Source organism: Pollicipes pollicipes, unplaced genomic scaffold, assembly GCF_011947565.3.
Source record: "Pollicipes pollicipes isolate AB1234 unplaced genomic scaffold, Ppol_2.1 Scaffold_7261;HRSCAF=8764_pilon_pilon_pilon, whole genome shotgun sequence".
In the NCBI taxonomy this organism is placed as follows: domain Eukaryota; kingdom Metazoa; phylum Arthropoda; class Thecostraca; order Pollicipedomorpha; family Pollicipedidae; genus Pollicipes; species Pollicipes pollicipes.
This window is the reverse complement of record NW_023597054.1, coordinates 33498286-33570374: the sequence shown is the minus strand read 5'-3', so window position 1 is coordinate 33570374 and position 72089 is coordinate 33498286. Positions and strand designations below refer to the sequence as shown.

The window sequence follows — 72089 nt, the reverse complement described above, 5'->3', positions numbered from 1 at the left end:
GGTGACCAAATCACGCAAGATTGCTTTGAGTTTTGCATTTGAGGAAGCGACAAAGATGACGCTAGACAGTATGCTCCTACAACAAAATGTTGACACTGGTCATTTTAGGTCAATGACCTATTCTGAACTTTAAGAAGTCCATGGGAGATGTATAATGCGGTTCCTGCCATCGATAAATTCGAAATGAGCACCAGAAAACATCCCACACAACAAGACCTTGAGTAACAAAACAGGTTGGTTTTAACCTTGGTGTGACCTTCATACCAGACCTTAGGGCAATGTAATTTGCTCATTCAACTGTTTTGGTACCTAAGAAAGCTTCTCAGAGATGTATGGCTTCGTCTAACACTCCGTTGTTGGAGCAGGTTGAAGGATTTCCTAGAAATTGCCTTCGCTGAAACCATGGCCTGACTTTGATCTGACATAGGTCAGCGGCCTTACAAGGTTTATCTAAATTTTTCATGCCAGACAATCCACTTTTAAATTGTCTACCGCTATGTAAAATTTGGCTCGGCTACGCCGGGGCTTTCGGAAACTATTCTGGAAAAACCTTCGGGGGGGAGTCAATTTGACCCCCACCCGAGCGCGTGTTAAAGCAAATGCCTGAGAACAACAGTCCTTGACAGAACATTCATTATATACTAAAGCTTCATAGAGGCACTGCAAAAACCTTTTAAAAACATTTCCCTGCAGCATTCAGTCATGAAAACGGTTAGGAAGCTTCTTGATTGTTATTGATCAGCTTGTTAACTGTGTGAATATATCTGATACTTTCCTTGTGCATTTGAGGTACATTTCTAGTAATCAACCAGGATTTACCTTGGCATCTCATTTGGTACCCACCTCTCAACCACTGCCATCAATTGTAAGCAGTAATTTTTGTGGAAAGCCCCAGTCCGAGACATGTTTACCTCAATAATGTAAAATTCCCTTTCACTGCTGATGATTGTATTCAACATATTTCAGGATTCAATATTGTTTCATAGTACTTCTGTAATGGGTGTTATAAATCAAGTTTTTTCAAAGATGATTGCTTTCCAATTCATTCAGTCGGTTTGATTTGGAAAATTACGTAACCCGGTTAGGTCTTAACTTGTATATTACCTAAATTTTTTATCTGGACTAATCCGCCCGGCTCATCCAGCAGCTGCTTGTGGATATATCAAATCTGCGCAGTCCTCTACTAAGCGCCTCACGTCTTCGTATGTGCAATAATGAGTGTCATATTTGTCTTGCACGTGAATAATCGCGGGTATTTCCGGGCATGAAGACAGGCGAAATATCTGGTCTGTGTTCAAACCCCACCATCACATCGTAAGGAGAAATCACATCTGATGGCTTGCCCACGGTTAGGCATACTGATAACGTTAACAGAATTCGGGAGTGGCGCGCGATTTTGGTAGATGGGTACTGGTGAGATCATCATGAGTGCCCCAAAACTCAGAGAAGGTGTCTCTATGCGAAGTGCGGAGAACGAAGGGTGCTTTGTGAATCGATTTCGATCTTGTCTGTCTTCTGTCCGTTGATGTCCCGAGAAAACCAGGGCAGAACATATTCGTCAACGAAAGTAAACCTGCATTATGTACCGAACATACGCATGGTTCGGAAACTTACAACGCATCCGGGACTGGTCACAGGACCACAGAACTCGTTCAGCGTCGTTTACAGAGCTCCAGAGCGTCAATATGTCGCTGACACCAGCCCAATCATAGCGCTATCTCACGCGCATACATTTGAGTTCGGCTTCGGTTAGTCACTTCCCGCACTGTCTGTTCACTCGAACCACACATCTCCCTCCTCCGATGCCCTGATCCGACGACATCCGCCGCGGCGTGCTCGGCGCGCGCCCTCGTGTCGCGCTGCGGGGCTGCCCGCTTCCGACCGGGTACGACTGGGTGCGCCAGGCGGGCCGACGGCCCCGTGGGACGTCTCAGCCGCAGTCACCGCGGGGCGGCGCTGCCGAGCGGGGCACGCCGGGCGCACCGCGACGCCATGGCCCGGGGCGTGACGGTTATCGGCCGCACGCGATGTGCACGAGCGCAGCCGCCGCTCAACTGAGACGACGCTCCGCTCCCCGTGCCGGCGCCATGTACACCACAGGTGGGTGTCCAGGGGCACCTGAGACAGCGCGCCATACCCCTGCCGGTGCCATGTGCACCACAGGTGGGTGCCTAGAGGCACCTGAGACAGCGCTCCGTACACCACCCTGCCGGCGCCATGTACACCACAGGTGGGCGGCCAGGGGCACCTGAGACAGCGCTCCATACCCCTGCCGGCGCCATGTACACCACAGGTGGGTGGCCAGGGGCACCTGAGACAGCGCTCCATACCCCTGCCGGTGCCATGTGCACCACAGGTGGGTGGCCAGGGGCGCCTGAAACAGCACTCCGTACTCCTGCCGGTGTGATGCACACCAAAGATGGGCGTTCGGGGCTAACGCGCTCGCGCTGTTTACACTTTACATTGACAGTGCATGCTGCTTGATGGCCTTTAAAACTTGAGTGGAAATTGGACTTATATTAGAGGTATGGACGGGCATACGTAAGGCTGCGTAGAAACGGAAAGGCATTTTTGGATCGTTTGATCGGAACCACGATATTATTTAGAACGATAACGGCTTGGTAGATAATTTTACTCCACTTGTTTCTTTTTCCCGAGGAAACGTGACCACTAAATTGCATCACTCCCGAAATGCAGGAGTGAAGAGTTCAAGAAATGTCTTCTAAATTAAATTTACAAGATGAATTTCACCATTTGAGCACTCGTGTTTACAGATTTTAAGTCAAATCAGCCGGTTACAAAATTCTCCCTGAAAAGTATCAGTATATTTATTTAACTACTTTTGCTTTTCTTGGTATCATACGGGTGCGACGCCACTTGTATTCTTCCTTCCTTTTCGATTGTCTTTAAGGTACCATCTGCTGATTAAAATGTCGACCAATTTCTCCGCAGGATGCTCTAACTCCAAACTTGTACGTATTCTATACATAAATTGGATTAATTCGCCAGCCGCCCAAATATGTTTGATATGCACCTGAGTGAACAATTCACAGGGAATGAAGGAGACAATTTGAAGCACGGAACTTATTTTTACCGCCATTTTTGCCCTGTTAAACCCTCGGTTAACCGTTTTCTTGGTTCATGGCGGTGCTCAATAATGATAAATCTAAGCCTTTCGGGTGTCTAACTCACCAGGCTACCTGACAAGGCTATCCTAATGCTGCCATACAGAGCTCTGGGACAGACCTGACGCAGCTAATACACAAGTGTTTGATGGCGAAATTTTGCCCTTTGGAGATGTTTATCATGCACACCTCTTACTTGTTCCGCATTTTAATCTCTTAGGTTGGTGGGCATGATTGATATTTATATTTGGGGTTGAGTGGGATGATTCTGTCTGCCAGCAAACCATGCAAAAGGTACTGACTTTTTGTTTTGGGGGAGCAGGAAGAAGCCAGTAAGTCTCCTGTGGACCAAGTAATTGCTTACCTTACCTGCTTTCAACACATGATTGGTAACCAGAGTTAGCCATTTTCTGTTTTAATCCATCGAGTTTTGTCATAAGACAAATTACGATGCCACAAGGCATGCAATGGGCTTATTCTGTTCTATATTCTTGATTATTTGCCCTAAATTTCTTGAAGCGGCCCCTCATGGCTGCTTAAACCAGATGTTTTCTATAGTTGTCATGGCTTGCTGACTGGCAAATGTCTGTACTGTATACATGCACTATATTTTTAACACAGGGGTACTCTAAGCTGCATATCAATTATAATTTGAGTTAAATATTAGTATGTGACAAATAGTCAGACCTTCCCATTTAAAATGTGAAGCCAACATCTCAAATTTTGTCGTTAAATATGAATTAACAAGCCTAATAGACGCCTTTGCTGCAGCTGAAAAGGCAAGCAGCAATACTGGCATGGTCATCTAAAAGTAATGTTACTTTTGGAGAAGATTGTTTTGTGGATCATACCCATTATTGCCCTTGGCATAGGTTAACCACGGCAATCAAAGTATGTTGTTCAAAGTGATTTGAAGTGTTTTGATTTGTGTGCTGTCAACTTTGTCTGATGTCAACAAGCATACACAAATGAACTGAATAAAAATGCAGGTTGAAACCAATCAAAAATTAGCCTTATCATGTTTTATCACAAGCGCTGCTGTCAACAGATGCGTGAGTTGACAGGATGTTCAACATATGGGCTACTCTAAGTTAGGTTAAGCTGGATAAGTGTACGGAAAGTGGCAATAGGAATTGTGCAAGAAGCAGTAACTCACAACTGCTGCTGTGATACAAACAGGTTAGACAGGATGATATGAAGTAAGGCTTCTTAGGGTTCGGCATAGCTAGGCTACTTTCATGGAAATAAGCATTGGTATTTTATAAAAAAAACAGTGACACAATGTTTGTTTCTCTGACCCCATCTTGACAGAAGCCAGAGGTATGCCTATCGTGTTTGACTTTGTGATGGGCTGATATTGCATTCCTTTGCTTTGTTTTGTGTTAAAAGTGCTGTGGAAGGGAAGTGCAAAGCGCAGCATCAAATTATTGGTACTGATAATTTTTATGCTCACTACACTGTCAAGAAATTACTATGCTTTAAGGTATTGTGTTTCACTTAAATGGCCTAAGATGTTAAAAGCAAAACAGTTTGGTCAGGTTTCTGTTATTACGTCCATGCCAACTTAAAATGGATGTATTTGTTTGCTGAAGCAAAAGTCACCAGCTCATAGGCTCCATCTTTTGCGAATTGATTTTTTCACTCCCGCATGGTCTTTTTGCGATGGAATTTTTCACTCACACCCTAGTTCAAAAGCGATTCTGGCTCCCTGCAGCGGCGTAGCATCCACCGCTTGCAGACCGTGCGTGCTTTTTAAGGTGGAGAACGACATGGGCTCAAAATGCTCAAAGATGGTCACAATGGTGGTGAATTCGAGCTAAAACTGTTCAACCGAGACAAAGAAAGAAAGGTATCGAAATCGAAAGTGATTCGTGTGCGTTCTTTGGGATAGGCAGTTCAAATCATTTCGTTTGCAGGGCACAATGAGCGTGGGTTCAAGAACGTATTCTTCTAGGGCATAACAGTATTTGTGGTTGTCAGCTGGACATGCTTCCATTTAAGAGATCAACATTATTTTTGGAGCCCTATTCCGGGGACTTTGGGGGCTGATGGCATAGACGCGCACGCACGCATGCGCTGTATACTTCGCGGCCGACATTTCAGTTTGCTTCGACACCCTTGCGGAAATACTGAGCAGTACTGCGGAGTCAGAGTCAGAGTCGGGGTTAAAGTCAGAGGGGAGACGGAGCCTCTATGCAGTCGATACGGAGGCCGAAGTCAAAGTGGAGTCGGAGTCGCTAGAATTCAGCTAACTCAGAGTCCGGATCTCCGTTCGCGTCGTCGTGTGTCCAAGAAACGTAAAGTGTGTAAATATCTCCAAACCACGGTTGATGGATACGTTTGTTAGGTCGGCAGCAGCGGCGTATGCAATGACCAACGGTTTAAAGCACCAGGCAACACATGCTCCCTTTCATTTGCGCATTAAAATGGACGTGACTAAATACCGGCGTCATAGATTAATTGAAAACATGATACACTGTACTGCGCTTGCGTGGAGCCTGCGCACGACTACGGCACGCAAGGTTTTCTTAAAACATGCAGTTTTAGACGCGGCTTCATTCGAATTTCCTGCGTAGTTCCCCGTGAGTGCGGTCAGAATGCTAGGCATGTCAGCAAGGTCATATTTTCAAATCATGGAACAAACCCACAGTGACATCCATAAATGTTTAGGAGATGAACGTGCTGTCGAGATTGAGAAAGTGTCTGTGTAAGCTCTAGTTCAGTCCGCCGTTCGTGTCCCTCGCTAAGAGGAGACCTCCAACTGTTTCTCATTATCAAAAATTGTCATCAACATGACAGCGGACGAACCTGGTCTACCTCATCGTGTGCGGCGACCTGTCACAGGCGACACCGTCGGGAGAAGGAATGAAGAGCACACTCGGACACTGTCCTTTACGCTCATGGCTAGTCTCGAACGAAATGCAGTGGGAAACCTGATAATAAAGGTCGCAGTAGTCAAGTGGGACGAGATAAAGACAGAACTCCGTGGTCCACTTCCGTGCATGAATGCTAGCGGCCGCATCCGCCTCAACCGCTACCCAGAGCACGACCGATCCTCGACTTAGACTATTGATCCTCAGCACAGAAACGCAATGAGATAGCACCGATAAGATGCTGTCTGAATCGCAAGATCTGTGTCCTATTGTTGAGGATCTGGAGTCGGCCAAATCACAGCCGCAACTGTCAGCCCAAACATTTCCGCACTTGCTGCAGGCTTAGGGTGTTCTGGGGTGACAACGGCCACGGTGACGTGTATTCGGCCAACAAACCTTTCTCCGTACATGTGCACGACGAAACGCATGCTGCTAAAGGGGCGACTGCTCAGAGGCCAGACCAGCATCGATGTCAGCATCGCTGACGTCGTGTACCGTCGCTAGGCCAAGATTTGCAAGTGCGAGGTTTTCCTGCGGGCCATTTACATGTACCTATGGTACCGGAGACGGCGAGAGAGTCTCCGGGAAAGTGCCGTGAGCGGGCAAGTTGCGGCGGCGGGCTGAGCCGCCGTGCGAGCCTCAGGATCTGAGCTGTCGCGCGAGTCTCAGGAGTTGAGGCGGCAGGTGAGCATCAGGAGCTGAGCTGTCGCGCGAGTCTCAGGAGTTGAGGCGGCAGGTGAGCCTCAGGAGCTGAGCTGTCGCGCGAGTCTCAGGAGTTGAGGCGGCAGGTGAGCCTCAGGAACAGAACGCCAGTAGTGTTGACAACAGCACGAAGGGCATGACGTAGAACCAGCCGTGGAAAACCCGCCGTACCGTCGCTAACTGAACAGGAGGCGGTGCTGATCGTCGTCGGAAGCAGGTCTTGAGACTGTACGCCAGTTACCGTGTGCCAAGACCAACTCGACGCTCGAGGCCATTATCGCCACCTTCCGGGAGCTGTTGAAGAACGCGCACCTTCCGGGTGCCTTCAGAACGCGCGCTGCGCTTCCCGTGACCCAAATCAGTGTGCAGAGGCTGTTCTCGGCGCTGCGTTCATCCCCGGCGATGCGCGCTCATCGATGAAACCCAACCTTGTTGATGCGATCTTCTTGCTGGGCGCCAGCTGGGGGTGGCGGTGCTCGGAGCTCTTCTGGTAGCGGTGGACCTGTGCACCTGCCCAGCCTACCCACTCGATTTATCCAGCTTGGTAGATCACGTCCGCGCTCGTGTTTGGGCATGCGCGAACGTGTCTGCGGCCAGTTGACTTAGCCAGCTGTTGTTGGCGCCTGGACATATCTGTTCAGAGTAAGCACATGGCAACAACAGCTCCTTTATTCTTCAGCCGCAGAGGTGGTCTTAGTGCAGTTCACTTGGGGTGATTGAAAAGGACGGGTAAAAGGTTAGGTCCCACATTGCTACCTGATGGTAACTGGTTTCGCGTCGGAGTCGGAGTCAGTTCCAGTCCCACCGAAGTTCGCATGGGAGTCGGAGTTGAAGCCAGTAAGAGCCAGGTGACTCCGTAGCACTGGTCTTGACCACGTACTTACTGTCAAGATGCCGGCCGGAGTCGGTCTGTATGCATCAGGCCTTTGCCGTGCTGTCGGGCCCGGTGGTCAGATGACTGTTCCAGTGGCTCATAGCGAGGACGCGCCCTCGGGCTGGGTCACCGGACAGGAGTGTCTAGTTGAAGACAGACCATGACCTACCGCCACGAATGCTGTTTGGCGGTGCGTTGATCTCGTGACAGGGCAATCACGCCACAACTACAATCAGCTGCAGGCAGGAGCCGGTTGAGGAAAACCTGTGGTAAGTCAGGCTTGAACCAAAGACCCCACATCTAGAATGACATGCGCTCCAACCACCTCCGTCATTGAATTTACTTAAGTTCAAACAATGCCTCCAAGAAATCTTCGAACACACCTTTCGTTAATATTCACGAATCTGGTACGTTCGATAAACAGAAACTGTAGTGAATTGGACAAATATGAAGCATACCGTTTTTAATTATTTCTATGCAATGGCATAAAACACAAAACATCATTATGTTATTTCCTCTAGCAGATACCAGTTTTTATTTTGTGTGCGAAAGTATATGACAGCATGTTTTGCATTGACCTCCTCCTGACCAACTTGCGACCGTACAGGCTTTCTCCATCGGTTCTCTGTTTGAGGTGAACATTTTGTTCAAAACCTTGACCGTGACATCGTTCGTAAATGCAGTGCTAACACCCACCATTTTAGACCGTATAAGTTCAGAAGTGCGCTATTGAATGCCCGAAGCTTCCATTTCAGCCTTCTGTTATCTTGCCTCGCTGCCTGAAGCGCATTGAAATCGCTTATTTTTACTTGGATCTTCGTTGTGTTAAACCCGAAGCTCTCGTGTTAAACCGAAGCCTTCGTTATGTTGATTGGAGGAAGCTTTTTTTCTGCACTGACCGTTAGTGATCAGTGGACCGCATTTCGGACTCATCTTTACGTTTTGTTGACGCCTATGCCCTGCTAAGGATGAAGAAAGATTGACGATGACGATGAGACTGGAGATGCTCGTTCGAATACCGCGGGCTGAATCGTGCTGTTCGATCAGCCGCCCCCAGCAATCGGCGTAACAGAATACAGGGAGAGATCAGAGAGCGGAGTCCGGCCAGCCTGTGACGACGCATGAAGAGGGTGATAGCTGCTAAGAGCGGCAGACAGTCGATCCGGCCAGTCGCGACGGCTGAGCAGCTGAGTAAGTTTTTTTCGCCAAGACCATATTATTGGCGGTACCGATAGGGAGAGGTTTGAATATTGTGTGCTATTGATTCGAGCAAATGTTTTGACGCCATCAATCACCAATTTTTTGTTCAGAGGCTGCAAATGCACGATATTGAGACGTCCTGGTTTGCCGCCTACCTTCAGGGGCACACACGGAGCGTATGCCTGAATGATGGGTCCGTGCACAAGGTTATATCACGGCTGCTCGGCAAAAACATAGGTGTCTTCCGAAGTTCAGCATTAGGCCTGCTTCTTTTCACAGTTTTCTCGAACGACCCGACTATGTACCAAGAAAACGCACACGTTTTTTTCTCAATTTTAGTCCGCGGTCCGAAGGACAACCGCAAGGGACAAAGCTTTCGCATGCAAGCATCGATTGCGTCCTTGAGCTGCTATTCCCGCTCGCAGGCCCTTAAGGCGAACGCGGCCAAAAAACAACGCATCACTTTCGGCAGTGGTCAAAATTTACACACCCTTCCAGACTTCAACGTAACTTGTGGTGACCCTGAGCTGGAACCGTGTGCGGAGGTGAGAGACCTAGTTGTCATCTTTGACAGCGTCCTGTCTTTGGATTCCCGTGCGTCCGAGCTCAGCCGCCGGTGCAGGGGCGAGCTGATGGCCTGTCCCATGCGCGGCACGGTGTCCGACACAAAGTTGAATTGCAGTTTGCCGATTGCCTTTTTGTCGACTGTTTTAAGACGACTTCATATTGGCGACATGTAAAATGTCGACACGCCGAAAAGGCGAATCGGCAAAATGGCTAAGTACAAAATAGCGACATGGAAGGATGGCGGCATGCCGACATGTCGAACCGCTAAATGACGAATTGCAATGTGGCGACATACCAACAAGTCGACATTGCCGAAATGACTAGCGGCTAAATGACGAAATACCCAGTGGCGACATGTAAAAAGTTTGATGTGCAACATTGACAAGCGCATAAATGTCGTTGAACTGCTTACGAGTCATGCTTGAACAAATGGTGACAAGCATAACGGAGAGACGCTAAAACGACGAAAAGCCGACTGACTGCAAAACAAATGGCAAGCCCAAGTGGGAGGAACAGAAACACGAGTTTCTCCAGGGCTTTATGGAATGGGTAATTCCTTTTCTGTATTTTATGGCAGCTGCGTCAAGTGCCTATAATTCTAGTTGCTGGCCAATTAGTCTCGTTCCCTTCCTTCCGCGGGGAACAGAAGACAGAGAGCGACTGATGTTTTACTCGCATCTTGACCTCGTAGACCCGCAGGCACACATCATAGATATCTCAAGAAAAAATGAATAATAAATCACGACGTCGGTATTTGCGGTGTCCGGACAAATAGTCGACTTACAGCCTGCTGAATGCTTACTGTCGGTTGTCATATGACGACTTCCATATTGGTGACATGTAAATAAGTAAGCGCAACAAAATTAAATCTGCCAAATGACCAATTGCAAAACGGTGGCATAAAACATGGCGGCATGTCAAAAATCCGATAGGTGACGTGGCTAACTACAAAAGAGCCACATACCACAAAGTCGACAAACCAAAATTGCATAGCCCCCGCTCCCTTCTCCCACCTGTCAGGACGAGTATGTAGTTCAGAAGGAACTAGCCGACTGATGCCAAGGTATTAACAAATTTAGATACAATCTACTTGTTGGGGCATGGCGAAAGGCCTCCACCATGCAACACGTGTCCCGCCAGGCGGGGAGCATGCCTAAGGTATGGTGGGTAGTTGGATGACGGTTGAGATGGGGCTCGAAGTGCGCACGTGACTTTAATAAGGGGGCACGGCCTCGAGGAGGCCTGCATATTGAATGTCATCCCCAGTGCTGCCTGCCACCGGCTCGAATTCTGTCATGTATTTTGCTGCCCTGGCTATCGAGGTCCCTGCAAATCCAGCCGTGGGTCGAGTTTCAAAGTGATGCCCCGCCAAGTCCTGAGGATGGAGAAAGCTGCTGTTGTGATTGGGCCACCCCATAGTCTAAGGCAGGTGCACCTGCTTTCCTGATAGCAGCATTTGTCCCGACGAAGGAATTCTATACTTGGGTGTTTCGGTTGTGTGCATGATATTCAAAATTGCGATGAAGAAATAGGCTCTCGGCGATAGCCCGATTCCTGATGACGCTACTGAGCATTAACTTCATGACCATCTTATGTCATACGGTATCGCATTACGCCACTAGCCACCATTTTGCCTCCAGAAATTCGGTTGGCGACAACAAGTACACTTTTACCACCCTCTAAATGGCTATTTAGTAAACACGCTCCTGAATTCGTCAACGTTCCATCATGTCATTTAACGATTTTGTGGCGTCAGAGTCGCTGCCAGACCGACTGTGTCACAATAACCTCTGTATTTTACGGGCTGACTTACTAGTAGCATTTCGGCTCGCCGAGAAGTGGTTTGGCAAGAGCTTGTGTGAAATGAACCGGCTACCGTTATTTGAGCATGCTTTGGCCCTTTCTCATCCTGATTTTCTCTTATATTTCTCCATGATGGCAAATTTGTGTACTTGCGCATATTCTCGCGGGTAATCCGCCATCCTCAAGCTATTAAATAACAGGCATATTTTCTTCGCAACTAGTAGAACTGCCAAATACCTAAATATTGTTCAAAACTTGCATTAAACGGTTCGAACTGGTTGAAAGCTAACCTTTGTTCGTTACTACAACGATCCACGCTGATGTGCTTCAGACACGAAAAAGCCAATGGTCACGTTTTTCGCGACCTTGAAAATCATATGACCTCTGAGGAGGCAAAGTTTGTGAGGAGTTTCTATCACGAGGCTTAAGTGGAGTTTCATGTCTAGATTATTTCGAAATGGGCGGCGCGAAATGGTTTACAGGGGTTCGCTACTCCTAGCTCGGAAACGAAAGGGTTTCAATTTTTAAGAAGAGCATTAGTGTGAACTGCACCCCATGATCGTAAAGAAGCTTATTCGCAGTTGAAAACGCCATAAAATGTGGAGCAGTCCCGTTAAGCATCTTGTTCCTTGGGGAAAACCAGGAGAATGGAAATATGGCAGGGTTGATGTTTCGGCAACATGCTTTTATCGAAACAGTAGCAGAAGTGAATTCAAAATTGTCTGCCGATGATCCTACTCGATTTTTCAGGTTTTTTAAAACAGGAAACTACAATTTTTACAGGAAACTAACATTCAGGGGATTAAACAAAGAGCGATTGGCAGCTATTACCCCTACACAGTACCTATCTAAGAATTAGAATGCGCGAACATACGTGTACATGCAAACCAATTCAAGCAAATATGCATCACGCATCACGCTTCATTCAAACATGGAAGCGATTTAAAGTAAACAGGCATCCCACATCGCGCATCAGTTATACATGCAGGCGATTTCAACTGAATAGGCATCGCGCATCACGCGTCAGGCATCACTTAAGCAAGTAAGCGATTCTAAGCTAGCACGCATCACACATTAAGGCAGATATCACATTCGCATAGTTGGCCATGATGAGCCCTGTACGTTAACGCGCGCTCGGGTGGGGATCAAACTGACCCTCCAAGGTTTTACCAGCATGGTTTCCGAACGGCGCGGCGCAGCCGTGCCAAATTTTGCTTGGTCGTAGACAATTAGATAGCAGATTGTTTGCTGTAAGGATTTAGATGTGCCCTGTCAGGTCGCTGACCTACGGCAGGCAAAGTCAGGCCATGAATTTCGCGAAGTCAATTTCTAGGAAATCGCTCAATCCGATGCAACAACGGAGTGCTAGACGAGACCACACATCTTTAAAATATATTAGGCAACACAACAATTGAATGAACAAATCACATTGGTGTGAGGTCAGTGTCGAAGGTCAGACCAAGGTCAAAGCCAAGTTGTTTTATTTCCCAAGGGTTTGCTGTAGGGGGTGGTTTCTGGTGCTTATTTCGAATTCATTGATAACAGGAACCGCATCATACATCTTCCGTGCACTTCCCAAATGTCAGAATAGGTCACTGACCTAAAATGATCTAGCTCAACATTTTGTTTAAGGAACATACGGCCTAGCGTAATCTTTGTCGTTTATTCACATGCAAAACTCAGAGCAGTCTTGCATGCTTTTGGTCACCATGACCTTCGAAGGTCAAGCAATGCCACTGACCTTAAATGATCATGCAGCCTTTTGCTTAGAACAGGGCTACCTTATTTCACGCCAAGGTCGCGACAGAGGAACCTCAAACTTTGACCTAAGTGAGTTCAGGTAGAGGCCAATACGCCCCGTAAATTGTCTGAAAGGGTGTCTCCAGCTCTCTTTGTTCCTGAGATCTCAGGGGAAGGGGGTCAAACTGATACCCCCCCCCCCCCTCTCCCACCCGAGCGAAAGGTATCTAACCGGCGACTTGGGTGCGTGTGTAGATTTGGTCTACGACTTTTATAAGAATAGATTCACTTATTTTCCTGTTGGGGTAGTCTTGTGCTCTGTAGATAACTTTGAGCTCCAAAAGGGGCATAGAGTCCATTACTCCCTCGCTTTCAGCCTGAGTGTCTCAAACAAATAGAGCGCATGGACTCCCAATATAGACTATGTCCCCCCCCCCATGTTTTTCACACAGCCTTCACTTGATTTCGTAAAACACGTTTTTTTGTGTGCACACCCCTAGACACCTAGAATTGCAAAAATGGCATATTTTGCCACCCGGGCACTTGGGCTTCGAGATAGAAGATCTCACCAGAGGGTTCTTTGGCTTATTGTTGCTCTTCAAAGCTACGCATACGCCCTGTTTGGATTTTTGAGCAACGTGTTTGATTTTTCAAAGCAAGTGCCCATCTATATAAGATAGCGTTAAGAGCCCGTCTTCCGATAGGACGTGTTCCCGCCTCTTACCACCCATCTCCCCAGGCGCTCTATACTTTTTACTTCTTCCAACATTCTACCTCGAAGTCGCGGAGAATATCCATTGCTCAACAGCAAAGCCCATATTTTGTTTATGCTCTTGCCTTTCCTTTTCACTTCTTGATGAGCGGTTTAGAGCCCTATGGAACATGTTACGAATGATATTGTGCTTAGTGGAAGTTGTATGCGCAGCCTCGTAGTGCAGAATTATACCAGAGCTGATGGCCTTGGTAAAGAGCTCCGTTTCTAATGTTGTGCGGTTGTTCTTCCTTTCCACGGTCACTAGCGTATTCAAATAGGAGACCTCCTTTCGACCACCTGTATGCTCCATCGTAAAAGCTTGATTTGGATGCTGGTTGTTCATGAACTGTAAAGCTCTTCACGGGCTTGCTATCCGTGCGTCCATACCCCAGCATAATCATCAATGCATCTAGCTAAGAAAATTGGTTTTAATGGGCTGGCGGCCAGGGCCTTTGTTTCAAATGGGTATAAAAATGATATGGCCAGGGGAGGAGCGCATGGGTTCCTCATTGCTATTCCCCATACAAATGATAAGGCATGTTGCCGAAGGATCAACCCAACTATATCTCCATTCTCCTGGTCTTTCTTCGAGAAATAAGCCTATTATTACTGTATTATCTATCTGAATAATATTCCTCGCTAATGCACTGAACAACTTGCCATTAAGCATCTTGTTTGAATAAATGGCCACATGGGAAAGTGACTACATGTCAAAATGACAAAAACTGAGATAGCATCATGTAAAAACGACAGGCATTTTGAGAAATATGCCCCCTAGCTTATGCGGTAGGCACGAAAACTGCAACATGTCGGTGGTGAGATGGAATGAAAAATTTATATATACAGGTGTGCAGTTTCCTATCAAGTCGTGGAGCTTCAGGCCCACTCCTCGACATAGGCCACTGGACGCTGCGATCTTGGACGTTTTTACAGATTCCCTACACAGCGAACGGCGCCCGGCCAGCCACCCAGCATTTTGACATGTCCACGATTTTTAAGGCACCATTTACCAGGATCAAATTCAAATACCTTTCGTATTTCGCCATTCTGCCCCTCGCCAATATGACAAACTAATGTTTTGCTAGGCTGCTGTATTGAAGTTCGTCATTCGGCCGTTCGCCAACTTGGCATGTCGACGTTTTTCGATGGCGCCTTTTCGCGTTTTGCCATCCAGCCGTTTCGAATTTTCGCCGCGTCGACTTTTTTGCATGTCGTCATTCCGCATTCATCATTCAGAGTTCGACAAAAAGCATTTGCTAAGTGGGATTTTCCACTTTTTGTCCTAGAACCTTGCGGCCCTACCTTCCCGATAACGTCATCCAAATTCTAGTAGCAGAGTTGGCGCTCACGAAGGTCAGATACTGTCCAACGGTTTGTGGTAATTTTACACCTGATTTCCGACGTAGACCTGGCCATGTGTCTGACCTGCCTGAGGAACTTCGAAGGATTCTGCCTCGACGCATAGCAGAATTTCAAGCGGTCACCTTGGCTCGTAAGGTGACGTTACACGGCGAGCCTGATGTGCTGAGAGACCTGTTGGTGTTAACCACGACGCACGTGTGCGACCCACTCGGCAGGATAGGCTCCTGCACCTCTCTAGACCGAAAACCCGGGCTAACGGAAGACATTTCGGGTATCACACGTCAGTGTTGTATAATGCACTGCCAACCGACACCACGTAACTGGCACAGCAGCGTCTAGTGCGAGCGATGAGAACAGCTCAGCGATATTGCTATTGGCAGCCGGTGAATGAGTGTATATCTATTTTTTTACGTTTTGCACTTCCATGTCCTTATCTCTTGTACTTTTCGCCCAAAGCTGCAATAGCTGCTCTCAAATTGTCGATGGCCCTATGAAAGTAATGCAAATATGCATGGACGCCCAGTCCTGATGGGCCTATGCACCTGCTGGGTCGACTTGACAAACCGCAGGTTATCCGCACAGACGGTTACTATCGGTGTATCATTCAGTAAGGAAAGCGTTATGCAAAGGTATTCTCACTATTGCACAACACCGCGCATAATCTTGTGCATAGAAAACAGCAAAATCTTTCAGTTTTCGCATTTATCTGGTTTTGTCTATTAACTTGCTGCACTTGTTCAATGATACTAAGCATGATTCCATTTTCGCTCCCTGCAAAGCATGCGTTGTTGAATCATGCTTAGTTTCTGCGATGGCGCTGGCGCTTATGAGGTCCCGTCCCTGACGACGAAGGTGGAAAAATGGCCCGATGGGGTAAGCTAGGTATTGAGTTTATGTACCCATCAACTGCATTGATCATTTGCGGCAGCCCGATGGGGTCAGACGTTTACACCAAAACAACAAACCTAGAATTACAGTAATAAAGATATCAACAGTTCATATAGCGTTTGCTACTTCCTATGTGCAAACCACCTGAGGTAAAATGATTGTTATCGAGCATGAACTCCCAACTTTTTTTACTGTCATAGGTTCGTTTTCAGACTTATGGCTCCTTTGTAAAGCCAAACATTTATTTGCTACCGGGCTCGATGCGCGAAGTTGGACGCATTCAAACAGCGGGCTTCGTTAGACACGGTTTTACGGGAGTTACGAGAGCACGGGATCGGCACACGCAGTTTCCAAAATGTGTCATTTACTGGACAACCAAGTGAGACATTGAAGCAATGTTTTGCATGGTGTGATTTCATACCACAAATAAAATATTGCCAAAATCATTTTTGTAGCCGTTTTGTTTGTATCAAAAAATTTGTCAGTGTGGTTTCGCTAGAGAGCCTTTTGTTTTATTATGTAAAACTCCATCACAATTATGACATCGTTGCACGATTAATTGAGTGACCCTTATAAACCAACCTAACTATTGTACGTCAAAAATTTTAACAGGCTTGACTTACAGTGCAAACGTGAATCCATGCGCTATGACAATCGTCACGTGTCGTGTGTGTGCTTTCTTATGAACATTTTACATTCAAAGGGAATGCTCCACTTGTGTATCATCGATTTTTGCCATGGATGTCAATTTCTGAAGCCATTGACTGAAACTTATTCGCCGCACCTGCAGTGCCCTAGAATCTGGGGCTCATCCCGATTCAACGTATCACTTCTAGGTTTGTGCCACGCCTCTGCCACTGCGCCATGTTCCAGTATATTTCGGACCCCTTGTTGCTCCGAAAATGGTCTTGCGTGTCGCCGCGGCCGAGAGATGATCTGTCCGAGTGAGGTTCCGTGTTGCAGGTGCATGGCAGTGACCATTATCGGGTAACGATGCTGGTCGGCTTCGGGACAGACACGGCTGCCGTAATCAGCCGGTCGCGCTCGGTCGGCCGCGCCGGCTGTGGGGAGGCCGTCAGTGCACCACGCACATCACGCCATCACGTATCGTCGGCGTTCACACGCACTTGATTGCGCAGCAGGCGATCCGGACTATGTAGGCGCCGAATGCGGACTTAAAGTACTGACAGGGGCGATATTCTGGTCGATTAATTTCCCGCCAGCAAGCATGCCTTTACAGATATCGGCCACCTGAAGACGAACGGCTGCTTGGTGCAGGCGGCAAACGCATCGATTGCAGCTGCACACCGTTACGAACGGCTGGAGAGAGGCAGAGGCCTGGGCCACACAGCGAGCCGCTTGCAGCCGCGCCATGGCCAGTTGGTCGCGGCGCGTGCCGGCCGCGGTGGTTATTCCCGCGCTGCGTGTCGTGCTCGCGCCGGTTAGGAGCCGACCGCGCCGGCGGCCGCGCGCTGCCGAAGCACGACAGGCCGGAGCGGCCAGCGGCGCGCAGTTGGGGGGGTGGACCGGGTCAGGGGCCGCCGTCACCGCCGCCACTGCCGCACCAACAGCAGTCATGCCGCGCTTCTTCCGGCCCAGCGCCGGAGAAGGTAGGCGGCGGACTCTCCGCTTGGTGGATCGTCCTCACCGGAAAGCTCTTGTCTCTGCGTGTATGAATGGAGATCGATTTCGTTGACGAGAGTGTGCTTCTATCATCCGTCAAGAGTCCGATCCTTTGAGAATTATTTTCTTTGATGTGAGGGGGCTGAGATCAAACTATATTTGTCATTTGGTCATGGTAGGTGCTGCACTCCCCGTCATCCAGCAGCTGACAATGCAGAACTGTATATGTGACAATGAAATAATAAATAATAGTGAAATATAATAATATAATGATAAAATAAGACATCTTAATCAAATACAATAGGTGAGTTATGAAAAAATAAGTAGTTATGAAATAATAAATAGTCATAAACATATGATAATATAATGAAAAATAATAAATAGTGATAACATACTACAAAATAATGAGATATACCTGAACCATAGCTGTGGTGCAATGTGTATGCATGCGCGAAATGTTCAGATTATCTGCCGTATGTATCTCCATCATTGCAAAGTCGATTCCTTTTGTTGCATTTCATAACTACTGCGGAGTGTGTTCCTAATGATGTGCGAAATCCAAGTCCTGTACTTTCTGTTCACTCTACGACAGCGCTTGGCACATGCAGGTATTTTCAGGTGGCGATTCTTGTAGATTGCTGCTTCGTAATTTTGCATTAGCCTGGCGCCCAGTCGTGCAGCTTTGTTTGGTTGTGCGGCCACATTGTCTACACTCGTCAGGAGATGATGCGTCAGCGCGACTCGCTAACCGAATTTCTTTAAAAAAAGAACGCGACGTACGTTGCCGCGTCCCTTTTATGCAGCACTAGCGACTTGAGTGAGGATATCAACGCACGAGGCCATGGCGTAACCGGGATTGGAACCCAGGCCCCGCGTGGGAGGCCGACGCGCTAGCCCCTCAGCGTTTACTGGGCCTTCCCTATTTTTGTTTTCGCCCACGGCAAAAAAAAATAGCACACACGAATAATATTGTACCTTCGGAAACTGAGAGGTATGTCTGTCGGCATGACTACAGTATGATTACTGCGTGACATCGGGTATCATCGCCGCGCCGAATATGTGTGGAGAGACACCAGCACGAGCTGTTGTGAAAAGACACTCCCAAAGTTGGATCTTGACCTGGGTCGAATAAGAAATTGTTCTGCCACTCCGATTTAGATGGGACGACGTCCATTTCTGACGTTGCACGTTATTCGTCTAACTCTTGAAAGAATTAGCTTTGAAGTCATTGGAAACATTCAGCTTTAATTCAAAATAGATGCAGGATTTTGTCCTACCTTTTATCTTCCATCTATCGTGTCACGATGGAAAGGTGTTGACAGCGTGAATTCCCGGTGCAGATATAACACGGAGCTGATTCCGAATGAAACATACGAATTCTGCTGAATTGGTGGCTTTAAATTATTGGGTACAAGTGTTACATTTTTCACTAATATGACAAAAGAAAGGGTTTAGGATTATCTATTCCATATTCAGTTCGAGGTAAAGAAGTTAAGCATTTTCACGTCAAAGTACACAAGCAGCTGACCAAAGTAATGCCTTTTTTGCAGGCTGATAACAGATAGATGAATTCATGATTATCAACGACCACTTTCTAACAAGTGCAGCACGATCTGTTAGATTTCAGCTTGTCAAACGAGTGGATGAAAAATGAACGGGCAAAACCAGGAAACATCAGAATGTTCTGTAAAAATTGATCTTGCTACCTTTCTTCTGAAAGGAACCGCGCGTTCATCCTGTACGTCAAATGCGAAGAGCACACCTTCGTCGGGTGAATGGGGCAAACGATAACTGTGCGGACCGTGTACGGCTTACGCCGCGCTTAATGAATCCAAAGCTTCCACATTGAGTGCAGTGACAAACGGGGCAGTAGCAAAACCGAATAAGAGGAATAAAACCATCCGGTAATTTTCGCTTCATCTTCACTTAACGTTAACGTGATGTCACTAGTGTCGAGACTTCAGAGTGCGGCGGGCTTCTAGGCGTCGGGCGTAAACGTTAGCAGGAGATGCATAAGACCAGCGAGCCGCTTACGTAGAATTGTATGAAAGAAAATGATGTTTTGGTTTGCAAGCCTACGCGGCAAACCATTTAAATGCAATCAGCTGAAGTGAAGACGTATGCACTGTACTTATTTGCCATACGGTAGAAGGAACATCGGTCTGTCTTTGTGCCGATACCGAACAAATTGTTTGTGGCAGATGCCTATAACCAGCGGGCGAATTGCGTAAAACTTAGAACGGAGTATGATGTACGTAGCAACCTTAACGGGAGTGTGCCACCCTTTTGTACATTTCGCTTATTGTTAGATCAGACGCGCAGATTTGGTCAGGAATGCCAGTTTTCTCAAAATCCTTCTGGATAGCCTAAAAAAATTTTTGAAGTAGCCATTCCTGCGGGAAATGTATCATCGGGCTCCTTGCTCACTACCATGAACGTAATAGATTTCATTTGTTTTGCTTGTTTAAACGCGTGTATTCTGTAATGTTTGTAATGCACTAATTTGTCACAAAGTCTGTGTAATAAATGCTGCGAAAGCTTGAAGCAGTCTGTTAAGAAAAGAATATATGCGAATGGGAAGTTTTTATCCCCGAGCATTTGACGAACGTTATGCTATAGCTATAATATCTTCCCTATAGCGTTTACTACGGTGGCTCTTTCGAAGCGCCTTTGGCTTTGTGAAACGAAGCATCACGTTCTATATATTCTATAGTGACGCACTGTTTCGAACTTCAACCAATGCTCTTCTTGCTAGCTGGTCCTTGCCGCCCGTTGTGGTCATCACAAATGTTCGTTTGTACTGTGGTCACACACAGTAGCCCTGGTCATATGGTAACAGCTGACAGCGGCCACCCATCAGAATCTGCCGTCGTCATGACGACGGCTGAATCTGACTCGAAAATAAATAAAATGCACATAACTGCTATAGCTGGTGGCGCTGCAGTGGTACTACCCAGTTTTGTTGTTAGCCGTGGCTGGTCCTGAGCTTTCAGCAGAGTAAGTTTTTGGTACACGTCGCAAATATGGGACAACGGCATTCAGCGCAAGCCATAACAATGCACTTCGATCTTACACAGCTTTGCACTCGTGGTCTTGCCGTCTCTGGTGATGCAAACGAGTGATGAGCGTGGCGAGTCTGTTGTCCGCTACAGCTAATTTTTGCTTGGATGTACCAGATGCGTCTTGCTCGGTCCGTACCTATTTACATTCCGCTGTGCTTGGCCTGTTCCTGCCTACGGGGCTGGTCGTGCTAGGTCCATGCCTACCTACATTCCGACGTGCTCGGTCGGCATCTGTGTGCGGGGCCGACAGTGCTCGGTCCCTATGTGCCTGCTTATATTATGTATATATGTATATATATATATATATATATATATATATATATATATATATACATGTGTATATATATATATATACACATATATACATACATGTGTATATATATATATATATATATATATATATATATATATACATACGTATGAGTGTGTGTGTGTGTGTGTGTATGTGTGTGAAAGTGGTACGCGAGTAGAATTATGGATAGCCAGACCGGAGGTGCAGAGCAGGATATGCATCTGTGGTAACTTTCTTATCAGGCAGAAGAGTATAAATGGCACAAATGATGGATATTTGTATGTTTAATGTAAGTAGCAGTGGACTCCAATAAGTGTATTTACTCAACTCGTGATTATAGTTTGTTTGGACAACAAGCAAGAGTAAAGGGTAAGTAAAATGGGTAAAACAATTGGGCAGCAGGTCCAAACAATGGGCAGCGCGCGTGTTTGTGTGAACATGGTTCATGGCTTGCCGTCTCTTAACGCCGGCCGATGCCTGCTCGGCCTTTCGCGGGAGCATTTGTGCTTCGTAACACAAGACGGACTTTTCCTGTTTAATACAGCTTCCCGTGACACCGCGCTACTTACCTCAAAATTCCCATCAGCGTTTCAGCGAGGATGTCAGCCGGCCCCGTGTAGGGGCAGGCGGAAGCTCTCCTAATTTGGGGACATAGCCGTTTTGGTTGTTTTTTCCGAGTCGAGTACCATGGGGTAAATGCTAAATTTTAAGAAACTTGGGGACTTAAACTCAACCCTAATACCAGCGTCCCTGCCTAGGCGTATTCACTTCCCACGCCAGTTGAATCCTAAGGCTTTGCTGAATGTAAGCTCGCAAAGCATATGATCTTGCTTGCCATTTAATTTCACCTGAGCAGTTTGCGGATACACGCACACACCAGTGATAGTTTACTTAAGGTAAGAGGACAGACCGAATTCCTGGCCGCATATCTCCAATAGCCCGCACGCGCACGTTTTCGCTTTAAACGCTGATTCCGTTTTATAGCGCGGCGTGTGCACTTAAAGTTGACGCATCATATTCCCTATTGACTTCCGCGCATTCAGTCCACTGGATATGTGCACCTTCCCTTAACAGCTTGTTTATTTTTGGTACGAAGGCATCCCGATATCCCAGCCATTCATCTCCGCAGCAGTTCTCGAGTAAGAGTTTTCAATTTTCAACGCCGATTTGATAGTAATAGTTGGCCGCATAAGTTTGCAAAACACATCATAATGTTCGGCGTTAGAGTTTATTCGATTGGCTCGCTGGTCATATGCGCTTGCCGCTAACATCTCGTTCATGATCGATGTGAAGAAAGTCCGATGCTCCGGCCGTCCCATCTTGTCTAATTACCGTGTCTCTGTTTACACTTTTCATGCCTTTGCATTTGCCTAATGGCTAGGGGTGTAGGCCTGCAAAGCGTATCATGGTATGCGCCATTAAATTCTACTTGATCAGGTTGCTAGTCATATCCATCTCCCAACAGGCCAACAGTTTGCTCATTATCTGTACGAGGATTTCCGATGTTTTGGCTGCCCTGCGGCCTGACGCCCCACGGCTAGCGACCGCGTTGCATTGACGTCTCGGCACCCGTGACGTCACCATTCTGTACGAAGCTTGTGAAAGCTCGGCTTCATGGTAAGGCAAGCGGCAAGGCTCATGCGAGCCATCTCATTGGGACGGTAGGGCAATCGCTGTTCCCGTTTAAGTTCTTTCTGCAAGCAGCATCATAGCGCCAGTGTGAAATTTCACCAGAGCTAAACGACATCCCCCTACCACTACTGACCTCTCTAATCAGTTGGTCTAATGGCATGCTGTCCTATTTGCCGACAGAAGTGGGTGACGGAGATGGACATGGCGAACATGACCAACACGACCTACATGCCGCGCAGCGAGGAAGACCAGAACATGAGCTGGATGACGCCACCTGGGTCATGACGGCCTCATTCATCGTCTTCACCATGCAGTCCGGTCAGCATCAAGCAGCAGTTACCACGCACTCCGAACCGTGTGACGCTCGCAGGGACAGTCCAGATGAGCCTCAAGGGGTCAACCTGCCCTGGAGGTCGCCAGCCCTTGCAACCATAAACTTTACAACGTCTCGCTTTGTGTAAGACAGACACGCTGGTTAAAAACAAAGAATTTTGAGATGAAAACACTCGCTTCTTGGGTGTGAAAAGGGACCCCGTGTAAATGCCGATGCCACCGGAGCCATGGGAGTGCAAATAGCGGGAGGGAGGGGGGGGGGGGGGGGCTGGAGGCGCTAGTCCCAGTTCTCAGAAGCAAACATTAGCATTATTGTGATACATGGACAAAATTTACCTGGAAAGTGGGAGTGTCCTCGCCTCCATCTCTTGGGAAGTTTCGGTGACATTGCTCTATGCCGCCTAGAAATGGCACCCAGGATCTCACAGCGGCCCTTGGTGCACGACAGTCTCATCCAGTCTTTGGCTGCATTTTTGCAAATGGTGTTATTGGCTTGTAGCAGGGACCACATTACTTCACAGTAATATATTGCTCTTGACAATGGGGTCAAAACTTGAAGGAGACCATGAAAAAGCTCATAGCAGACAGGGGGAGAATCCAAGCTTCTGATTTCAAAGCGGAGTTTGAAGTTAAGACACTAACATGAAGCCAAGTCGAAACCGAGCCTGGTGACTTTGAAATCTGCATCTGGGAAGCCGAGTCCGAAACCATTTGCTACGTATTTGAAGACGAATGCGAGTGGCCTTGAACTTTGTACACGCAGAGTGGTTGCCGAAGTCAGGGGTTTGGAGCCTAGAAAACACAAAACCAGGGATGAACCCGTCAGTCACGAACCCGAACCCCGACGCCGATGGCAAGCCAGGGCTTAATCTTCGTGCAATGTTCTTTTGCGGCATCGAAATTATTTCTGTATTTGCCAAAACTGTGGAACAAGAAAACATCACGTTGGGTTTCCGAGAGAATGTGAGGAGGTCATGGCGCCATGGGTGGAAGATATCTCGGACAATCGTCCTCTCCGTGCGCGCTAGCATGTACAGACCTTTGGGGAAATTAGGTCTTTGGCTGACACCAGGTGTTAATTGGTCATGAGAGAATGACTTGCTTCTTGTTACGCCATGGAAAAACTGTGCCCTACCCGTTCGAGCACTTGATGGATTGAATTTTCAGGGTCCGATCCAGTCCAGTCTGGTTAGTCCAGATCCAATCCGCCTGTCAATCTGCTTTTCTCAAGATTTCTCATTCCAATCCGTTCCAGTTCGCCTTGCCAGATAAATGTATGAGATAGATCCGTGCTAATCCGCTTCCACCTTAAGCATTGTTAAAATTAGATGACGATTCCTGCTTCCCCATTACCTTATGTTCAAGAAATTTGTGGATTTTCATTGGAAAAAATGCACGCTAAGTTGTCGTAAGCCAGTGGGTGCTGAGATACTTAACCCACCTTGCCGCCTGTTGGGAATGCACTTTTGCTTGGAGATCAGAACAACCAAGGCTCATCGTATTATTTATCATGTCACACATATTTGGCAACAGCTTAAAACTACCACCACATCCAAGGACCCAAAGTCACTCCTGGTTTCAATACGCCAAAGGCACGAGCGCATTATCTAACATTTCCAGACTCGAGGTAAGGTACAAAATACCTACAAATGCTACTTCACAGTTTCAGCAGCGCCAAGTTTACAAGCGCAGGACGACGCTCATCTAGTGTGCCTTGTGAACCACAAGAACGCATATCTCACTGCATATACATTATTTCATGTGTGCATCATTGCAACCATTATTTCCTGTTAGATTAGCAGCTGCGTTAACGTTATAATTCACTTGTGCGACTGTCCACTGCCCGCGGTAACTGCTCTTTTATTCAGAGGAATGAAACAGTTGCGTCATTTTTGAACTATGTCGCAAAAATGCAAGAGTCTACCAAATCACCCTTTTCTGCTCATACTGGTAAAATGCCAAAGCTATTTGTATTTGTAATCATACATTACACAGTTAGATGAAGTGCCATTTACGCAGTCAAAAATAAATTTGGTCCGTGTATTTGGACAAAAGTACTCAGCTTTGCATGCATTATTTTGTTTTCAACGCGCTAATAGAGCGGCTATGAACGTTTTGGGAAAAGGAGCAGCTATTCACAGATAAGACTGTAGTAATAGCCTTATTCCTCGGAGAAAAACCAGAAGAATGAAGATACAGATGGATTGATGTTTCGGCAACGTGCCTTTATCGAAACAATGGCAGAAGTGATGCGAATTGGATGTAAGTGGAATGGGTCACTTAAGATTAAATTGAATGTACAGAAGTGGTGCAATGACTTCTGCTATTGTTTGGATAAAGGCATGCTGCCGAAATATAAAACATATATATATATATATATATATATATATATATAGGTATGCATATATATATATATATATCCATTGTTCTGGTCTTTTTCCGAGGAATAAGGCTATTACTTCTCTCTTATCTAGGTAAATAATGTTCCTCGCAAACGCACTACACAGCTTATGTAATTTTGAACCGAATGGGCAGCGTTTCAATCAAAGTATGTAACGTATCTTGTCCGCCGTGAGTGCTTTAGATACAAATATAGAATCCTCCCATATTCATAAACAAATCGTGCTAAGAGAGTTTGGCACATACTTGTCGCCCATCATCCAACATCTATCATGACCGCTGGTGCTTTAGTATCTCATATACACGCCAGCTACTTTCCATGAGCTCGGATGGTCCCACAAGCTCTTCCAAACATTACGAAATCTTTATTTGTAGTATTATTGGATGGTACTCACCTGCGGAATAAAGGAATGGGTGGTATGTTTATTTATGTTAATTTCCTGACTTCGTGTAAAGTGTGTTGGACCTCCTAAACCATTGCAGAAGAACCACAGGTATGAAAATGCATTGCAACCGTCCAATTGGGCACATTTATGCGATTGGGAGTAGAATAGACGTGACACAAATAAAAAGGATCTACCAAATACCAAAGTTTTTTGCTGGATGTAAAGAGTACCTAACTCACTTTTGGTGAGAAAGTTACATGTGGTCCATGGTTGTACAGGACGTGCATGCTCCAAAATGCTTCTTTGATATATATATTTGTATGTATAATATATATATATATATATATATATTATATATATATATATACATATATATGTATATATATATATGTATATATATATATATATATATATATATATATATAAGAACTGGGGAGTGGTGTGGGTAGATAAAGAATTATGAGAATGCAACAATCTTTGTTCTAGCAGGGGCCTGAAAATGGATCAGTTGAGGCAGCATGCTTAATTTTAAGCTGATGTTAAGCTTATTAATTTTGCTGACTGACTAGGTGAACAGAAATTATAATGTTACCAGGAAGCTCGCATTTCTGACCTTTTCGGACCGAACCTTGTATTTCAAAACTCCATAGTGGGCTTTCTACCAACAAAACATTGTCCTGTCCTGCTTTTGAACTCAAAGATGCGGTGTCATCCACAAGGGTTAAATATGATTGATGACAAGATCAGGAGGAATATTATCTATGTTATGATATGATAGGGTGTTAGATAATTGGATAATTTAATTACCTTTTAAGGAACGGGGGCGCTTGTCTTCCATAGCAGCATATCTAAGTGTAACTCATGCATATCAAGTTGTCAAAATAATCCTTTCATCAAATGACTTGCTTGTGGACTGTGAGTCGTGTTCTATATTGCCGGCGCGTGCATTGCCTATTATTGAAAGCGATACATTTATTGGTTTAAATAAATTTTTCTTGGTTAGTTTCTTTATCGAACATTTGGGGAACTGTTTGGTGAAAATTTCCGTTTGATTCGCTCTCAGTCCGTTTAAACCATGGGAGTTGATAAGTTTGAAAGCCAGGTTCGCTCCTTAGATTGATCCTCAATCCGTCGATGCATCCAATCCGCGAAGTGCTCTAAAAAAACATCGAAAACTCGTGTGGTTTATTAAGGATAGGGCGAGGAAAGCTGTTTTCGCCACTTACAGCGTTGAATCCAATGAAAAAACACAATGAGGAAGTTGAAGTCAGCAGTTTAAGTTCGCGCGCAGCCGGAGACGGAGCCACAATTATGAAATGTTTGAAACCGAAACCGACGCCAAAGCCGGCCGTCCGACAAGACACAGACCCGAGGCCGAAGCCGAAGCCAATCGTTGTAATAAAGTTAAGACGAGACCAAAGCCAATGCCAGCGATAGAAAATGGTTCAAAGCCGAAAGCAAACCAAGAGCTAACTGAAAACAAACTGCGATTCCGCAAAGCTGAAGACGAAGCAGAAGCTGACTTCATCTTTATGCCTAGCCCAGAGAAACTTTAAGTAATATTTAATGCTAATAAGCATAGATGCCATATAATAAGGAAGGACAATCGCCTCTGAAAAATATCACATTGTTGCGTACTAAGAGTTCAATTAACGTCACTGGGCTGGGCAGTAATCGTGCGTATTCAGATAAAAACGTTGTTCAGTTCCAGTTTAGTTGCAAAATCTTCGAGAGGTAGTCACTGCCTTGTATTTTTGTCCGTCAAACAAAAGTGTGAATTTTTTTGCGAACAATTTTTCTGAAATAATTATGTAACAATGTGCAACACAGTCCATCTACGGTCATATCCTACAGGCCAAAACAAACGCGCTTAATGATGCAAAGAAAGCGAAGGTAAATCTTGAATCAAAAACCTACGTGCCAGATTCTGCCAACATAACTGCTTCATCAGCCCCATAGCTCCATCAGTCTGCAGAATGTCCAAATTGTCTACAACTACGGCTATTGACGACTGCCGATGACGATGGACGCTGCGGCCCGTTATCCTGCGGCCCTTATCCGGACTGATCCACAGACCGTTCCACGGCTGATCGTGCTGACGATACTGCGGGACCTCTCATTTCCGCTCGTAGTGGAGCTGACGACCTTGCGAAAAACCATGCCCTCTTAAAAAGATTCCGAGACCAATGGGGCTCCGAGTCCCCAAAGAGGCTTCCTCGTGCAAAAAGAGCCAGGGGGGGGCGGAATACGTATGATCCGGTGCTACGAGGAAGTTACCATTATCTAAAAAGGACTCACGGAACACGACGGAGATGTTGATTACGGACCAGTGCTTGGAAAGGAGTCTCCGAACTAGCCTGACATGGAGAAAAGGAAATATGAGAACGGTGAGCCTGCAGATTTTAAAATATGCATTATGTGCAGCGGAATAATGCATATTGTCCTACCAGCTGGCCAGTAACAGCCCAGACCAGCCAGTAGCCGTATCTAGCCGTATAATAGTCCTGGTGTACCAACAGAACGTAAGGTATGCCATAAAAACGTACATAATACATATATACGTGCGTGACGAATTATGGTTCATCGGCCAGCTTTGCTCCCATCCAATAGATTTTGTCACAGTTTTCACGGGCGTGAAACGAGCCCAGGACCAAGATATTGAACTTACATTCAACTTGGGAAGTAATTGTAGAGGCATACGCCTGAAACACCTGTCCCAAGCCTTCCATTTCGTTGCATAAAACGACATGTACCAACCGGATCGAGAACCAGATACTTCCGAATGTTACCCGAATATGTAACGTCGTTGTAAATGGAGCTTGGACAGTTCCCGTCTCGATGAAATCGTTTGTGGTTTTTGAAGCATGTAATGCGAGGTGCCCGAATATTAAACCACTGCAATCATTTTTCAGCCCAATGTATTGATTTTTTTAGAAGCCTTAGGCATTTGGGGCGTTAAGTTTGTCTGTATCAACACCATATTTGCCGATATGTTGTTTTAGGAAATGGTATTTCCATCAAATCCCTAGGAGTTTCACGGCTTGAGATGGTGGGAAAGCACAGGGAAATAAAAATACGATTTGATCATCGAAATGTTTAACGCATCCAAAGCATGACAGAAAGTTTTTTTCAGAATTTAATTGCGTCCCATGCTCTTAGCCGCAAGAAAATCTGGAGCTGTCAGACGTCCAAAAAATTTGAGTCGCCATATTGATCTCATTTCCGCCCAACAATGTATTCACATATTGGGTGATACTCTCACCATCCCACACTTATGCGTGCTCCAATTTTCAGTTTGTAATATTTGAGATGGTTTATCGTGCATCCGCTTACCTCTGAAGATGAAAGGAAATTACCGGCACCATCAGGAGACTGCGCCGCATGTCCATGCTCGCCCCGGTCGATTTCCCTGTAGTTCCTGACAGTGCGTTCAATATCCGGCCCGAGAGGAGGCAATCTCGATACGCGGTGACAGCAGGCGTGTCGTGTGGAGCCACTCATGACTCATGTTTGTGCTACTTGCCAGAAATATCCCATTTAGCGCGTAAGCAAATATCAGATAATTGTATTCTCAGCGGGCTTTGATCGATAAATCGTTCTGATGGTTTCCTTATTTTCTGTTTGACCTATGTTCTCCTGTTTGGGAGTTAAATGTTCAGATTTATAAACACATCAAATTATTTGAAGCTCACACGGATCACATTATTAAAAGAATGCCGCCATACATCGTTGTATACTTATCTACATATGCATTGTATGTGAGTTAAATGCGTTGCATTCATATGTATGCCTAACTAGACACCTATACCTGCCTTTTTTTGGCATATCCGGTCAAATTAATTTCCGAACGCTTGGCCAACGCATGGTAATAACGTAACAAAAGTTTTGAGACCATTGCTGACGGTATTTAGGGGCATCTAAAGTTAGCGGATTTTTTTCGCCCGTGCAACACCATCGTTGATTTCATGCTTGGGTACGTCTTTTTGAATGTGCGAGAAGAGCACATTGCAATTCGGTAGGTAGCAATCCATTCTGATGATATTTTGTAGCGGTTCGTGTCCATGAAGGAATCCAGTCAGAGCCAAAATATGGTATAGTCATGTGATCACTGAGCTCTGGATTTCTTACTGGGCATGAGTTGTTAGAACATGGGATGAAACTTGTGAGGGATAGCAAATGAAAATGAAAATGAACTTGACAATCGCTGGGGGTTTTATGTGTACACTTTGTGGCTACTGGCACTCTGCACTGAGGAGTTTGAATATTGCAACACAATCATTACCAGCGAAAGAGATGACAAGTACAAATGGTGCTGGCAGGTCACCAACGGGATTAAAGACAGCGCTTTTTTGTTTGCATTGCGCACTCTTCCTTCGAAATTGTGCTGCATCCAAGGAGCTTGAAGGGCTTGGAAGGGCTTCCACTGCTTCGCGATGGAGGGCTGGTGTTATTGGTAACAGGAAACGTTTTGCCATGTAGCTTCACTACTAGTTCAACTACTACTTATTATCAGTGTTTTGATGGGTGCTCCGTTCAGCTAAATAGCGTCATACGTCCCTGTACAGATCTGGTAGTTGATAGCTGGTAACAAATGTTTTAAGGCATGTCGAGGGGTCGAGTGACGTAATACCAATTATCTCTCAGCTATGCTTCTGGCGGCAGTGCCTGACTCATTCTGGTCTTTTCGGACATAGAAGCGCCTTGTTGGACAATATTCCAGCTCTTCGTCTTCAGGGGTCGTCCAATACTCACATACTGTGACGAAATGAACATAGGTTTTCGCGCAAAATCTTTAAGCATATATATATATATATATATATGACGCATCAGGACTCTGCAAATCATTAGCTTGATAGCACGGAGATGAGCATGCTCGTGCTTTAACCGGATTCAGCATTAAGATAATGAACTTTTCAGTTACAGCTGATTGAAAGCAGTCCTCTAATTTTAACATCGTAGGTGTTTACCCTTGGCTGATGAGGTGACATAATATCTTCGCTGCCATGAATCCGCAATCGGCCCCTGCAAACCATATCTGTTGGGAGCAGAGGTTGTACATAACTATAATAACGACACAATCTTTGATAACTTTGCTCTCCTCAGCAAAAACTCATTAATCGTCCCAGTCTTTATACCTTGCCCCAGTTGCTACGTTTGTTGGCTATGTCACTAAGTTCTCGTTCTGTCGTCCCGCGTGCTCTGGATGGAGTTACGAGCGCCTATAGATCCGAAACTCGGGTGTCGCAGGCTTTGGTCTCCTAGAGTCGGGGTGTGTATCCCTGAAGAACGAGGTCAACATCATGGTGGAAGAACGCGGTGGACGTCATCCTCGGGGGCCTATCCTACTGGGTGTTCGGCTACGGCCTCAGCTTCGGCACCGCCTACTCCAACATACTGTTCGCGGCAGGAGACTTTGCCGTCTCCGCACCAGAGCAGGTATTGCATCTCTTCGTCCTGCAGCTAGTCACTGGTAGATCAAGGAGAAGGAGCGCACGGACCCCCAGGCTATGGGTCATCAGGACCCAGGATTTAGCTCACTGCCACTGGGATCCGGAACACAGCACCAGGAATTGGAACACATATCATTGAAGCAAGTCCACCATGGGCATTGACATGCAGCCACTGTAACCTGGGACATAGCTCATCATGGAATCAGGGACACAATACATTGTGACACAGAATCCAGCCACTTGGACACAGCATACAGCCACTGGGACCGACAGTGAAAAAGCTCGCCGAACTGTAGCTAAAACTCGCTGGGACACAACGCATAGGTCACCGGAACCGGGACGTAGACCGCCGGGCCTGAGTGCAGCGCACTAGAAAGCATCACACAGCTCACGGGAACGACAAGGCTCATTGAAAAGAGATGGAACACACTGGGACCTGAATGCCAAACATTAGAAGCGATGTACAATCCATGTGGTAGCCGCTGGGGATCTGAAATCTGTTCCAACCCTCGGCGTGTGGGATGGTTTAATGCCACGCCAATGGAAATGCGTTACCTTGTTGTGGTTTGTGCTGCATGACATATCGCGTCTCCTACATAATGATATGTACATAGCCAGAAGGTGAGTGGGTGAAATAGCACCGAGATGAACCATCGCATCCCGCGCACGTTTTTGACGTTTGGTGACTGTTGGTTGTCCACAGGACATGGGACCGTTGTTCGCCACGTATATATTCCAGCTGTCCTTCGCGACTACAGCGACAACCATCGTGTCGGGGGCCATCGCCGAGAGGTGGGTACCACGGTACCCTCACGAATCGAGTGCGTCCGCGAACTGCGGGCTTACCCATGCGCTGGATTGGAACAGATTGTGAATGAACGTCAAAAACCCGGATTAGGACTGGATAGGATGTCGGAAATTTCTCAGCCCACGTGGTTTTGCAAGGACAAAAACCACTGCAAAGGGATTTTTACAGTTTTTCAGCCCAAACGGATCGTAAGGATTAAGGATCACTAAAACTTAAAAGACCGCTTGCTGATTGTTCAGATACCGAGTTGAGTGGTTACCTGAGTAAGGAAAGTACTTCATCTCCCATCAACATAGTTTGAATGATAGGCAACTGGGATTTATGTCAAAGAGTGGTATCTAACAACCCCGTGATTACATTTCTTGACTAAAAGACTGCCAAGCCAAATACTGACATGTTTTCGGCCTCCGGCCCTTACCGCATCTCCGCTAGCTAAGGGCCAGAGCTAAAGGGTTTTCGTTGTCTTCGGACATGTGTGATTTCGTAGCGGAAAAATAATATGGCGAGGTCATATCATGCATTTAACCACGAATCGTTCCATATGTATGGCTTAATGTTTCATTGGAGTCGACGGATTACGAGTTACAAGATAAAAGCAAGATGAGGCGATGATGAAAACATGTCAAAGGCTTGAGAAGACCTACAAATTCAAACAAAGCCCTCTTTTCACATTGGTCAAGCTGAGATATGAGCGCAGTACGTCTCCGGGATGTCACAACGGCGGCGACGGCGTGTGGTTCCAGGACGAGGCCGCCCGATATGAAAGCGTCCTACGCGACATGGGCAGCGGAAAGGGGAGAGCTCTAAAGCGCCGGTCACCGCCGACCGAGAGGTGTGCTCGCTCACAGCGGTCCGAGGCGTTAACAGCGAGTGGACTGCCATCGGGGCAGGAAGGGGGGGGGGGGGGCGCATTTAGGGCCCTGAGACGCAGATGTGGTCGCGGGGGCTTAGCAAGTTGGGCTTTTTGGCTAATTTGGATATGTGCTCATCCCAGGATAGGGTATGGCCGATGTTCACTCTCATCATCTTGACGGACAGCGAGGGAGTTAATATTAAGATAAAATGATGAGTTGTTTGATGGCCTGGGGCGTGTCGACTAGGGTAGGGCCTAGTGAACCACTTCTCACCACCTGCCGCCGTCCGTCAAGGTAGCTTTTAAACGATCGAGGACCGTTGCCGTGCCATTGCAGCTTGGTCAGCAGGACGCCATGATCAACCGCCGTCGAAAGCTCGACTTAGGTCTATGGAGGTGACGGCGGCCATGTCCGGAGTCGATCTGGCGTGTCATCCACTCCACGGCCAGATGTCCGGAGTCGATCTGGCGTGTCATCCGCTCCACGGCCAGATGTCCAGAGTCGATCTGGCGTGCCATCCGCTCCACGGCCACATGTGCAGAATCGATCTGACGCGTCATTCACTCCATGGCGCTGACCACGGGGTTCTCCGCTGAATGGCATGGCCTATACGCATCTAACTTTTTGCATCTGAAAGACAATTTCTAATTAATATTGGCAACAATGTTTATGGTCACTGACATTTAAAAGTAAGGCAAGAACAAGTCACATGAGTCAACAATATATTCCACTAATGCATTTTGAGATGAAGAGAAAACACTGGCGGACTGAGACCATTCGGTAAGAAACGTATAAGGTAGAGGGTGCCCCAGCTGAAAGTAACCCACGGTATACGCAACAATGACAAGTTGATTTGGCGCACAGTTAAACTGTGATGGCATATGAGTGACAAAATTACGGTAAGTCGTGTAGTGCATTTGCGAAGAGCCATTACACACATAGTCACCACAAAGTACACCAATCCTTGGAAATACTATTTCAGCAGACCATTGTTTCAAAAACTTGTAAGCGCCTGCACATGCGCACATAGTTTTTTGTTTTTTGCAGTTTTTTAGTTATTTTTTTAGTTATTTTTTTTTTTATGTTTGTCAGCGAGGTGAAAGCGATCGGGGGCTTAGTATTGTTAAGTATTGCATCATTGTCCTGTTTCCGAGGCCAAACCCACCACTGGGGGAAGGGTGGTGTGTGTGTGTGTGGGGGGGGGGGCACTCAACACTGAGGGTCATAGGCTCATAGCCCAGCAAAGAAACGCAAAGTTCTGCCCCGCGGAACAGCTGCCGAGAAACGGGGCAGCGCGGGAGAGATATTAAAAAGCGGACGTGACGAGCGCGCTGGCTTGTTGGCCGTGGGTGGAGCTTCCCATCGAGAGTACCTGCGTATAGTGTGTTCGGTCTGCTATTTCCATAAAATTGTAAGAGTCATGTCAAGTACGTGAAACGTTCTGTGTAATGTGTTGTGCCTTCTAGCTACACGTGGCATGCTTTTGACATGCCGGGTTTCTGAGGTTTTGGGGGGGGGGGGTAGTTCGCTTACCTTTTGAAAGTTTACTGGGAATGCATTTCTCACGCCTCAAACCGTGCTGCCACCACCGTCTTCCTATTACAATTTTACTCTTAAAACGCCTCTAAGCGTGCGTGCTTAGAAGTGGCATTAAAACTCAGAGCCTGAAAACCAGGCGGCTCAAATGAGTGGGCGGGCGATCCAGTCACACACTGCCTAATGTCAAACAAATAATACTTGGTCACGCAGGTTTTGTCAGCTATGGTCGCGCCCTGTCGGCTATTTAATCATAAAGGAGCAGTCGTCTTCTCAGTTCTTGCCCATCTCTGGGCCGTGCTTTGGGTACAAGCGAGCTCCTGCTGCAACCGCCGCAAGAGTTGTTGGTTCTGCGCAAGGAAAATTGCTGTTTCTCTATTATCAAAGGCTCGTTTCGCACGTTTCTCCCCCGACTTTTTCACTATGGTAGATCTTTGGTTCTGCCGAAAGCATACACCCTGGCAACTATTTTCAAATTACGTTTATCGATGGTGCATTTCGGGTTTAGAAGCATCGCCGGGAAATTTCGTTCTGCAAACTATACTGCACTGCGCATTAATAGGCAGAAGCGCTAAAGCTACTCATCTGGACATAACGCTGTTCTATTTTGCGGCATTTGCTCGCCTCCAGAAAGAGAGAAAAACATATCTTTTTTGGCGGGACCCCTGGAATTTGTTTAGATGAGATGATGTTTTACACCTTCTGTGTTTAGGCCATATCTCCAACTCCGACCACTGGTCACCTGTGCTCGTGTGTGCTGCAGATTCAACTTCATGGCCTACTGCATGTTCTCCTTTATCAACACGATCGTGTACTGCGTGCCGGCTGGCTGGCTGTGGGGACAGCACGGCTTCCTGTATAAGATGGGTGCCATCGACATAGCCGGCTCTGCAGGAGTGCATTCTCGTCGGCGGCCGTCTCCGGTCAGTCTCAGCTTCGGTTGGAGGTTGAGGGGGAGGGGGACTAGACCACTACCACGTGCTCCATCGCGGTACCCCTCCCGCGAGTGCAGCGCTCGTATCCGCGGTCGTCTCGGAACTGATGACAATTTTACAGAGTTAAATTGTTAATATACATGATGTATCAAGCTACGCTTTCGGCTTCAAATCGACATTTAACGAATGAGAATTTCTCGAAAACGGAAGCATACAGCTGTTCAAAAGTAATCATCTGCATGCAAGGCTGTTGGGTTGATGCCTAAAGGGAGTGTTCCCCATTTCTAGCATGTTTTTTTGTCTGAAATGGTCATTTTGAAGATAATTCGGTGAAGTTTAAGCCCTGCCGTTCTTAACACCTGAGCCCTGTCCTGCCCCTGCCATTCTTGAGATATTCAGCCTTGTTTCTAAGCTACACGCCCGCGAAGACGTCCAGCCTATTTCGGGGAGACTATTTCAAGGTCACCCAGACATCCATGGCGACGTAATAACCTTATTTAAATCACGTAATTCCATTGGCCATGCGGCGATCCAGGCAAAGAAAAATAGCTCGAGTTGTTCTTATCTGGCGTTCGTGAGCGCGATTTCCAGATAGAACGGCCGCCAATTGGCTCTCAATCAATGTTGTGCAAAGTGATTTACGTAATCAAGCACTGACGTGTTGGTGAGCATATTGACTAAATAGCGAAATTGGGTTGCCGAGAGCAGCCTTTTGTACTCAAACGTATACTTACGGATATAAGTGAGCTTATTTCATCATATGTGATGCTTGCTTCAATATTTCAAACATGAAACATTCCCTTAAAGGCACAAAACGTTTAAGTTAATGAACCCGTCCCCCTCCTTCTGCCCCTACATCCCCACACGGTGGCTTCAGTGTCCTCGGACCGCGTGCTTATGTGTTCGGATGGAGGGTCGAGTTTCTTTCGACACAGCAGCACATTCCGAGGGTTCAGGCATGGTGCTGGGTTGGCGACGGCCACCCAAAGTGTCACCAGATGGTGCCTCTCGGTTCTGGTCCGATTTCACTGATTAAATGTTTTTCCGGCCGTAGGCAAACAACGCTTGGTCCCAGAATGGCATCCGTTAAAATTGCTTTCCACGCCTTAATTAGATAGGAGCGTTTTGCATTTTCTCTACTGTGCATTTGCATTTCACGTAGACCCCCAAAATGGCAAACACATTCGAATACAAATATAGTTTCAAATAAATAAGCAGATTAAAAGACAAACCAGTAGCTGAACGCAAAGGCCATGTGCTTGACTCCACTATTGGGACCAAAGGCAGCACACATATGCAGACCGAAGGGGTATCCCTGTAAATTCCCCCCTTGCATAAAAACGCCTCATGTCTGATTCATTGCTATTGACATCGAAGGCCTCAACTTCGACCATGCTAAACGTATTTGAAAGTGTGTAGTGAGTGCGGTGAAGAGGTGTCCGGTGTTCAGCAGCTGTGACCGCCGCAGGTCTGGTGGCGTGCATCATGGTAGGGCCACGCCTGGGCCGCTACGACCAAGGCCACGAGCAGTTCCCCATGGGCAGCCCTACCAACGCCATGCTTGGCATGTTCATGCTCTGGTGGGGCTGGCTGGGCTTCAACTGCGGCAGGTGAGAAGCTGCGGAGCGCTGCGAGACGGCTGAAGAGACGGCGAGAGCGCTGCGGGAGCGGGGCAGACCCACCGGCCTCGGGAGCGGGGCAGACCCATCGGCCGCGGGAGCGGGGCAGACCCACCGGCCGCGGGAGCAGGGCAGACCCACCGGCCTCGGGAGCGGGGCAGACCCACCGGCCGCGGGAGCGGGGCACACCCACCGGCCTCGGGAGCGGGGCAGACCCACCGGCCGCGGGAGCGGGGCAGACCCACCGGCCGCGGGAGCGGGGCAGACCCACCGGCCGCGGAAGCGGGGCACACCCACCGGCCTCGGGAGCGGGGCACACCCACCGGCCTCGGGAGCGGGGCACACCCACCGGCCTCGGGAGCGGGGCAGACCCACCGGCCGCGGGAGCGGGGCAGACCCACCGGCCTCGGGAGCGGGGGCAAACCCACTGGCCGCGGGAGCGGGGCAGACCCACCGGCCCTCGGGAGCGGGGCAGACCCACCAGCCTCGGGAGCGGGGCAGACCCATCGGGTGCGGGAGTGGGGCAGACCCACCGGCTTCGGGAGTGGGGCAGACCCACCATCCGCGGGAGCGGGGGCAGACCCATCGGCTGCGGGAGCGGGGCAGACCCATCGGCTGCGGGAGCGGGGCAAACTCACCGGCCTCGGGGAGCGGGGCAGACCCATCGACATCAGGGCGGAAACGTCCAGACACACCAGCGGGCTGTCGGGTCATGTGAATACAGCCGAGGCATTTTTGTGAGATCGTTTATATTCTCCACACCTTCAGCAAACGACAGTTATGCGTGCACGTGCATCCGCTTCGTCTCGAAGCGATCTGAGGTTGCAAATGCAGTGAGATGGCATGTAGTGTCTTTGGTGTACGTGGTTGTGAGGTTACGTGACAGTCACCGGCGAACCCGGCAGCTCCTTCGGAGTACGCGGACACAAGTGGAAGTACGCCGCCCGTTCCGCCGTCACCACCATCAATGCCTCACTGGGCGGCGGCCTCTTTGGCATGACGTACAGCCTGGCCACCACCAAGAAGCTGATAGTCGGGGACCTCATCAACAGCATTCTGGGAGGACTGGTGGCCGTCACAGGTACCCTGAAATGCTCACATCCCATTCAACACCTTTTGAAATGCATCGAGATCATTTTTGTTTCCTATCACGAGCGTAAAACATAGCCTAATCGACGTTTTCATATGCATAATATCCTTCGTGAGCCAGATGATCAGACACGGTATCTTCCTGCATCGAAAGCAACGGCATGACTTAGTAATATATTTCCCTGTATCCAACGTATAGGTCGGTGTGTAGCTGGAAGAATGTCTTCGTTTTGCTGTAACCAGTGTCCTTATATAACCCCGAAAGCAAATTGGCTATTGGCTCGACCACGTCACAAAAACACTGCGCGACCGTGTCGCCCTGCCGACGTTGTGCGGTGATGAACGGATGAAGCCCGCTCAGTCATCCCTTGGCCCCCCGCCCGGCGGCCGCCCTGTGACCCCGCGCACCGTGGCGTTTGGCCTGTGACCCCGCGCACCGCGGCGTCCTGGCCCGCGACCCCGCGTACCGCGGGGTCGCGGTGACCTGCGACCCCCCGCGCGTTGCGGCGACCATCCTGTGACCTCCGAACGCCGCGGCGTCTGGCCCGTGACCCCGCGCGCCGCGGCCGCTGCAGCTGGCTGCGCGCTCTACCGCTCCTGGGAGGCGGTGGTGGTCGGCATAATCGGCGGCATGCTGGCCGTGATCACCATGCCGCTCGTCGACCGGCTGCACATCGACGACCCGGTGGGCGCCGTCTCCGTGCACGGCGTCAGCGGTCTCTGGGGCGTGCTGGCCATCGGCCTGTTTGTCGACGCCGACAGCCTGGAGAAGATCACCAACGGGCGCGCGGGCCTCTTCAAAGGTGGGCAGCCAGCGGTGCTCGGGCCGCAGCGGCCGCGCGAGGTCCAGCTGTCCACTCCCGACGGCACCACGCGGCAGACCGCGGGCCGGCCACGTCAGAGGCAATCTCTTCATTAAAACACCAAACATGTATCTAGTGCACCAGCTCTGCTACTTGACGCGGCCATCTGTACGGCTTAAGTATGCCGTGATGGTATCGGCACTTTTGCATTAGCTCCCTCATCCGCTTCGCAATACATAACGCATTTATCATCGAGCATTGGGCCGGCAATAGACTAAGAACTAACATACGTGCATTGAGAAAACGTGCATTGATTTCGGCAATGAAACTAACATCGATCCAGCATGGTATTACCCTTTTGCATACCCTCTGCGTGGGTCAATAGCAATCTAAATGATCCAGCTTACGTGGCAAATGCTTTGTTTTTAGCTATGTCATATGAAACAATTGCTTTGTCAAATATACCCTTTCTGTTGGAAATAATCTGTTAATGCATGTCTCGTACTAAAATGGTATTTGTTCGAACCATTTTCCGACAAATCAGTTAGCAGACGCCCTTGGCAACGCAGGATGCCAACATTTTGCTGGAGTACGTCAGATGGAATGGCAAGAGGTAACCAAAGTTTCAGTTGTAGCCGCAACAATTTGGTGAGGTCTCGCTGAAAAAAACGCGGAGACGGGTGAATCTCCTGTATGTTTTCCTCGTAGCATTGCCAGAACAGTGGCCGCGTTGCCACATTCTCGGGGTGCTGTGTCATCTGCTGAGACGGCGTTCCGTCCCCTGTGCCTTGCGCGCGACGCCGTCATCAGCCATGCTGGGCGTCCATAGGCGGCGGCTGGCACTTGCTCGGCGTGCAGGCCCTGACCTGCGCGTGCATCATCTCCTGGTCAGCCATCGTCACGTTCGTCTTGCCTCTTCTGCATCAACAAGCTGAAGCCGATCCGAATGACGACGCACGAGGAGCTGCTGGGCGCCGACCTCGTTGAGCACGGCATCCGACACCCGGGCTTGGGTCTCTCGCGCACCGTGTCGGCGCTCCGGCGTCACTCGGAGGTTGACGAGCGGCTCAAGGAGCTCGACCTGCCGCCGGAGGTCGGCTCCAACCTCGGTAGGTGGCCCCGGTGCCGTCGAGGTGTCAGCCCAGCGGGCCGACCTTTCGCCGGCAGTTGTCTGGCTGTGTTACCAGTAAATGGTGGGTTCCTACGGTGTTATCCAGTGGTCGATGGTGATTGGAGCCACTGCGCTTTATGAGCCTCGTGTAGCGTTCAGAAATGAGAGCTATAATTCTCAGTTTCTTCGAATCCGCTTCACTTAATTTTTCAATGAATCGATATCAAAGTCGTTAAATAGTGACCATGGCTTCATTTAGGCTTCTGCACATCGAGTGGACCGTGGCCTACGCTATAGCGTAATTGTCTTATTCTCTATCACGCCGCTTTACGACTGAGAGTCATCAAAAATCAACGCTGTCAATCAGCACCAACATCGGCCTGACGGGTCTGTCTAACTTCCAGGGCACATGACGCTCCTACAAAAACTGCGGCAGAGGATAAGCCACCCGCGTGGCTCAGTGGCGGAGGCGTCCTTTGTGTCATCGGCACGGCGGAGCGCGTTCGGATCACGCACCGAGCCCATTGGTATGCCAGCTCTGCAGAAGCCAGCGGTGGTCACTGCCCTGAACAGATGCGGACAGTTGAGGAGCACTGGTCGCTATTCACTGCAAATGGCTGATACGTTATTGGCCGTGGGATCAACGGCAATCTTGTCTTTTAACGTCTACCGACGACTGCCGATCAAAACCCTTTCACCAAATGTTCCAGTGCACTGAACTTTGAGAGACGCTTAAATTTCGTATTGATGTCGATGAGAGTAGCTCCCGTGCAGTTGCATCAACAAGAAGTGCACTCGAATGCTTCGAAAATGGGTTTGCCATCCACCTTAAACGGAGCATCTGACCTAGTTTTGTACTTGTCACTTACTACCTGAGACGCGTCGATTGGATTGATAGAACCAGTTTTCTCGCAATGTTTCTGAACATGTCAGAATTTTGGTTTGAAGTAGTCGCTCCGCGGAAGAAGTCTTATTGGACTTCTTGCTGACTAATTTGAAAGCAATACACTTAACTTACCCTGCTTTTTAACGCATGGGTTCTACACTGTTTGCAACATGCTACTTTGTAAAGATGTGTGCGTGGTAAATGCTGGGAAAGATTAAAACATTTTTACAAGAGATACAAATGTAGGGCTATTATTCCGCGACTTCAACGAAACTTTATAGCATGGCTTTGATTTCTCCGCTATATCGTTTGGTGCAATTGCTCTTTTCGAAATGCTTTTTAACTTTGGAAAACGGGATATTATATGGCCTATAGTGGCAAGCTAGTTCAGACTCCAACCAATGAGCTTCTCCGCAATTGGTCCTTGCCGCCCGCTGTGCCAATCGCAAGCGTCCATTTGTACTGGTTTCATTCAAACCAGTAGAGGCGCCACGTTTAAGCCCGCAAACCCGCAAGGTGCTGGTTAAAGTAACTCAAAAGTGACATATCTAAACCGTAACAGGTGACAACGGCCCTCAACAGATTTTGCCGTCGTCATAACTACGGCGGTCGCAATAGCTGCAGTTATTCCGGACTCCGGATGCACTCTGGGGAACCAAGAAAGGGAGAAGCGTGGCGCTGTTACCAAATGTTGGCAGCATAACTTGGACCCAAAAATAATTAGAAATATATCTCTCCATCATATTTTGATGGTACTTCGGTAGCACTACCCAGCGTCATTATCAGACAAACTGGTTCTGAGGTTTCACCGCAGCATGTTTTGAGATATTCCTCAAAGGTGGACACTCCCGTTAGCTTAAATGGCCTTCATTTGGAGCCGGATCGACCGGTCCGGGTGAGAGTGCAGAGCCCTTGCAATAGCGACACCAGCTGACGGAGCGCCTGGCAGCCTTCTGCCTGCTTTTATCGTCGAATGCCTATCTCTACGAAAAGTCTTGGAATAGATCTGAATATGCTGGTAACTCTCTTCCCAGACAACACATTTTGGCCAAGAGTTCCAGGTGCGGAAAATATCCGGAAGAAATGCTTTCATTATTCAAGTAGACTCCTCGGACCTGAAACGTAACACGGCCATTCCATTCGCAACATTTTCGTGCCAAATCCATTGTTTGATAGCTGGTTTTGTCCGATGTCGGTGTATCAATGTGCTTTTGCTTCCGGCTTCGGAAATCTCATTGTTTACCCTCAGCTTCTGGAGAAAGCGGGTGAATGCAAAAGTGCGAACATTTTGAACACAATTGTTAAGTAACAACGCGCGCCGAGAATCCAATTTGCGTTGAGCTCCATATGGCTTCTCACCCACCGTGTGGCTATGGTTATATGAGATAGGTAGCCAAAGCGATCGAATGGCAGGGGTGTAGCGGTAACCAACAAGCTTAGTTAAGTGTATATTTTAGCTACCATATCGCACCGTGTACCATGAGCTTATACACATGTCTAACATCCTTGCATTGCACTTTCAGTCCCAGTTACGGTTACTGAAGATTCCAACAAAACTTCGAAGCCCCGAAGAAAAACACCAGTCATGTAGCATGGATCAACTTCGACGAACACCTGGATAACATGCATCCCTAAATCCCCCCTCCCCCACCCCTCCTCCGATGTTGTCCGACTTGCGACATCGTCCCAGAATTTTATCCGTTACGGGGAACTTATCTCTTGGTGGCTTTAGCTCATATTACGACGGTTAACATCGGATTTTTACTCTGGCGGTGAGGAGGGTCCACGAAAATTAGTTGATCAAAGTCCCTTGAAACCTTGTTTGCGCTCATTCACCAAAAAGTTAGCGTTGAACCCCCCACAAATAGCGACCCATGGCTGCCCAGCGTCGCAGCTCGCCACGCGGATGTAGTTTTTGAACTCCTTAAGATATCTTGCCGCGTATAGTAAAAAGCATGCATGTATAACACGTTCATCGTTCAAGGGATCTCAGCGTGTTATGTCTGGTTTTAATAAACTTTTTGCGTCCGAAAAACTCGTACGTCTCGATATAATTGCTCGAGGGAAATGTGTCCGGCAGTTGGCAACGTAAACAGTGTGTAGTCACATATGTTAGCATTATGTTTTTCAAGCAGCTTTTTGTGGCATACGTGACCGTTTGCGAGCAGTATCCACCACCAATTCGGTCATTTGCTTGCATTATTTGTTCTGTGTGCCTACGATTTTCCAATCTGATCTCGGCATTGCTATAAACCATGATTGCGCGATGTCGTTTTGCAGGTTTTCCATCTGTCCTAAGCACAAGCTCATTTGAACTTGTAGTGCTGGAGATTATCGTATTGTAAATTTCGCATTCTCATGTTTTTGCCTGCAATGTGTAACGCTGATGCGGGTTTCACAAAGCGAATCCCATGGTAAGACTATGCTAAGATAATGTATATCTATAAAATGGCCGGCGTCTTCTAAGCCCTCTGTCCGCCGACAATCACTCCTTTGGTAACGTGCTGAAATGCGTTCGTGTTGGGTAGCTGTCACGCTTTAATGGCTACAACTTTACATGTCGATAGGTGCTGTTTATTAGGTACTCGTTTTGTTGTTCATGGGTGTTCGTTTGTTACGACCGTGAGGGTAGGACGTTTTAAAAAGTAACGCGTCTGCCCGAAGTTTGAGGTAGATTGTTCTGTACCCCACGATTAATGTTAAACATTCACGAAAAGTGAGTGAGCCATGACGGTCCCCTCTCCGTTGCCCTGTTTTAGAGAGTACGTTTTCGACGTTGCACACGTTTGGCGCGAAGTACAAAACTTGTACTTGTCTGACAAGCTTTCAGAGGATCTTATTTTATTTTGATTACTCGGACACCCGCGGCAGCTCAAGTCGCCAGAAGTACATATCAGCAATAGGTGTGACTCGTTTTGCTTAGCAAGCAATGTATTATCAAGAGCGAATGCAAATGTGCATGTTCGTGCTCTTCTTGTTAAAGGTATGTTTTCGCCACAGATGCAATACAATCCATCACGTCACAGTCCTACGGCATGATCATTCCAAGACGCCAGGAAGGTGCATGCGGTATGCCTAGTCACCGCTGGCCTTGGACAGAAGAGCCCCTTATATCTGACTGGAATGGCTTCTGAGTTCAGATCAGAGCAACAGCATATTATGTAGCATGCAACTTCTTTTATGTTGATGATGAGGCATTGTTTTGCGTTTCCGTCAGCCTGTTAAGTCATCGTGGCAGCCTGCGTTCTGCAACGGAGAAAATAAATGCCGAACACGATTTTATTTCCTGCTCGCTATCAAGTTGAAATGCTGTGTCTGAATCCATTATTCTGAGGCAATGAGCCAATTCCCGCATCAACATCACTAGAGAAGCCATGCCTTATCTGCCACTCAACCGTGCGTAATGTGGCTGAAGTCAAGCGGAGCTGGACACCGGCCACACGTGGAGATACCGGTGTTGAAAAATGTCGATTTAGAAAAGTTATCTCACGTCCTGGCCTCGAAATACCAAATTCATCGACCAAGAATCACACAGGTCGACATAGCTCCGCCAAGCAGCTAAGAAACAATATAATGCAGGTAAGTTCCTTACGCTATCTGCAGCTGGTATGCATTTCTGCTTTTTTGCATTTATTTACGCGTTTGTGGCTGTTTATTGCAGCGTGTTGATGGTGCCTGAGCTCTCACTGGCCCACGTGGCAGCCGCGGTGGCGAGCGAACCGACCGACTAGCGCCGGACCTTGACAGTGATCGCCGAAAAACGCGCACCACAGGTTCCTGGTTCCATCACATTAACGACGGTGTGGCCCCGGCCAGTCGGCTCTGCGGGAGCCGGTGACGCCTGGGTGTAAAGTATTGACTTAGTTGGTTTAAGAACGCGCCACGTTGTCCGTCAGCGGACGGTTGAAAGGCTTGCCGGTCGCCTCTCAGCGCCGCGCCGCACCACTCGGGGCGACCGAGGTCACAGCCGCTCAGCCCGGCTTTGTACGGCGGCATGCTGTGAAGCGGAGCAGCGCCCGGCCGATGGCCCCATATTAATGATGTCACCCAGCCCTCATGTCGCCCGAGGCCAGCATTTCGGAACAATTGACTGTTTTGTAGTGAAAGGGGCTTACGGAACGTGTAACACGTCGTTAGTTATCAGGTTATCGGTCACTGGAAATACGAATCATGGTAGTGCGTGGTAGTAAAAGTATTGTTTTTTAACCCTCGTCCTGCCTCATCGTTTTTCACTACGTAGTCTGATGGGGCTGGGGTGGAGGTTGATGCCCCCTCGCCTTACTGCCGTTTTCAAACTAAGAGCGATAAAGCCTCGTGAAAACAAACAGTGGATTGGTATTCGCGAAATCTCCAAATTTAACAATATGTCGGACTTTAAGATCAATGGTATGCCCAATTATGTCAGACAAAACGACTTTTCCGAAACTTTTCGCACTTTTCAGATTCACATATCCACACCTGCATACCCGTGCTACGCATCGACATACAACTCACGCAGGTGTGTTTCATGTTTGTTTTGGAGCACATCAGTTTGTAATTTTGTGTGTTTAAAGCCTATATGCATGATAAAGGAGTCCGTTAATGTGACAACGTCGGCCCACCGTGCGTGATCAGCTGGTTCGTCAGTTGCTGCCCGCCGCCCGCTCCGGTCGGCCGTGAATCGCATTGCAGTGTTTTTAAAACAGCCGTCACTGCTCGGAATCACGAAGGCCAGAGACGTGTTTTTCCTATTAAAATGTGAGCAATGAGTGTCTGATAGGCTCCCAAACATTTGAGACAAGCCGGCGAGATATCCTCAGATTACCTTAGGAGGCGCATCGACCCCTTTTGGGGCGCGACTTAATGAAGCCGCTGCAAACCACACCATGGTAATGTCTGGTACCTTGCTAGGGACAATCTCAACAGATTCACTGGGGGAGAGTGAAGTGACCCCCACCAGTGTGACCATCAAATCCCCCCCCCCCCCCCTCCTCCCCAGTGAAAACTTGATTTGCCGGCAGCTGACGCCCGACAAGCGTCCTATGAAACGCCTCAGGCAGAGATCGGGGCCGCGGCGAATGCATGCATTCTGTATAGGGCCAAGCATGCTAAGGGGCGGCAACCGTTCTTAGATGGGAAAAAGAAACCAAAAATGAGCGAAAAGCCGCTTTTAAAACATCAGAAAGGTCAGAGAGGTGAGGCCAAACAGGCCGTTAGGTTTGTAAAAAAGAAATTCGTCCCGTAAAGTAACTTGGTATGAGTTTGATCTTTTTTAAGTGTCTATATTTGTCAGCTGCGACTTGATTGGCGTGGATGTGTGCCTAAATTTGGACAAGAACATGAACAGCAGATGCTATTCATGCATGTGTCAATTCCTGAACGGAATCGGAGGCAACCAAGATAAGACAGATCGCGTAAAAATGTAGCGAATCCAACTGGTGAGCCAACACAAATGCACAATTCCGAGCATGGCGACCGTGACATCGCGCAGGTGTTATCCAATGGCAAATGGGATCTGTATTTCTATCCTAGGATCCGTCCATCTTGGGTCAAGCCGCTTCCGATAACGACGAATCCTCTGAGGGGTTTTGGGGGAAACGTGATTATCTCTCAGTTTGTCCATGCCACATAATGATACTTGTGTTAGATTTTGATTGGTCTGGGGTGTAGCTGATAACTTATAGGCGTAGGAACGTTTCAAAAAGTATGGGGGGGCAAACTCAGGGTGTACTTCAGAAACGCTTTCTGTAAAGCGAGCCCGATGACCGGGGGGAGGGTGGGATAGGTATGGAGGTTGCTTATCGCTTTTTTCAAATGTAATGGCTGCTATGCTAGATATGCTAGCTGTTTCTCACTCGTGCACAATCTTGCCTATTCGACTCATCTGTCATTGGCAAATAAGGCTATCCAGCTTCCTTAGATTATTCGTCTATTTTAACATTGTCTTGCCTGAGGAGGCGAAATTCCACGAGCAGGTAGGCGTTTTGGGTCATTGAGAAATCATCTGCCTCCACAGCGTAGATGCCAAGATACGGCCTGGATATAGGCTGGTGAGAATTTTGAAAGTGGATCGATGGTTCACAGTGCGACAAATTTTTCATGCGCCTTCATTTCGCTGGCTGCTTTTCAAGAGATAAGATTTGTCGCAGCATTTTAGGCGGAAACAAATTCGGTTGCTTGAAACTGCTAGAAACAATGTGACAAAAGCCATAAAACTGGGGATTCTCTTTTAAGAATCCAGCCACATAATAAGGCTCATCTGTCATGTGTTCCCTATCTGGGCCCTGCTCCTGTCCGCCGTCTGTGGTCACTGCCTGGGCCCGGGTGCCTCCCGCATGACTGACTGCGAACTGATCGTATGGCTACTTATTTGCATACTTTTGGATCAGCGTTACTACTACATGGTGTATGAAACATGTGTTGGACACCTGCAACGGTATTTTTTTCAGAATTATCTTCCCTCACACCACACCATCGCAGAAAAATAGCCTCCGGGAAGCTATCCGTCTTAGATGTGAATTGGCCCAACGGATGCTTCATTGCCCATCATGCAACATATACGACTTGATCTGCTTTTGTGTGTAGGCAGGAGCGTAGCCAGAACCTTGCCAAGGGGGAACTCAAGGTTGACAAAAGCCCATCTTACGGTGATCCCCCTCCCCCCACCCCCCCACCCCCAAGATCCTAGGATATAGCTTACTTGTTAACAAGTAGCACGGTTTCCTTCGGCTTATTGTTATGTTTACCTTGTAACCATAACAGAAACCAGGAGCTGCCGTGAGCTCAACTCTGTATTTTGAGGTCAATAACCTATAGAAATCAGGCGTTGAACGACTGCGTGGAAGAAATCACCGGCGCTTAATTTACAATGGTTATTTGACTCTTTCTTAATCTATATAATTCAGATGCTTAGTCAAATTTTTATCTGGGTACTACAGACATTGAGGACATCGCGAAGGTGAATTGTAGATCGATATGTTTGATCCAAATTTGAAGATGAAAATTTGATTGCAGATCGAGTGTCACCAATGTGTATTAACATGGCCAAGCCATGCTTGTCTGAAAATGCTGACCATTCAGTCAGAATCGATTAGTGATACAATTTATGTAACGTGTTTTTTAGCATGCGTTTGCAAATCTTGGCAACAAAAACCTCGACACCAGGCGTTGCGGTCTCCAAAGTCCGCGGGGCGTTAGCCCAGTAGCTAATATTTAGCCGCGGGCCACCGGTGGACGAAAATGATGACGATTCTGAAATGATTATCTTTAAACACTTTAATCGACTAGTAATACAAGTTATGTGACCTAATTTTGAGCACTCGAAAATCTTAGAAACACAAGCCTTGACCCCAGGCGTTGCAGTTTCCGTAGCCGCTCAGCGCGGGCCTAGCAGCTAATATTAAGTTGTGGCCAGCGGGTGGACGAAAATGACGACGCTTCTGAAAAAGGATCATTAAACGCCTCGTGACATCAGATCTTGCATTTAGAACGCAGTCTGAGCGCATATTTCCACGCGTACAATTTTCAGACTGATGAAAAGAACGGATTGGCCCGTAAAGCACCGCGAAGTGGGGCTGGAATCTGGGGGTTGAACTGGAAGAGTGAATGTAAAATATATATTGTTCGTGTTTCCGCAGCTATTTATTGGTCCAGAAGACAGATTAACACGACGCCCGCCGTCTGATGGCACTTGCAGTGGCCGAAACTTTTCGCTTTTACGGAAGTTGCAACTCATACCATCCTTGTCCTTGCTCTCGAGGTTGCGGGCAGGCATGTTCAAGCCTTTTGATGTTATTTGTTTCAATAATACATTCTGAAAAAATGAGCCTTCTCGGGCAAACATGGCATGACCTTGCTCGTTTTTTAAGCTCAGTTCGACCCGCCTTATTCAACAATAATGAGACACCCCTTTACCCAACAATAATGAGACCCTTATTTCCTTCCGGGTAAGGGGCCTCTTGAGTAGAACACCAGGGGTACATTGCCGTTTCAGGTCAAGGGCTGAGGGGCCATTCCGTCCCATCGCGAAGTGTCTTCTGGCTATCATTCTGGTGGAACGGGACGGGATCTCCTGGTCGATCCGGAGGCCATGCGAAGGATATATCATATTCATTGTTCCTCTCCCTGACACGGGAGGCCTTCTGAACCGCGCAGCTGACCCCAGATCAGCACAGTAACTCTCATTGATGCAACAACATTCATGATCACCACAGGTAGTCCAATAGTTGTCACATAGACTCCAGTTCCGTGTTTTTTTCTGTGTTCTTCAGAGATATTGAGCTCTCCGTGATTGTAGATTGTAGATGAAATGGGGTTCCTAATTTGTGTTAGCATGGTTAACCCATGTTCGCCTTAAAATGCTCAAGATCCTGTCAGAGCTGATTACTGATAAGAAAACTACGTCACATGGTCTTGAACATGCGCGCTCGCAAGCCATAGCAATACCTGCCTCGACGCCCGGCGCTGCAGGCTCCAGGCCATGCGGCGCCGGCCTTGCGGCTGTAACACTAAGCGATGGCCAATGAGCAAAAGAAAAAGATGACGCATCTTAAGGGAGGTGGATGGTGAACTAGGTAAATCGGCATGCATGTTTAATATAGTGCAAAAAGAAGCCAAATCAACCTTTATCTGAAAAGTGAGGTGGTCAGTTAACATTGCCGCCCCCCACCCTGAAAAGTGGGGGAGGGCATGCCCCCCCTCCCCCCCCCCTGTTCCTACGCCCATGCTTCCGCTAATCGCATTTGTTGTGTTTGCTTGCTCTACAATGGTCTGTGCATATGTCATTGACCACATCGCCTTGGGTAACGATAGGTATTGCTTTACTGTTCTGCACGTAATAGAGACCAGACCATTTCCCACCAAAACTAGAGAATAAGATGTTGAAAGGCAGACTGGTGGGCAACGCGTTGAGGCTTGTGGAAAACATTTTTCTACGGATAATTGGCAACAGATGTCCATCACATTACAGGTCGCAGCTCAGGGATTTCCTAGGCCTCATTTTGGCGTACTATGCATCCGTCTGTAGCCCACGGGAGGTACGAGCGTGCACTGCTGTTCCATCAGAATATCCGCTCCTTCTCTTATCGCACAACTTAGATTCCCAGCATCTTGCGTGCATTCCTGGTACAACTTTTCCCAGTAGATCAGAGTACCTAATTCTCAATAAAAATTATTTATTCACAGAAGGCGACACAGGACAATGTTAAACAAAGCCGGAGCCCAAGGCTAAGCAGAGCCTAGTGGGCTCAAGCCGACAGACGGACTCTTGAGTGCTTCGTGACTAGCATTTCTTGCGACAACTGGTAAGCACGCCCGCGAAGGCACCAGAGGCACAGCTGACGGCTCCAGAGGCACAGCTGACGGCGCCAGAGGCACAGCTGACAGCTCCAGAGGCACGGCTGACAGCTCCAGAGGCACGGCTGACGGCGCCAGAGCCACAGCCGACGGCGCCAGAGGCACAGCTGACAGCTCCAGAGGCACGGCTGACAGCTCCAGAGGCACGGCTGACGGCGCCAGAGCCACAGCTGACGGTGCCAGAGGCACGGCTGACGGCGCCAGAGTCACGGCCGCACAAATGCGTGACGTGGCCACCCTTGCTGGTGTCGACATGATGACTTATACATAATGCCGTCCGAAGATATATTTATGCACCCGTCGCACAAACCAGACAACCATATCCAGCTCCTGCTCGTGTCGAAGCAAGTGGTGATGGACAGCGTGCCTCACCTCAACGCAGCCATTCTTGCCACATTTGCCTCCTCTCCCCCACCTCAATGCAGCCACATTTGCTGAGCCAAAGATATTCGTGCTTTATTCGCTGAGCGTGTCGTCCGAAGCGCCAGAAGTCCGGTGGTGCAGCGGTTGACGGGTTTGCAGGCATCGTGAGTTATATCGGTGAAGTCTGTAGATGTCGGATTGCAGTACTTTGTGCCAGCTCAAAGCCCAACTTACAAGCGAGCTTCGAACCTCCAAAGTGACATCTTCCAACTTAAAACACCATTTTGATGAAAACGACCACTAAAACCAAATCTGCAATTGAATGGTGTTTAATTGGAGTGACTTGGGATAAGAATATCGTAGCCGAGAACTGCCTGCTAATGTCTTCTTGTCATTTTCCACAACGTCCCCAAATTTCAAAACTCAAAATGATGAAAATGATAGCATTTAAATGTCAAAGTGGTTCACTGACGGTGAGATAAGGTGGTCCAAACTCCCGGAAAATCATCACCCGGAAATGCCCAGACTTCATAAAAGGTCGGCTGAGTCTCCACGCGGAATTTTTCTGAACGGCACCTGTTATGAAATATCACCATGCTGGCTTGCATGACGGCATTTTGATGACATCTTGTAGTGTTGGCTGTCATGACGGCATTGAAGCGTGGTATAAATATCTCAGAACATCCACTTCAAGGTGTCCTTCAGGGGACTCGGCTCTTAAGCTTCTTAAGCCCGGGTTTTTATGTTGCTTATTGATTTAAAAGTGAAAGGTCTTCAGGTCACCTGCTTTCGGCGCTGTGAGTTCAAAGTTATCATGTTAAGCCAACGATCTTCAAGGTGCCAGAAGGTACTGGATGAACGACGCTGTAGGACTAAATAACGATTATGTTGACAGTACTCAATATTTTGAGCTGCGCTCACCCTCAGCAGTCAATGGATGTGCTTTTATTTGATATTTCAAGAGCTCTGCTCATTTTCTTGAGGAAGAACACGGCTTGAAAATTACGTGCTCGCAGATAACATGGAAATTATATAAGACAGCGTAGCTTTGTATTTCGTCGATGTGTTAAGACGTATCAATGCATATGATAATAAGACACAAGTGAAGTTAAAGTTGAGTTGTCACGTCTAGGTTGGGTTTCAGATTATGACAAGTGTTGCTAGACGTCAAAGAGGATGCAAAAAGACAAAGAAATGACCTCTGGGACTTTTCTTTGCTTACGCATTTGCCTTCAAGACGAAAATAACTAAAATTGAAATGTTTTTTTTTTAAATCTTTAGGACATAAAGGCCGTGCCATTGGAGCATTACATCGTGTTCAGAGTCACGCGACAGATCAGCAATACTACATTAGGGTCAGTTGGCTATTACGCCAGCAAGTCAACAGGTTACAAGGGCATTTGGAACAAACTTCCCAGTGAATATTGTCAGCATGAGATCAGTGCTTTCAAAATCAGTCTGCACAAGTACTTCGTTGAAACGGCAATAGTTTTTTGCTAGTCCAAAAATCCAGACAAAAAAGGGCACATCCCAAATCTGTTTATACCCAATTGAGCGATTTTTTGTCCTGCCTGATCTGGTACTATGTGTGATGTGATGTGATGTGATGTGATGTGATGATGGATCTGGTTCTATGATCATGTGTGCTATACTGGGCTATGATAGCATAGGGTCATTGTTGCTCTTGCCATCCACCTTTGTCTTACTACTCCCTGCTTCTTGATGTCAGAAGAAAGTGATTTCAACGATATACACTTTGAGGAAAAATTTAAAACCGTTGATATTTCGGGGGTGGACTGAGGGCATTTGGCTAAAATAAGGGCCAAATTGCATTATCTCATTCTTCTCTCCCAAAAAACACGGTGCAGAGCTCAGCCCGCACGCTTGCTCAGAGCCCGGTTTCAGACGCACCGCTGGAGAGACCGAACCCCTGCGTGACCCAGGTGTCAGTTCTCCAGCGGGGGTCATACCGGGCAGCCCGCATGTACTTCCGGCTGCAGCAGCCGCCGATGCCCACCCAGTTGACCTCCGGCAGAGGCCGCTCCGCCTGCGCCGCGTACATGGGCATCTCGTCATCGCTCTTGAAGACAGTCACAAAGCCGTTGTTGTACCGGACGGTGAACGTGGTGTAGGCAGTCGCGCTGAGGATGTCACTCGTGTTAGAGCAAAGAGAGGTAGCAGATAGACGTATGGCAGGTGGGGCGTACTTCAAACACGTAACGGGGTTTCCATAGCAACGGACGCAGACAATCAGCTTTTCCGTGGAGGGTCCGCTAAACATGACGTTACAGTCTGACGCCGCCATGCAGTCATACTTGATGGTCACATCATTGGTTGTGTCGATCCCTGTGGAGATGTAGCTATCCCGTGCTGTGAAGACGGGGTCGGGTCCGGTACCGGCCTCCGCAAACAGCCAGCGGTCGGCCACGTTTGAATCCACTCGCAGCCAGGCCGGCTCATTCGCACTTCGCACCATCACGTAGTCAATTGATTGCGTAACAGTCGCCTGCCCGCTGACCAAGATCGGGTTGTCCTCAGGCCCGATCGTCATGCTGCCGCCGCACCAGGAGACCTTCAGACGGCTATATGTTTCCGTGTTGACCAGGCCAGGGGTGTCGGCGTTAGTCACCAGCTGATGGAAGTCTCCCGCCGCGTCTATATAGTAAATGTCCGTTTTACTGAGCTTGACTGCGAAAGTCAGTCGAGTGCCTTCGTGTTTGTCTAAGTGGTTGGCGGTGATGATGGCCCGTGAGGTGCTGCGGATTTTGAGGCTGACGTCCAAAGAACACGTTCCTGGCTTGAGTTTCTTAAAGTTCCAGTAGTTTGATTCCAAAAACCAGTCCATGCCCCTGGGCATGGCGAGGCCGGGCCGAACTTTCCAGAAGGAGTCCTTTAGCTGACACGAGCCGTTGGAGCAGAGGTACGCCCCTGGCGGGCTCAGAGGCGGCAAAGTGCAATGCAAGTCGGAGGTGCAGAGCTGTCCCACGGCTCGGGCGGTGCACACGTCGGAGCAGTAGCCGTCCCGCGTACAGCTGACGTCCTCCCAGTGGGGCTGCGCCAGCTCCGCCTGGCGAGCCGGCTGCTCCGTGACGTCATAGTAATCCACACCCGCCTCACTGACCAGCGAGTGGCCCTGGCACGCCTTCTGCTCCAGCAGCTGACAGTTGACTGCCGCCGCCACCGGGCCGTAGTTGAAGGCGCTGCACGAAGTCAAGCCGTCGCACAGCGCCAGGCAGCGGACAGCCTTGGCTACCAGATGCTGCTCGAGCGGCGGCTGACCCACCAGCCTCTTACCGGTTCGCCGCGAGCCGCTGGCGTACTTGGCCTCCACCAGTCCGGCCAGCAGGACCAGAAGGAGACACTGGGCGGTGGCCGCGGTGCTGAGGAAGGCCATGCCACGAGCTGGGCCTGGCGCGCTACTCTTCGTTTGTGAGCCGCAAGACAGCGTCAGCTTGGCCTCACGGCTAGCAACAAGACAGCGCAGGTCTCTCGGACGATGGCACAGGGCGAGTGTGCCGGCAGACACGCTGACACACGCAATGTCCGAGTCGGAGCGTTGCTAGGTGGTCCTAATAGCGCGCTAGTTGTTGCTAGCAACGTGTTTCCACACTAGCAACATCGCGCATTGTTCGTGTCCATGCGGTCGGTGTACGCGTCGGCCGAACGCCACCAGCGATGCATTATGAAGACGGTATGTCAGCATTTCTCCATGCAATGAAACCGAGGTCAAAGTGTACGTAGTGTTATCATGATGGTGATAGCCAGCCAGGGTTCCTCGACAGCTGTAATAGCGCGCCTCCGACACTGTACCGTGGTCATGGGGAATCATCGGTTGCCCTTGGGCTTGTGGCTTTGTACCTTGTTCAGGAATTTCAATACGTCTTTTGCACATTCAGTGGCCTGCACCGCCATGCCTGATTAATGTAACGATATAATTGGACTGGCAAAATAGTTTGTAGCATCCAATCATAGGCTCAACGTGAGGCTAGGGTTCTCACTGGTGCATCGCCTTACTCACCCTTCTGGAAAGCTTGCCGTTTTACGAACACAGCATTTGTAATCTTAGATGCTCATATGATTTGTCTTCGCTGATTTTGCGGAGCGCTCGTATCCATTTTTGCTTCCTCTTTTAAGAGATTTTACCACATTACCACCTGGTAAACCTCGCTGGATATGGCATATGGCGTATACCAACTCTAGATGCGGGTCAATAAATAACCGTTATGCCAAATTCCAGTAGTTGACGTAAACGTTCAGTTTCCCTTTCTTCACAACTCCTCCAGACCGATACTGATTTCTGCACCCAAATCCGCTGCAATATTTCGTGACGTTTTGTAAGATGTTTGAATGACGCTTAAAGAGAGGGAATGTACATCAATGAAAAACAGATAACCTGAGTAGTGATGCCTGATCGATATCGAGCCCTCGTCGACTCAGGGCTCCCGGTCGGCGCAAAGGGTCCCCTGACTGGCATTAGAGCGCCCGGTCCTATGGGCCAGGACCCCTTAATACGAACTCCGGCCAGTCCTTCTGGCCCTTCCAGCCCTCAAATCTGGCCCTTGGTCGTCGGTCCCGTGCGACCAAAAGAGGCCGAAATGGCCCTTCGGGACCTAAGAGGGGAGGGGGGTAGGAGGCACCTCCTTCCTGTGTCCCCTGTCCCCCGCCTACGCCACCACTTATGAAACGATGGGAGGTTCTCACCTTCACTGGATGCTTTTGGAGGGGAGTGTGTTTGACTGAAAAATGAAGTGGCCAAAGCCAAGTAAAAGATTGTGGAGTGAAGGAGGGGTGGCAGTGGCAATGCAAATATTTGACACATTTACCTTTACCCCCTCTTCTCACGAAAGTCGTGACTGCCTTAATGCGTAGGGCAACGCTAAAATTTGTTGTAAAGTTATTTGCTAACATTTTCCGGAGACTGCATTGCCGGCTAGAAGCCAAATATGAAGTTTTTGGTGCAGCCTGCCTTTGGTAACTAACGCGAGACGTGATGAGTTAGCCCGCGCGTGCACCGTGCTCCACAGCGCGTGGCCAGCTGTGCGCGTTGAACATGCGCTGTCGATGCTCCTGCAGAGCAGCAATATGTGCACAAGCTCTTTGGTCTCAGTTGCATTGTTTTTGTTGTGCGTCGCCATGGTCCGGGTTGCTAAATGTCACCTCTTGCGCTAAATATTCGTCGCGTTCGTATGCGACATACGCAATATGTGGAGTAGCCACTCAACCTTTCAAAGGTTTAAATACAGCTGCACGACATAAGCGCTGCTGCAAATGCGTGATGTCTCAGCAGAATCGTTCCCGATCTGTTTAGCCACGACCCTCGGATGCCGACTGGACAGTGCCAAACTTGAATATCCGCCCTGAAGAGCAAGGCCAGTGCAAAGTGGCAAGCAAATCAGGCACGCTTCTGGTTGATATAAGAAGGAAAGACGTTCAGCTCCTGGTTTCTCAGCATTTTGGGTTGAAAGTTCTTATTGAGTTAACCCGCGCTCGGGTGGGGGTCAGGTTGACCCCCCCCCCCCCAAGCTTTTTCCGGAATGATTTCCAAACGGCGCGGCGAAGCCTCGCGAAATTTTGCGTAGCTGTGCACAATTGAGTAGCGGATCGTTTAGTTTCCCAAATTCACATGTAACTTGTGGGGTCACTAACTTACGGCAGGTCAAAGTCAGGTCATGGATTCAGCGAAGTCAATTTCTGGGAAATTGTTCAATCTGACGCAACAACGGAGTATCAGACGAAACCGTTCATCTCTGAGGTACTTTCTAAAGCAACACAACAATTGAATGAACAAATTCCACCGGCCTAGGGTCAGGTGTGAAGGTTAGACCAAGGTCCAAACCAACCTGTTTTATTAGTCTGGGGCTTGCTGTATGGGGTAGTTTCTGGTGGTCATTTGTTATTCATTGATAACAGCAACCGGATTACACATCTCAAATGGACTCAAGAGTCCGAATAGGTCACTGAACTAAAATGACACAGGTCAACATTTTGTTTTTAGGAACTACTGCTTTGCGTTATCTTTGTCGCTCATTCATATGCAACACTCAAAGCAGCCTTGTATGATTTGGGTTACAATGACCTTTAAGAGACCGAAGAAGGTCACTGATCTTAAATGAGCATGTGACCTTTTCCTTAGAACAAATATGTAGGTTCTGAGAGCGCTTTGAGACCAGTCTGGAGCTTGACCTTGTTTGAATTTATTTGGCACGAAGGCCATGGCCTGGGAACCTCAATCTTTGACCTAAGTGAGTTAACGCACAGGTCAACACACAGTGTGAGCGTAGTGTCTCTAGCTCTCATAGTTCATAAAAACTCAGGGAGTCAAATTGACCCGCACTCGCGCGAAGGGTATCCAACCGGCCAACCGGATGCGTGCTAAAACGAACATTGATACACCAGGAGTTGGTGGCTAAGCGGCGATGTGATGCTAAATAACGATTGTATTGACCGTGTGCCATATTTCAAGGTGTGCTCATTCTCAGAAGGGACAATAGTTCAGAAAGGCCCAGCGAAATGTTGCACTTGAAGAGTAAGACACGTGAATCAAGAAACATACTCTCAATCTGCCCCAAAATAAGCCACAAAGACGCATGATCTAGGTCCCTATCAAACCGCGTGCAATTCAGTGTTAAGGGCTGCCAAAAATAAACAACAGAGGCGGCCATGCTGAAACAGCGTAGTTGTTAAAACTGTTCAGCTGTGCAAGTTGCTTCAAATAACGGCACAGATAACTAGATAAAAACAATACTAAGCGCGCATCAACCACCATAAACATTGCCGGAAGCTCAGGAACGTGTATGACCTAAAACTGTTACTTAGTCCCGGTCGCATGATGAATTTGTACGTGCAGCCTTAGGTAAACATTCCGAATGTGCAGAGATTCTCATATCTTGAGATCCCCATTGTCTAACTGTTCATAATGTTTACATTTTGGAGTTGTCTATTGCGCAGTATTGGAGTTCCGAGGCAGTGAGTCGCCTTGCTCTGGAGGATAAGCACAGCTCGAAATATTGAGTGTTGGCAATAGAATCGATACTCAGCATCGCAACACCGTTTTACAAGCACCTCCTGGTGTATTGAAGATCGTTGAGTCAACATGAGAGGTTTCAACCAGAATGCCGTTTTCTAATGTTTTCCCCATGGCGCAATTAAATGACCGATCAATGGCGTGTCGGTATTGTAATTTTTAAGCTCGGCTAAAGAAAGCTATGAGCACAAACACCGCAACATTTTGATAAGCCTATCACCACAAGTAGACATATTTGGCTGTTGTCAATTGGGGACAGAATGCGGCTTGACAAGACGGATATGACTGCCTTGGTAAGGAAGAACTGTCTGAAGCCGTGTTGATTACTGACAATTGGTGTTTGGGGTGAAATATGAGATAAGCTGGCCGAACATGATGTTCGCAATTATCTTTAGGGTTTTATGTACTAGGGAAATTGGTCAAAATTTGAATGGATGGCTTAGATTGTCTGTCTTTGGAAGCGCTGCCATAAATGCATACTTCATTTTTGAGGAACGTGTCCAGTCACGAGGCTGGAGTTAAGAAGGTCTAGAAGGACATTGACACTGCCACTGAAATACTGAAAAGGACATTGCGTAGCAGTGGTATCTAAGCTTTTGTTTTGAAAGCTGCATGTTCTCATTAAAGATGCACGTATTGGAATGTCACTCATGATAAAGCTCGATTTTTTGTTTCCATGAAAATGAAGGTCAAGTGGCGTCAGAGACGAGGTCAGACCGTGCCAAGCATCCAGGTACATTTCACATTTGCTACCAAGTTCTGCCGTTGATCTGGCATTGCACGATCGGATGGTAGAGCTTGAGGCTTAAACAACGACTCTGCTTAGCGCGAGCTCTGCTTCCAGAAAGACATCCATCCAAAAAGTTAGCATTACATTTTTAAAGGAAAAAATCACTTTTGTCAGCAGATGGCCATTTTGAAGCGCGAGGTACAAATGGGGAATATAAATATAAATATTTGAGGAACAAAAAAAGACACGCCCAATAAGATAATTCACGCTGGCCTGGCTTGCTCAGTATTTTGGTGTGGCACTGTCGCACTATGTGTGCCCAATCAGAAAATTAATGCTTCGGCGGTGTGGTTTAAAAACCGGCACTCGTTGGAGTTTGAGGTAAAGACATGCATGTAAAGCCCCATAAATGCTACCGCACAGTACATGTTTCCGGCCTGCAAAACGAATTGTGTGATGGACTGCGTTTCGCCGTTTCTGATGGCACCCCATCTAGAAGAGGGCGATTACTTTGGGGCTTATCTTAAATCGGCGGGAATAATTTTGAATGTCGCCGAAGTTATCGTCGACATCCACATTAAGCCTCCATTGTTCCACGAGATCCACCTATGATTAAGTGCATCAGTAGGGTGGTGACGCATTTAAAATGAATGCATCCTTTCTGCATCGGCAGCCCGGGCAAAATGGATCAAGCCTGGCACGCAACTGAAATGTGCCGTTAGGTATACATGTATGACGTCTTTTGCTTCATGAGAACGAGGGATGTGGTAATTGATTGCTCTTTTTTTATTTAGGGAGCGAGTAATCCACATGCGAAAGGCCCTAATGGCGAAAGCAATCCAGCTCAAAAAAGCAACAAACATATGGTATTTGCACACATATAAACCAAAAGCCTTACCTCACACGCACATACACATACCACAGTGGTGCTCATCCACCTCACAGGCCCAGTCACATCCTTCATCAAAAGAACGCTTTACGAGTGCCTGCAAACCTGAATACATCGAAGCGGTATGATTTTGAACTATGTTTAACCCTTGCAAATGGCTGGTTGAAAAGCCCGGTGTGCCGAGAACGCCGGGTGAACGTGGACAGGCCGAGCAGTGGTGTAAGCGCAGTCAAGCCTCCGGTGACCGTTGCATTAAGATAATATACGGGACTGAACAAAGCGCGCCTTAATAGACGCTGTTTTCAAATAAGCGAAAATGTGCTACTAATCCAGTGGAGCACGCCGGGACTGTGTACTCTAACCCAACCACACGAAAAACTGATGCTGTAGTCGTTCGAGCCAGGCGAGGTGGGGGACGGCAGCACCACTACAAATAACGCTACCGAACTCCATCTGTGATCCTAGATGAGTGCTAAGGCACGCAGCAGGGCCTGATTGGAGCTCTGATTGGAGCGCGCTTGATGAGGACACGACGGCGTTTGCACTCTTTGCATGAGAACGCCCAGCGTCCTGTTTGCTTTTTAGGCAGTCGCATCTACGATATTGGCAAAGGCGACTCTTGTTCCCAGGAATTGCCAAGATCGCGAATCTGCTGGCAGCTATCCAATGGTGACCGCCTAGAGCATACGAAAAATGAACAGGAAACATATTGAGGATAAATGCGATGGTTTTGCACTCAGCTGGGCTCAGTTTCAGCCCACAGTTTTTTAACAATTCACAGAGGCGATCCGGATCGGTCTGAAGTGTGAGACAATCTGCTACGCTGTCGATTCGGCTATGAATATCACATTATCAGCGCACATAAGACACTCGCCCGTAATATAGTCAGAGGCATCTGCCAGAAAGCAGACGAACAGCAACGATCCCAGGATGCTGTCTTCCGGAACACCAGATCGCACTGGAATCCAGTCAGACTGCTTGCCGATCAGCACTACGCGTTGCAAACGATTGCTCAAGTGCCACTTCAACCAGCTACACGCGCGGCAAGTGATACAAAAATTATGGCAAAGCAGAAGAAGCAGAAGATAACTGGCGCTGGTGAGTGCTAAAGAGTAATCGGTGCTAATCGCATTTGTTCGTTTTCCGTTTAAGATAGATGTCCAACAGTGTTCAAAAAAGTTTGCCACGCTGGTGACAGAGGCACGCTTTGGCAGAACCCCGTACCGGTATGGACGTAGGGCCTGCAGACAAACCCGTAACAGGCTTTCACCTACAATTCTCTCTGATATTTTGAGCAGATAGAAAGCAAATACACAGTACTGTAATTTTCAGGCAGCTTTTTGAACCCCTCTTAAGCACCGGTATCACGTCCACTTCCTTGCAGGGAAGACACCAGAGTCTAGAGAAAGCTTTCACAGTATTTCTAACGAAGCAGCTAGCCGCTCGGCACATTTCCTGAGAATCCAGACACTGAGCCCGTCGGGGCTGCAGACCTCGTGTCCACTGAGATCACGTAGCAGCAGGGCCATACGGCCGCGCAGTACAGTAAAGCTCGAACGATCGAAGCGCATCGAGCGATTATAATTAGTGTCGTTATTATTACGAGCCTTGGCAAAGTCCAGTCAGTGGCTTTTCCAACGGCGCGTTAGTGCATACTACATAGATCAATACAGAACACGCAGCACATGCAGATGAGACGCAACGCCAGCGATACACATACGACGTTACAAAGTCGTGTGATACCATCAACACCTGCACGTCATGGCCAGTTGGTCAATTTAGGTAAGTGCTCTGATGAAAGACATTGATTTGCCCTTGAAGTCATTCAAGTTTTTGCACTGACGCGTCGCAGCAGGGAGGCGATTCCACGCCGCTACGGCTCCATAGGGAAATGCCCTTTCCACGCACTCTAAGCGAGGATGTTTTACAGTGCCCGTTTGCAGTACAGTATCGTCATCGGTGGCTCTGGCGTGCCGCTGAGATACTTCAGATCGACGCCTGATCAGATTACTGATAGCGCGTGGTCCATCAGGCACGTAAATGGCGCGATGCCAACATATGGAGTCGCGGTGGGTGGCAGTCTCGTCGAATTTGGGCCAGTTTAGCTGTTTTCGTGATTCCGCGACGTGATCTCGTCTGCGTTTGCCGGCAACAGTTATGATCGTGAGGTTAACAGCCTTATCCAAGCGCTGGCGCTGAACGACTGTTGTCCGGGCCCATGCAGGCAAACAATATCTGATGTGAGGGAAGACTAGTGTCTCAACTACGGACTTAATAAACAGCGCTGAGTTGTTTTGGCCGTTTGATGCTGCCAGTTGAAATATTTATCCATGAGCATCCCTAGTCTTTTGATGTACTCTGAAGAAGACAGCTGGGAGTTATCCAAATTCACACTAAGCCCGGCGGCTTTGCGGATGTTGGTGGGTGTGCCAGCAACAATGAATTAAGTTTTGATGGGTTGATCCTCATGTCATTGTGACGAAACCACACTGAGGCTGCAGTCAATTCGGAGGCAACACACGAACGCGGCTATGCGAGACCACAGGCAAATGGTGATGATTCATGCATGAGCTGCATGTCGTCTGCGTATGAAACCAGTTTACACGTAGCTGACATAACACTGGATGTCATTGGTAAAGAGAAGGAACATCAGCGGTCCTACTATGCTGCCCTGAGCTACGTCATGCGCGACCTCAAGGCTCGGCCCGTTTCCGCCCTTCACAGTCTGTCGGTAGTCGGTGAAATAATCCGAAAACTAGTGTGGTGAAATACCATAGCATTCCAGCTTGGCCAACGAGGAGAGCGGTCCACACAATCAAAGGCTTTTGACAAGTCAGTTGAGCTAATAGTGGTGACCAAACCGGGGTCCATGTTGCTGCTTATATGGCTAACTACATCGATGACAGCATGTTCAGTGGAGTGGTGAGGACGGTAAGCGTATTGTGAGCTAACAAAAATGTGGTGACTAGTCACATATTCTAAATGCCGGGTGCAAATAACCTTCTCTAGTCATATTTCCAAAAAGGTGGGTCCTATTGACGAATCCACCTTTCCTTCTTCCAAGCAAAGGTGGGTCCGGCAATACACGAACGTTTAGGTCACAGAACTTAGTAGCAAAACACTTCACGGGTTGTCCTTAAAGTCTCGCACTACACGCAGCAAGTTGCTTTGGGGTCTTATCTCATAGACATTTAGCATCAGCTGCAGCTTTAAAATCAGCTCTAGTAGTTTGGTGTCCAGCAACCAGTAGTACGGTATCTCTAGAGGTATGGTATCTTCAGTAGTACGCTATCTCCAGTAGTGCGGTGTCTCAAGTAGTACGGCGTCCCTAGTGGCGCGGTGTCTACTTTCGGTGGTCGGACACGCTTTCTATGAGCCATCTCCTTGCCGTACAGCAAGTACTGAACGGAGTGGTCAAAGCAAGGGTACTATTCATTTCGGAACTCAACAACAGGAACGAAGTCTGCAATGGTGGCAAACACAACGTCATAGAAACGGCAGAGAGCATCAACATTTAAATCATTTAGAATACGCCAAGGAATGCGCCAACACAAAGAATAAGCCCATAAGCCCGAGAGCAGTGCGCAGACCATTGAAGTCTGCCTGTTTGTAGTTGTACGTCTCAGATCGGATGGCGCGGTGGGCCGGCCCACGTTTTACAGGAAACTGCGTTATCACCATACGGGGCGTGAGTTGAACATACCGTCGCCGACCTCAGATGCAACAGCGCCGCCATGGGAGATGGCGAGATCCGATATATTGTCAGACTGCACCGTTTCGCATTCAGCGACAGAGTATACGAATTTGAACGAAGTCTACGAATTTGAAGCTTCGAACGGTGCGTCTCGGTAGAAAAGCTTCGTCGCCATTACCCGACCACCAAATCTAGAGCAAGTTAAAGCCACTCGCGATTAGAAACGGCAGACTGGTGAAGGCAGCGATCGAATCTACGTCACGGCCGGCATCTGGCGGGTGATGAGAAACAGTTATGATGACAGGGTAGATGGTCCCCAACTGGATCGCCAGCACCTCGCAGTCAGGCTCCAGGTCTGGTCGGTGAACAGATGACAGGCTTGTCTTCACTGCGCAAGCAGCGCTTCTTCCTCTGCCGTTGCTGTCCTTCCCGAACCAACCGTGGTCCGAACGACCCAGTTGTTGCTCAGAGTCTAAATATTTGCCGCAAATCGTTTATAATCGCCATTTAGATAATGCCTAAAAGCCGACGAGTGAAGCACATCGCCTTCACCAGTCTCCGTAAAAGCACAAGGACAGGAATAAAAGCAGCACTGCAGCAATATCAATCTGCAAAGGTTTGGGAGGACTTGTCCTACCGCTACTCTGCCCTATGGCGGAGAGAGCCTTCCTGTCATGCTGAGCTTGCGAGATGTTTGGAAATTGCAACGCGCGCTATCAGAAAGTAGATCCAGACGCCGAATTAACAAAAATAGGCAAATGCATCCGCATTCATGTCGCGCGGCCGCAAGACATGGACCCTACCCAAACTAGTATCTATAAAAAAATTTAACGACGCGCAAATTATGCTCTTTTTTAATCGTTAGTCTTGACAGAATTCAATGAAATATCGCGGTTTTATTCCCCGCTAGATCCTCCCGTTTTCCGCCAGTACTGGCTGCCTTGGGATTCCTAAAGAATATACCCAATGCGGGCAAAGGAGGTCCCGTGACGTCTTCAGGGGAGGGACTACACGGCCGACAAAACCTGTTGACAGCCCCATGCTACGGGCTAATGGGATCGATCGGCACAAAACCTTTACCGACTCATGCCATGGCATGACAATCATGGCTGATCGCCAATAATTTCCAGAACGTAGTGAGATTAGGTCAGGTCAAAGGTCCCCTAAGCGACAGAAATAAGTTTGCTGATAACACCATGTTCCTAGCCTATGAGACCGATTGACACGAAAACTTCACCATTCGATGCCCCTTGGTCCACAGTCTACCTTGTTCAGAACATGATAACATTGTGTCGGGCTAAATCGTTAAAGGTCTTCGAAAACGCCTATAACCACCAAAATTGGCTGCAGGTTACCCGGTGCCCCGAGCCTATGCGACTGATCAACACCAGATGTCTCCCATTCGATGGCACTTTGGTCGATAGCTTATCCTATCCAGAAGATTATGATCTTGGGCCAGGCCAAAGGGCAACAAAAAGGCCCCAAATCGCCAGAGGTTAGTTTGCAGACAACCTCATGCTGGGGCCGATCTGCAAAAAACCTTTACCAATCGCCTGCGTCACGCAGCATGCCGCATCGTGGATGGGTACCCGAGGAGAGGAGAGAAGGAATTGTTTACTGTTCGGTTAGAGCGTGGCAAGACCTGCAAAGGGAAACCCCAATTTCGGCAATCAGTCGGCGAAGATAAAAGGGGACCATAACGGAAGTGGCGCGAGTTGACCTTCAAAACTATTCTGATATTGTTGGCACTGTGGCATGGAAGGAACTGCTTTGAGGTAATTAAATCAGGAATGATCCTGATCAGACTGACCCGTGCATGAAGCAGCCTTTATACGACACGGCCGCCAGGCAGTATGCCTAAAGCGCGCCATCCAAGAATATGGGGAGCTGCGAGCGATACCTACGTTTGAGCCAGATAAGGAAGGCGCTGTGTCCGTAGTGGATTTCTTGGAGGCGGTCGAAAATGTCATTATGCTTGGATGTTTAAACTGGGAAGACGTGATGCGAATAATGCCCATGCGCCTGCAGGGTCGGGCCAAGGAATTTTATCGAGTCTTCTTGGCGTCGCATCAAACCGATACAAGTGTTTCCAATCTGGACGGTTATTGGTCGGGATTTTAAATGACACTAAGATATCACTGTAAAAGCATTTGGACCCGCTGGCAGCCTTGACGCGGCTGGCGGGTTGCCAGCAGGAAGATACGGAGTCTGTCAACACCTGTGCGCATCGCACGCGCATCCTCACGTGCACAACCAGGCCGGAATTATCTCAGTCACAAAACTCAAAGACTTGTCGAATGGGCATCCACCCTCATTTACGAGCATTGTCTGCGCAGATTACAGCCCAATTTAATGGAGGGGGTATATCTCAATGAGATAAAACATCTAGATACAGTGGTACTAGAGTTGGCCAACAAGGAGAAATTTGATGGGATGTCAAGAGCTCGCCTGCGACGGAAGCGCATCATTATGGTGAGCACAAAGGCTCACCCTGGGACTGGTATCGCTAACAATATGGCAAGGACATGCGATAGTTGAAAGCGGCCATGTCCGCCTACATGGCCGAGACAGCGGAGCTGGTAAGGGCGTGCTGAATGCGGATTGGAAGGGTTAGAACGAGCTATCCCGAATCTCCTTGAAGATCGGTGGTGGAAAGCTGACAGCACTTGTAGATTACAACGCTGCCATCACCTTGATTTCGTCTAACGCCTGGCGCCAAATACCGCGGCTCTCAAACCTACAATCCGGAGAGGGCGTTCAGCTTCGCCCCGTCATCGGGGAGGCCCTTTGCAATATGGGTTTGTTAGCTGCGCCCACCGCGACAAGACGTCGCAGATTCAAGGCATTCCTCTGATTCAGCAACATTTGTATCATAGCGCAGGAACGTTTCAAAAAGCGGGGGAGGCCAAGCTCAGGGCGTAATTCAGGAACTATTTCTGGAAACCAGCTCGATGACCGGAGGGGGGGGGGGGGGGCGGGGGCTGTAGAGATGGAGGTTATCGTTCTTTACTCAAATGTAATGGCTGCTATTCTAGATATGCATCTAGTGCTTATTCTCACTGGTGCACACTCTCGCCCATCCAACTCATCTAGCTCATTCGGGAAATAAGGCTGGCCAGCTTCCCAAGATTATTCTTCCACTTCAATGTTGTCTTTTCTGGGGAGCCTAAATTCCCTGAGCGGGTAGGCATTTTGGGTCAATGCGGAAACATCTGTCTCCACAGGGTAGATGCCAAAATCTGGCATAATCATTGGCTGGTGAGAATTTTGGAAGTCAATGGATGGCTCACAGCACAACAGATTTTTCACGCACCGTCATTTCGCTGGCTTTTCAAGAGATGAGACTTGTCACGGGATTTTAGGCGGAAACAAAATCGGAAGCTTGAAACTGCCAAAAACCATGTGACAAAAGCCATAGAACTGGAGAATCTCCTTTGAAAACCAAGCCACAGAATGAAGGCCCTTCTGTCCTATATTCCTTGTCTGAGCCCTGCTCTCGTCCACCGTCGGTGGCCACTGTCCTGGCCCAGCTGTCTCCAAATGACTGACCGCGAACTGAAGGTATGGCTGCTTTGTTGCACATTTCTGGATCAGCATTGCTTCTTAATGGGATGCAAAACATGTGTTGGAAACCTGTAACAGTGCCTTTTCCGAATTATCTCCCCTTACACCACACCACCCCAGAAAAATGCCGCCGGGAAGCTGCCTACTTTAGGTATGAATTGGCCCCATGGACATTTAATTGCCAGAGGTAGCCCGGGTAGCCAGAGCCTCTGTGAGAGGAACACAGGGTTGACAAAAGCCCCCTTTATGGTGACCCCCCCTCCCACACGCACACACACACACACACACACACACACACACACACGCAAAATATATCCCCAGACACAATTTACTTGTTAACAAGGGGCACGGTTTTCTTCGTTTCGTTCTTATTTTTACGTTGTAACTGGAACAGAAACCAGAAGCTACCGTGAAATCAGTTCTGTTTACATTTTTAACACGCGCCCGGGTGGCCGGCTAAATACCCTTCGCTCGGGTGAGGGGTCAATTTGATTCCCCCGCCCCGAGATCTCGAAAACTAAGGGAGCTAGAGACACCAAATTCACAGGGTGTATTGACCTGTACGTTAACTCACTTAGGTCAAAGATTGAAGTTCCTAGGTCATGGCTTTCGGGTCAAATAAGGTCAAACAGGGTCAAATGCCAGGTTGGTCTCTACGCGCCCCCCAGAACCTACATAACTATTTCTAAGCAAATGGTCACATGCTCAGCTAAGGTCAGTGACCTTGCTTGATCTTTTGAAGGTAATGGTGACCAAAATCATACAAGATTGTTCTGAGTTTTGCATGTGAATAAGCGAGAAAGATTACGCTAGGCAGTATGCTTCTAAAAACAAAACGTTGACCTAGGTCATTTCAGGTCAACGACCTTTTCTGACCTCTAAAAATTACATGGAAGATGCATGATGCGGTTCCTGCTATCAATAAACTCGAAATGAGTAGCAGAAACTATCCCATACAGCGAGCCCTAGAGTAATAAAACAGGTTGGTTTTGACGTAGAGTACCAAGGGCACATTACCGGCATCGATCAAGAGCTGAAAGGCCACGCCGTCCCATTGCGAAGTGTCTTCTGGCTGTCATTCTAGCGACACGGAGCGGGATCTCCTGGTGGATCTGGAGACATTGGAAGGATATATCATATCACATCGTTCCTCTCCCTGACATAGTAGGCCTTTTGACACGCGCAGTTGACCCCGGATCAGCACAGGAACCCTCATTGACGCAACAATATCCCTGATCGCCAAAGGTGGTCCAATAATTGCCACACAGGCCCCAGTTCCGTGTTTTTCTGTTTTCTTCACAGATATTGAGGAATCCCTGAACTTAGATTGTAGATAAAGTTGGGTCCTAAGCTTGTATTAACATGGCTGATCCATGTTAGTCTTAAAATGTTCAAGATCCAGTCAGAATTGATTACTGATAAAAACTATGTAGCGTTGTTTTCAACATACGCGCTCGCAAGTCATAGCAACAACAGCCTGAACGTCCGGTGTTGCAGTCTCCGTAGGCCGCGTAGCGTCGGCCTGCGGCTGTGACACTAAGTGATGGCCAATTCGCGAACGAAAAAGATAACGCATCTTGAGGAAGATGGCTAGTGTGAACTAGGTAAATCGGTGTGTACATTTAGATGTGGTGCAAAAGTAAGCTAAACACAATCTTAATCTGAAAATTGGGAGGGGGGCAATAGCACTGCTGGCCCCCCGCCTTCAAAAATGGGGGGCATGGCCCCCTTGACCCCTCCCCCTGTTTTTGCGCCCATGTGATAACTCTTACGACACTTGTTACTGCGGATTTTTGCAGGAGGGGGGGGGGGGGAGGAGCATGGGTGGGGGAGACGATAAGGGCGGCCGCCCATGTGCTCCCTTCCTTCGTCTTAGCCGCTTTTGCTTACTTCCTGTGTGATGGAGCATATGTATACTGCCTATGTACACTCCCTGTTGTATTGAGGCTGTCATGGGATGTGCTGTCGAACAATTGTTGTTCTGCAGTGCAGCATGTCATGGTTTGTGCAATGCATCGCCTATGCCATTCTCTATTTGATTGGCATTATCAAACACCATCACTTTGCCGTTGCTTGGATCCTTTTAGACATGCATACGCACCTGGTCAGTTACCTAAAGTTCGTTCGTACAACTTCGCCTTGGGAGCACAAGCCAACGCAGTCGTCCCATCCAGGCTACATCGCCAACCCCTCCTGCGACGCCGGTCACTGTCGTTGAACATCCGTGGAAGCAGATCGCGCGGGCGCATTCGATGGAGAAGTGACTCGGGGCCCGGGCCTGGCGATCCTCTGAATCGGAGCTCACGTGGGTCTAACAGCGGATCGAGAATGCAGCATTTGGGTGGGTGTGTGGGGGCGGGGGGGGGAGGAAGTCGAGACAGATGTTCTGATTTGTAGAAGCACGTCCAAGTTTGCTTTATTTCAATCATTGGCTTAAAACAGGTTTTTCCTCATAACCAACTGCTCAAATTTGCTTCAAGGTCTGCAGATTTGTCATTTTGCATGTGCCAACGTATTTCTAAATGTGTCGTGTCTATATCTCCTCCTTCCTCTCTAACACCTCCTCTTCTGCTGTTGAAGTCTGACTCTTGAAGACGAATATGAGATGTCGCTTACTGGATAGGCAGTATTATGGTGCATCGAGTGAAAAACATGAATAGCACGATCCTCATAGGGTATGCAACCAGTCCAGAAAAACGCAATTGTTTTTCAGCCGTACGCCTTCCTGGGCCTTCCCCAGCACACACACATAAGGCAAACATTCGATTTATATCACAAACGTTGTGCAGTAGGACATTTTTAATAAAAATATAAAAACGCCACGCACTGTACTCGGGCACCGTTACCTCCAACAACTTTATTAGAGGGAAACTATAATGCCAGACGGTGCCATAAAGGACACGTTTCAAAAGCCTCTTGGAGGGAGTCATGGTGTTCAGTGTTGGTTTAAGGTTTTCTATTTGCATTGATACTGTGATTGTTATGTCAGTAACAGTTCTACAGACTGGTAAGATGAATATTTTGGACGAGTTTGTGTCGGTGATTTCAGTATAGTGTGCGCATATGTAAGGTGAAGTGGTCGTCGAATGAAAAGCTTTTAGACCTGGCTTTTGCATTCCGTATGTGCTTGGCGAAGCGCTTCCGAATGCTACGCATCGTCTGCCCAACGCAGGCGTTTGAGGTCATTTTACGTACGTGGCAGGTACTACGTACACCCCATTTTTGTCCGACACTTTCCATTCAGTCCTGCTAGGAGTTGGAGTTGCGTGGCCTCTATCCCAGCTGACCAGAGTGGTAAGCCAAGCCCTGAGGTGGTTAGATGCGCAGGTAATCTTTACCGCTCTACCAGGCAACGCGTACTACAAATCATGGCGCTTCAATTGCTGAGGAAATCTTCCTTGAAAGACTATCGTTCATGAAAGAAATACTGATCTATGCAGCTTGGAATTTTTGTGTCGTGGGTGCGCGACATGCTTGCGTAGGCTGCCTGGCACATGTTTTTATTATATGGCTGCTTTGTTTTGTCGGTCTATATGGACATTCATTTGATTTAAAGATATGTTCCCTTTTGGTCAATACCCGGATTGCAGCTGCTTCATCGGAGGCAGGGAGCCGCGCCCTCAGCTATTGAGGACGCACAGCAGTTGAGGACACAGCACCCGGCCTCCGATGAAGCAGCTGCAGTGCGGGGAGTGGCCAAACACAGAACATCCCTTCAAATCAAATGAATATCCACATTGAACGATTTAAGAGTGTAGATATATAATCAACATCTCACACCCACCCACGATACAAAAGCATGGACGCACATGCGTCAGTTTCCTATTCGCAGACAATCTTTTTCCATGGACGGTGCCCTCAGGATTAAAAGCGGTAAGATTGCCACAACGTGTTGGCTAGAAGAGTTGTAAAACATTGACTGAGCACGTAACCATCTTAGCACTTGACCCATTACTGTGCCTAGCTGTGAAAAGGTCATGCGTAGCGTAGCGTAGCGATTCCTGCATAGCGGGGTTGAATAAAAAGTGTCATACGAATAAAGGCGTGTACTTTATCACTAACCAACCATGTAAAATCTTCCCAACACCTTCATTAGCGAGACAAAGGCTAAGAGCGTCGTAACGAAAACAAATAGCCGATTAGCAGATTAGCAGTTTAGTGGTATCATAGTCAACTTTGGGTGAAATCCATGTGGTTCGTCGCAAGACATCCTCATGAACTCAGGAGATGGTATGCCGTTTGCAACGCGGATGCAATTCTTGGTACAAAAAATTACACGACCGCAGATGTTCGTAACGGATGTAGCTATTTTGACAATAGCGCATACGCAAGAGTTCGTATAAGCATTAATCATACGGTAACAAGTGTGTCAAGATAGTATGGTAAGGGGAGCATTTCAAGGCATACCGATCATCCAGGAACCAAGCTATGCACCGTCAGTCATCAGCTTTTGCTGAAGTTTTGTCTCCGCCGGATGGCGTGAGGCATGTAACTTGACTGTGTAATGTCTGGCTCTGTCCGACGTACAGTGTGAGGTTGATTACCTCAGGTAATGCTGGGGCGAGTACAAGCGAACTCCTTATCAGAGGGAATGTGTCAAAGCAGTCGTAACGACTGCATCTTCCAGTCTGGCTTCTGTTTTACGCTACATAAGCAATCGTCTATCGGGTGTCGCTCGCGCGTCTGCCAACAATATTCCAGAAGGGAGCTGCCTCCTGCTGCGGCCGTATGCTGGCGGCCGGGCAAGTGCAGGCGGCGTCGGGCGGGGACGTCAAAAAGACGCTCTCATGGTGAGTGATGAAAGGTTAACAACAAGCACGCCCGGTGATTTTCGGCAGGCATATATTTCGAAAGTGTTTTTTTCTCACCTCCGGTATTTTACATTCCAGACATATGCTCCACTGCTCTCATTGATTCTGGTTCGTCTGGTGGGTGCCGTAGGGCGTTTACTTTCATGATATGAAGGGTCATTGTCATATGTTTGACATGAAGAGCTAGTCATAAGATTTAACGTTCTCTATGCAATTGCCATCGCCTACCGCTATCTCCCCCCCCCCCCCCCCCGCCCCACACACACACCGTTCCATGTCCCTGGTGGTCCCACAGAGACTTTTCATTTGACGGTCTGCGCCAATGGATGGTTATCTGAATTCAAATTTGCATTACATAGTGGTATACCATCTTTTGCATGCACATTTTGTCAAACGATCTTCATCCCCGAAAAAAACAATTCCGTATGGCCTTTGCGCGCTCACATCCTATATTGGCAAACCAGCTTTTGCGTACGTACATTTGCCATACGAATTATATTCCTGACGAACACCTGCATGAAAACATCGGTGTACGAACAACTGCGCATTAACTTTTCCAATGCGAACAATGCACTAACAAACCTTTTCGCTTCAAACTTTTTCCTGACGAGAGGTTTCCTCACGATCTTTTTCCGATGCGAACTCTTTGTTATATGGGGCTTTAACGTTAAGAAATTTGCAAACTCCTCGCTCTTCGTTCTGACGAGCATAAGGCATGCAAACTTTATCCAACGCATAATTTCCGCAGAAAATTCTCTTTCCGCACTTTTTGGCCGCAATCCATTCCGTGTACTCAGCTTACCACGCACAAGATGGCGACACCAGCACAGGCATAGATGGCGATGGTGTAGGAAGGCTGATCGCCGAAGTCTGGCAACCCATCCCACGCCCTCGTAATACTCACCCAAAGGGCCAATATGTCGGTCAGCATCTGCCGGGGCCCCACAGCGTTAAACGTGGACCCTGTGTTGACA

At 48.0% G+C, this 72089-nt stretch overlaps 1 pseudogene; it reads left to right on the top strand.

Moving 5' to 3' along the window:
* Positions 1 to 16881: 16881 nt before the first annotated feature.
* LOC119111322 (putative ammonium transporter 3) lies at positions 16882 to 42298 on the top strand (annotated as a pseudogene).
* The last annotated feature ends 29791 nt before the right edge of the window (positions 42299 to 72089 follow it).